This window comes from Cryptomeria japonica, chromosome 8, assembly GCF_030272615.1.
Source record: "Cryptomeria japonica chromosome 8, Sugi_1.0, whole genome shotgun sequence".
Taxonomy (NCBI): Eukaryota; Viridiplantae; Streptophyta; class Pinopsida; order Cupressales; family Cupressaceae; genus Cryptomeria; species Cryptomeria japonica.
In genome coordinates, this window is record NC_081412.1 from 198,723,514 (window position 1) to 198,795,602 (window position 72,089).

General features: G+C 37.0%; 1 protein-coding gene across 1 annotated transcript; it reads right to left on the reverse strand.

The window, feature by feature from the left end:
• Window positions 1-37,057: 37,057 nt before the first annotated feature.
• LOC131048342 (choline-phosphate cytidylyltransferase 2) lies at window positions 37,058-44,388 on the reverse strand. The gene is made up of 8 exons (XM_057982258.2): window positions 43,706-44,388; window positions 41,296-41,409; window positions 40,853-40,948; window positions 38,562-38,604; window positions 38,301-38,456; window positions 38,065-38,145; window positions 37,718-37,828; window positions 37,058-37,514 (listed from the first exon to the last, which is right to left on the reverse strand). Exons 1-8 carry the CDS (start codon window positions 44,089-44,091, stop codon window positions 37,422-37,424), a joined length of 1,080 nt encoding a protein of 359 aa, XP_057838241.2. The 5' UTR covers window positions 44,092-44,388; the 3' UTR covers window positions 37,058-37,421.
• Between the last annotated feature and the right edge of the window lie 27,701 nt (window positions 44,389-72,089).

Genomic DNA, 72,089 nt, shown 5'->3' on the forward strand with positions numbered 1-72,089 from the left:
TCACCATCTTCCTTCTTGGACTCATAATCAAAATCATACTTCTTCTTTTCTTCGTTCCAGTCCTTACAGATGTGTCTTGGTTTACCACAATTCCAGCAAATGGCTTTGGACTTTCCAGGAGATATTGATCTCCCTCTGGAATTGAATTTATTACGCTTCTCATTCTTCTTTCACTTTTCCTTAGGTCTTCCATTGACAGTTAGGGCTTCCTTAGAACTGATGGATACCTTCCTCCACATCTCTTCACCAAGAAAGGCACCCACCACATCTTCAAACTTCAAAATAATAGAAGTACTACCTATAGCCATAACAAGAGAATCTCATGAATCGGGAAAAGAACTAAGTAAGATCTGATATTTCTCCTTCTCATCCATCTTAACACCAACATATGACAATTGAGACACCAACATATCAAATTCTTCTAAGTGGCTTGTAACTCATCCACCCTCTTCCTTTCTCAAGGAATACAATTTCTTCCTCAAGAAACTCTTATTCAATAAGGATTTCGCTTGATACATTTCATCAAGCTTAGTCCATAGCTTATGTGCAGAGTTATCTTTGTGGACATTGATAAAACAGAATCTGCCAAGAACAATCTTATTAAACCCTTATCTTTTTTGTCCATAACATCATATTGAGCAGCCACAGTAGGATTCATAAGTCTTGAGACATTCACATCAACAACATGCCACAGATTTTGATCTATTAGCAGATCTTCCATCTTCAACTTCCACATCTCAAAATTGCTTGCATTAAATTTCTCCACCTCTATTCTCCCTAACAAATTTGTCATCTAAAAATTTCTGCAACAAGATCAAAAAGTATTTTTTGCACAAGCTCCCACTCAAATCTAGATTAGTTCAAAAAACCAAACAACCCACAACTGAAACCAAAGGTGATCAAGCTCTGATACAGCTTGTAAGGAAGTTAAGTACCAGAACAACTTATTACACCAACCTTGAGAGGAGGCTAATGCAAAAATTTTACAAATTGTTACAACAGTTACAAAAACTTAACAAAAATAAACATAATATCATGCATACCACAACACAACAACATAGTGATTTACGTGGGGAAAACCCTTTCGTGAGAAAAATCTCACACTCCAAAAGCATCTCAATATAGTATTCAGCAATCAATAACATATTACAATATACTTGTAGAGAAAGCTCTTCACATGAATACCACTAATCAAAGACTCAAAGATAACTCAATAGCCATAAGACTCTTACACACAAGCTCTATCTCATGCAACTCATATATAGGAGATACAATATAAAAAACCGTCAAACAATATTATAAAATCATGGGCTAAAACCACCCAATAAAATAGAGTCGACCTTATCTCCATTCTAGATGCCCAATGACCTGTCAAAACACACATCCACACGTGTTCCTCCCTTTTACAGTTCATTTATGTGTTTGATGCATTTTATATTTCCTATTTCAAGAGTCCAAACTTTCAGAGGCCATAACTTGTGAACTGAGTGTCTAATTGATGAACCGTTTGATGCGTCGTAAAGCTCGTGAAGTTCTCTATCACCATGTCACCTACTACGCTAGTTACGCCCACTTTTTAGGGTGTTTCAAAGGGTCTAAATTCCTCAAAATTAATTTCAAACCTTTCATTACACTTTCCAACAAACAGAAACTTTAATATCTTTGAAACTAGCTATGATCTTGCAACAAAAATTTACCAGCATGCTTATCTAGCCAATCTGAAGCTTTGGGGAGAATTTTGCACCATTTCATGCTCAAACAAATACTTACTATAAATAATAACCTCATGAAAATGCAAGGTTGATACATTTTTTTCCCAACATTTTTCATCATAGTGGTTCTCATTCTCTTGGAAAGTGTAAACGGTTTAAGGAATTTGTTCAAGAGCAATACGATCTTGCTCATATATGTCTTTCAATAGATCTTGCTCTTTTTCTAGGTGAAAAGGTAATTCCTTAGCACTCCTTTCACCCTCATGTTGCTCCTCACCCTATGACACAATTAGTTCACTTAAATGAGGGCTCTTTGTCATTAGAGGTGGTGTTTTTGCAATTTCAAACATCTTGGGGTAGCAACATGATTCTCTTTTACCTCTATCTTATCTCTTATATTTAAAGTTTCACCATTTCCTTCATGGATTGCATTCTTCATAACTTGATGTCCTTTCTTGCATAGAGTTATCTTCATGTGACTGCATGTGTGTTCCTTGGTTAGGACATATTATTTGTTTGAAATGACACGTCTATTATAGATAATCTCTCCTTAGGAAATGTGTGATCCTTTGTTCTCATTTATCCTTGTCCACTTTCTTGGGGGGCAAGGATAGAATTCTCTCTCTCTCTCTCTCTCTTTCTCTCTAAAGTATCACTATTCCCTTTAAGGGTTGCATTTTTCATGTGTTTATATCCTTTCTTGCATGGAACAGTATGTCTCTTATGACTAATCCCTCCTTAGGGGAATCTATGATCATTCATTCTTTCTCTCTCTCTCCATATGAAGATTACCACTTCTTTAGAGTTTCATTTTACATACACTAATGTCTTATCTTGCATTGGATATTTATTCATGTGAGTACATTGTGCATTTACTTATGTTTAATCTCTTCTCATTGTCCTTACACTTGGGGGGCAATTATTTATCTCTCTCTCTCTCTCTCTCTCTCTCTCTCTCTCTCTCTCTCTCTCTCTCTCTCTCTCTCTCATCTTTTCTAAGGATCCACTTTTCCTTTGTTGAGTGGTGCTTGTTTATGATTTGATGTCATTCCTTATGTGAAGTTGTTGTTTACTCAAGGATTCTCTCTTATGTAAGAGGTGTAAGTACTTGGCTAGAACCTCTTCTTCACTTGGAAATTCATATGTATTATAAACTTACCCCTTCACATTGGGACAAAAGTGTGTCATTCTTCATCAAGAATCCCTTTCACCTGGAAATAGGAGGAAGGTATGAATTCTTGTTCCCCTTCCTTTCTTTTGGTAGAAGATGTTATGTTTGTTCAAGAAACTCCTCTTGGAGGTAGATGTCTTTTGAGCAAAGATCTATTCTCCTCCAAGGATCTCCTTTAAACTTGTTGCAAGATATCTCTTTTTCAACTATCTTATCCTTGTTTAAAGAGTATTCCCTCTTTGGCTTGGATTTATGATATTATTGCCTAAAGGATATCCCCTTGGTGCTGCAGGTAGGTATCCTTGTTTCTAGCTACCTTAAGACATCAACATAGGACTATGTTGACATCTTGAGGGGGGTGCACCCATATTGCTCCCTTTGTACCATATCTTGGCATGTCTTAAACGGGGTGTTCATCCTTAGAAATAGAGTAAATAAACTCTTAGAGAAAGATGCTTCACACCTGAAACCAAATGCAACATTGATATATGTCTTAAGAAGAGTTATACATCACTGAAACCAGAGTAAAAAAACTCCTACCTGGGATGTCCTCGAAACCAGTCATGTATTGGTTTCAATTGGAGTTACACATTCTTGAAACCAGAGGAAACTTTTAGAGTGAGATATTCCCAAAGTCAGACATTCACCCCTTGGCATTTACACATAGTCGTCACTTGTAATTTGCATTTACATTACATGTCTTAAATAGGTTGATGCACACTCTTATATGAGGTGTTCTGTACTTGAAACTAAACATCACTTGCACACACGCACAAGGATGATTGGAACTAGCTAAAAACAACTAGACTATTCTTATTCTCCTCCCCAACATGGATCACCTAGATAAACACATCTAGGGGCAAGGTATCCATGTCCTTTCTCATCATTCTTCCCATGGATCATCTAGAAAAAACACATATAGCATGTAGTCATGCTCTCTCTTTTCTTCTTCTCATGAACTCATAGCTTTGTTATTGATAGTTCATGGATGATGCATGTTTTGTTCTTTTATGTGATCGCTTGTGTTCGTGAGATGACATTTTTCAAGAATGATATTAGTGGTTGAGACAATTTGATATTGAGCTCTCTTCAACTAGTTGACTTGAGGTCTTGTTTTTGGTTCTTAGCTTTTGTGTATTGTGTGTCTTTTGTGTTTTTGTCTTTGCTTGTCCTTTTCATCTTTGTTTGTCTTTTTCTTTTGTCTTGTTTTTTGTGTGTCATTGCATATGTTTGAGTGAGTTAAGATCCTAAGATTGGGGGCTAAGTTTCTTGAAATTAGTGATGTCTTATACTGCTTGTGGTTTTGCTCCTCATTCCTACTCTTCTTCATCTCTCTTTCGTCTACTTTACTGTGAGTATTTGTGTAGGCTCATATTCCCGCTAAAGTGGAGGCAAAATGTAGTGTCCTAAATTGTACTCTCTTACATTTTAGTCCATATTTTGGGCCCAAACCTTAGTTTTCATCTCCCAATGCTTAATTAAAACCTGATTATGCTTGCACCATGCAAAAATGGCCTTATTTTCACTTTATACATCACATGGCCCCTTAGTCTAGCCCTAAAATAGGGTGCGACCAGGGCATGGTGTTGTGGTCCTCACTAGGAATAGAGTGCCATGCTTTGGTCCTTATTTGGGCCCCATTTTTAACCCCTCTTGTATTTCCAAATTTGAGAGGGAAACCCCTCTCTGTGTAGGCCTATGTCAGAAAATTAACATGTTTTTCGACGGACAAGTATATAAGGAGGTTTTCCCCTCTCACTTCGGGATCGTGAGACAAAGATCATAAGAGAAGGGTGAAATTATAATCATCAAGCATTGAAGCATTCATCATCAAGCATCCAAAGGTCTTCAAGGTTGCATTCTTCATTCATCAATTGTGGAGCATCATTGCATCTTTCATATGCAAGCATGTGTGTATGATTAGGGTTTTGTCGTGTTCATGCCATTTCATGCAACATATGTTATTACATTCAAGAAGCAAAGCATCATGATCAGTCATTGCAGATTGGAGGTATATCTTTCAGTTAATTATTTCAATATTTGCAATATTTCAATCAAGATTAATTCCAAAACTGGGGTTTGACTTAGGCAAGCCCCTATTCCCAACCCATTTCCCTTTCTTTCTATGTGCAAAAAATAGGTATGGAGCTGCGATCTTCAAAGTTGACATTATTTGCAAAGATGAATCAACCCCTTTTGGTGTGCGAAAAGTTAGGAGGACCAAGGCGAATATTGCTCTGGCCCTGATATTTTTGGAGCTTTTGGGGGGATCAGGTCTGAATCTCTTATATTTCTCATATCTAGGTGTGTGCCTTAATCCAACAACTGTAACTCACAGTTTTTGCATTTTTACCTTCACTTTCAGCACTTTACCCTAATTTTAGAAATTCAACTCACAAAAGAGGGTAAACAAATTCACCTCTTTCATCCAATCAATGTCCAGTCCTTATCCTTGTTGGTTTTGAGACTGAAACTATTGGATCTCATCCCTCTTTTGAATGTAATAGGTCACTAAATAAAAATTAGCAATTTTTATCCTTCTTGTGGTGGAAACCCTAATTTTTCACCCATTACACATCTGAATCATTAATTTTAGGTTCTGACCAATCCGGAACCTAGATAGGTGTGTCCTTCAACTTTTCAAATCCTAGTTGTATCACATCCTAATCTTCCTTCAGCTGATCTAGCACTTGAATGATTTCACCAATTCTAATCATGTCAAGGGGCAATCTAGAAAATATTATTTTCCTAATCTCAAGATCATCCTTGGCATTTGCCCAAAAATACTCCAAGTGAAATTTATGCTTGAACTTTATTCTGGGGACCATCCTAGTTTTGTTATATGTACCAAAGTAGGATCTAATCATTTGGAATGTCAAGTGATAAAATGCCAATTCTTCCATAGACTTTTCAGTCGCTGCCAGTGACGGACACAATTCCACATAGTCGCCTATGACAATAGTTAATTCGATGGACAACTTTTTTTTCTTCTTTTTGAATCATGTCATAAGTTGTCAATTGCTTGGTTAGTTCCAGCAACACCATTTTATCTGAGGGATACCTTGGTAATTTGTGCGGCTAAAAGGAAAATCCTTGGACCTAGATATAAGTAAATTTCAGAAACTAAATGTACAAGGCTCCAAATTTATGTATCAGTATCTTGGCCTCGGGCGACACTCTCGTGTGAAGTTCACCCTACAATAGTCTGGTTAAATACATTGTGAATGTATCATTCACCAACTTGAAAGAACCAGTGCTATACATGTGCAACTGGGGATAGCATTCATGGACTTTCAACTGTCCTGGTTGTTGGCATTTTTGATGATTATGTTGTGATTGTCATTGATGGACACACACTTGCATTGAGATCACTTTTATATGTATGAGTTATGCTCAATCGGCAATTGTTCCCAACCGGTATGAAGTATTATAGTCCTTAGACTATTGGTGTTTTGCAGAAAGTGTTTACTGATCTGAAGTGCTATGTTGACCCCAAGCGGTTTGAGGATCTCAAGTGGTATGAAGCATCAAAGTAGTAGAACACATATTTCCCAGTCTTCATTTTTGTCAAACCGGCATCTGGTATTTTGTATGAACCGATAATACTCTGTGATGAGTTGCCAACCAGCATTTTGTGTTGATTTACCATCCACCGATTGTTTGACGGTGCCATCACTTTAACAGTGCTTTTTGTGTCATGTTACAGAATATGTCTAGATGCATTGAACCTAGGAAATTGTAATGTAATCCTATTGGACCAACATGAAATCAGATTCCTTTATAAGGACATCATGTCTAGGGTTTTTTGTTTTTGCTAGGGTTTAAGGTGGTTGATGAGTTAGAGAGAGTGTGAATGTGTAGAAGACTGAAGTAATGCTGGAATGCATTAGGAACAAGTTATCAAGGATCTAACCAAGCAATCTATGTTATTTGCTAGATCACTCACTTGTTGATTACTCACATCTTCGACAAGTCTAAAGCCCTTAACCGGGTAGGCCCAAAAGCCTTTTGTAAATCCTCTAACAAGGTGGTTCACATCTGTGGATCTAAAATCCTCTAGCAAGGTAGTCTTTAATCGAACTTATCTCCTAATAGAGATTGAGATTCCTAATAGGATCTGTTCTGGTAAAGAACATTGTATGACCTTAAGCAGTCTGACCTTAACCAATCTAGTTCCTATTCTGCAGATAGTTACTTGTGAGTTCCATCTCGCTGTGGTTTTTCCCATTTGGGTTTCCACGTCAAAATCTCTTGTGTTATGGTGTTTGTGCTTCTATGGGTGAATGCATTATTTACTAATTGGTTTGCATGTGTGCCAACTGGTTTGTCTGCTAAACTATTTTACCGATTTACTATTAGTCTAGCAAAGTGTATAAGTACGGTGATTTTTGGCATACTAATTCACCCACCCACCCCCTCTTAGTATTCATCAATTGGTATTAGAGACAACCTTTCTATAAGTTTAACCTCTTGGAAAGAGATATGGGGGAATACACATTGAGGGAACTTACTCATCAGCTCACTCAATCTGAGCAAGTCTATGATAATCTTATGGTCAAATATAAGGCCTCTTAGGCAAAAAGGAGAGAGCATGCTGAAAAGCTGATGGAGCTATCTGAAAACAGTTCTTCTGATGAAGCGGACATGGAAGCCCTGATTCAAGAAGTAGAAAAGATGAATGAATCCAATTCCAACCTGAGAAAAGAACTAGAAGGACTGACTATTCGAATGTGCCAAGAGCTTGAGAACCAGAGGAAAGCTGAAGATCTAGTCAAAGACAAAGATCATGAAAACTCCAAGCTAAAGCAAGAGATTAGTGCCCTAATTGCTCAACTCCATGCGAGCAAAGTGGAAAAGGAAGACATGCAAGGAGAACTGAACATTGCCATCTCTGAGAATGAAAACCTGATGGAAACAAATGCTGCTATTTCCAAAGAACTCTCTGAGTCAAAGGAAATACTTGCTAAGTTCAACAAGAGTATTGTCAAGCTAGAGCAAAAGCTTGAATCTGCCAAACTTGTCAAGAATACTGATGGACTTGGTTATTCTGGTCTTGAGGAAGGTGAGACCTCTGGTACAAATGCTGAAGCATCGAAGAAACAATAGCATCAAAGGATAAAAGTAAGCAAAAGTTTAAACCTATTTTCTTTAACTGTCTTAAAGAAGGACATATTGCTAATGTATGTAGGAGTAAGGCTTACAATAATTTTCTTTATTTTCTAAATGATAAGCCTAGATCCTATAGATTCAATGGTAACTGTTATGTATGCAACAAGTTTGGGCATGGAGCATCTGAATGCAGGTCTGTTATAAACAACACTAGAAGATATCCTCAGAGGACTCAAGGAGTTGGTCCGGAACCTTTTGTGAACTGGAATCACAACCGGTTTAATGCCTTCAATCATCAGTTAAGAAGCGGTGGCTATCAAGTGGCAACCGGATGAAGAGAAAACTATTTGATCTATCATGGTCATGGTCACATAGCTGCAACATACAGGAGGAAGAACGGTAACATGAATAATGGACCTTGGAGAGCACCTGGAATAGTCTACTATCATTGCAACAAACCGGGTCACATTGCCAGATTCTGCAGAACAAGAAAGAACATATTGGATGACATACCGATCACTTCGGAAGGAAATATTGACATTGAAACTATTCAAGCGGATATGAACAAAACCTGGAAAAAGAAACCAGGAGTGTTGCAAGAAGAACCGGTTTCTGCACCTAGTGTGGAAATTACGGAACTAGCAAACTAAGCATCAAAAAAGCTTAGGGGGAGAAAATGGTGAAACACTACGAACCCCCAATTTACACCGATAAAAGACCTTAATCGGTATGTGATACCTATCATTTGGCAGAAGATCGAAAACGGTAACAGGAAAATTAGGGTTTCGCCCTAATGGTGGAGCATTTATTATGGTAGGTGAGGAATATGTTTAAAAGAAATTTTCAAATCATTTTTCACTATCATTTTTCGAGCAAAGAATTTTTTCAAGTGCAGAGCGAAGAAAAAGTGATTTGTGTTGCGATTCAAAGAAATCTCGAAACCCTAAAGAAGATTTAGAAGCAAATATCAAACGGTCAAGAGAAGAACTCAAAGCGGTGATTCAACAACTGACGAAGTGGAAGGCGAAGTGGAATTTGTAAGCCCTGAATTCTCAATTTCCAAAAGGTATTTCTTGAGTTTTCTATTTTATCATGGCTTCTGCATCACATGATAGTTCTAGTGCAACTGTCGATTCTATGGATTTCATACAACGAAAGTCGAAATATAATGCCTTGTCTCAAGTGTTGGCTAGTGTTATAGTAGAAGAAGGGATTTTGGATTATATAGATTGTAAAATTGAAGACCTAGGGTCTCTCACAATCCATTCTCAGCTAGGTCTATTCTATGGGAAGGATAAAAATATCAAACCAGAGTATAGCATCCTGGAGAAGAAGAAGCTTCACAATGCGGTTTACTTCCTAGAGTATTTCACAAATGACCACATTCAAATCATTCTGAGCAGAGTTCATGGTGACAAGATGCATCTTGAGAGAACACATGATATCACACCACAAGCTATTCAGGCCATCACCGGTTTCTGCTATACAGGGGAAGTGCTAGCCCTAAGGAAAATCAGCAAGACTAAAATATCTAAGCTCACCAGTTCAGTGAGCGACTCACGTGGTATGACGGTCAACTCAATCAAGGATGATCTGGTCAAGTATGCCTACATGGTGATAGGCTACCGGACATTCTCTACCAATAGAATTAATTGTGTCTCTGCTGCAGCGGTAAATGCCGCTTACAGGATGATTAAGGAGGATGCATCGTTTGATCTGTGCACCTGTATGCAAAGACGACTTATGTTGAATCTTAAGTCAATCAAACAGGATAATGCACTAATATTCAAGTTTGGACAACTACTGGTAGGGTTATTCTTCTACTTCCAAGGTTATTTCCTAGGAGTTGGAGATATTCAATGGTCTGCTGACCAACTGGTTACCAAGCATATCAAAGAGAGTCTGCAAGCAGTTGGAACCGGTTACCTTGATGTTCTGAACAAGTACTTTGATGAGTTCAGAAGCAAGATGAGCCTAAGGATGAGGATATCCAGTGACATTGTCAAGAAATATGAAGAGGATATATGCTTTATCATCAAAGTGGATGAATGCATAATGGAGGTTGTTGAGCCCAGACAGGAAGAAGTAGAGCCTATGGGCTATGAGGTGATGTATGATATTCTGGACAGGTATGCTTCTACCCTAATCGCCTCACCCCTTGATCCTAAGGCAAATAGAACCGGCACCTATCTGGAAAGGGTTGCACCAATTGTAGAACCCCCTGAAAAGAAAGGAAAGGCAGTGCCTTCGACATCAGCACCGGTTACTGCAGCTAGTCCCAAAGTGACCAAGCGGTCACCTGCAAAGAAGAAACCAAAAGCGACACTTGCCAAAGTCTTTGAGAGGAAGAGGAAGACAAGGAATAACTCACCAGACTCAAAAGAAACTATTTCTGAAGAAAAACCCAAGAAGACAAGACAAACAAAGAAAAAGACAAAAAATGAACCGGCAACATCTGTACCGGTAAATATTGACATTTCTTCCTACAAACCTTTGACACATTGTCAAAGAACTATCAAAAATATTAGGAGAAAAGTGTTGAATGATTTGATTGATTGTTTTGATGATTTCAATGATGATGAAAAGCAAGCAGTTGAACAGGAAATCATTAAGTATTTATGTGTTAATGACCGGTCGCCTTCAGAAATTAGATCTGAGACACTGGATTCTTTGTACAATTCTTTAGACAATAAATGGTGCATTGCCATAAAAAAGCAATGGGAAATGAGAGAGAAAATATTTGCTCAACATTTTCCTGATGTATCCAATTCAGAACTTTTCGAAGTTATGAATGAATACAAAGGCCTCTTCTTCATGAGAAGAAGAAGGCTCCTGTTACTGGAAGGAAAGGGTCAAGAAGTGATCAAGAATACACATACTCTTGCTCAAGAAGCTCTTAAGATGCATCGAGTGGCTGAAGCCAACAAGAAGGTTGAGCAAGAACTGGCAATAACAAAATCGGATGAAGTGTTTGATAATAAAGGAAACCTGGTTACGGAACCTATAGACACCATTGATGTCAATGCTCTAGATGTAGAGGATGTTGCTCGAGATACACCATCAGAAGCAATAGAACAGAAGAAGCAGGCAGAACAGGTAGAAAAGAAAAAGGAAGCAAAGGACAAAAAGGAGGAAGCAAAGAAGCAAGCGAAGAAGAAGAAAGCAGAGGAGGATAAAGAAGAGGAGAAGAGAAAGGAAGCAAAGAAGAAGAAGAAGGATGAGGAGAAGAAGAAGAAGGATGAAGAGGAGAAGAATAAGGATGAAGAGGAGAAGAGAAAGAAGGAAGAGGAAAAGAAGAAGGATGAAAAGGAGAAGAGGAAGAAGGAAGAGGAGAAGAAGAAGAATGAAGAAGAAAAGAAGTAGAAAGATGAAGAAAAGAAAAAGGAAGAGGAGAAGAAGCAGCAAGAAGAGGAGTAGAAGAAAAAGGATGAAGAAGAAGAGAAGCAAAGGAAAGAAGAGAAAAGGAAAACAAAAGAAGAGGAAAAGAAAAAGACAGAAGAAGAAAAATTAGGAGCTACAGAGAAAGAAGAAGCGGCAAAAAGCACTCAGATGGAGACTCCAAAGGCAACCGGTAGTCAAGCCAAACCGGCTGACCTCACCAGTCCTATTGACCTCCAATCTACAAACAAAATGGAGCTGCTACAGAGCATTAAGGTTGCTCAAGAATGCCTTGAAGTGATAAGGAGAAAGAATGAGCAAGATGTGATCCAAGCTGCGGTGGACACTCTTACCGGTTTGTTACCTAGCACAAATCTCTCCAATACTGATTCATCATTGGCACAATTAAAGCTCCTATGCACCGTAGTGGATGATCAGGTGTAGAGCCTAGAAGAGGTAGCAAAGGCAAATGCCAAGAAAGAGCATCAAAAGGCTCTCAGTATTGCCCTAGTGAAGAAGCTAAATGAGCTCCGGTCCGATCTACAAAAAGCTCAAAAGGATATAAGGAATGTTCTGGATGAGGGGAATCTACTTCTGAGTAAGATTTGCCAACCCCATCTCTTCTGTGATGATGTGCTTGTACAAAAGCAAAAGCTACAAACTGACTTGCAGTTATACATGAGCACCTTCAAGCCACTATATGACTCTTTTACAGCTTATGGGCAAACCGTTCACCGGTTTCATATCCAGTCTACCAAAATAGAGTTGGAAATCAACAACTAGACTCGAGATTTGCAAGAACTACAACTGGTTCTACTCCCACGCCTGCAAATACTTCAAAAATGTTATCTCAATTTGGATGCCTTAAAGGTGACTCAAGAGATGAGCATAATTGATGCCATGGAAGAACAGGTCTCCCAGATGCAGACAGAGAAAGAAGTGGCTACCTGCCTACTTGAGTCTTGGTCCTTATCTATGAAACAATTTTTGCAAGACTTCAAATCAATTTTTGACAAGTTTTATTCTTTATTGTCATAAACTCTTATTCTTTTAATACTAATGAAACAGGGGTTGGTCTGTAATATTTGTTGTCATTGTTGGCAAAGGGGGAGAAGTACACAAATTTTGAATGTTTTGATGTATACCTTCATGTTATTTCTGTTAAGAAGTAGTATACATTGTATTTTTTGTGAAAGGGATAGTGTATATGCTAAGGGGGAGTAATTTTTATTATGGAATATTTTTGTTGTAAAACACTTAGATGTCAAAATTTCCTAAGTGATGCCATCAATGCCAAAGGGGGACATTGTTGGCATTTTTTATGATTATGTTGTGATTGTCATTGATGGACACACACTTGCATTGAGATCTCTTTTATATGTATGAGTTATGCTCAACCGGCAATTGTTCCCAATCGGTATGAAGCATTATAGTCCTTAGACGATTGGTGTTTTGCAGAAAGTGTTTACCGATCTGAAGTGGTATGTTGACCCCAAGCGGTTCAAGGATCTCAAGTGATACGAAGGATCAAAGCGGCAGTACACATATTTCCTAGTCTTCATTTTTCTCAAACCGGCAACCGATATTTTGTATGAACCAGTAATGCTCCATGATAAGTTACCAGCCAGCATTTTGTGTTGAGTTACCATCCACCGATTGTTTGACAGTGCTAACACTTTAACGGTGTTTTTTGTGTCATGTTACAGAATATGTCTAGATGCATTGAACCTAGGAAATTGTAATGTAATCCTATTGGACCAACATGAAATCAGATTCCTTTATAAGGACATCATGTCTAGGGTTTTTGTTGTTGTTAGGGTTTAAGGTGGTTGATGAGTTAGAGAGAGTGTGAATGTGTAGAAGAGTGAAGTAATGCTAGAATGCATTAGGAACGAGCTATGAAGGATCTAACCAAGCAATCTGTGCTATTTGCTAGATCACTCACTTGTTGATTACTCACATCTTTGACAAGTCTGAAGCCCTTAATAGAGTAGGCCCAAAAGCCTTTTGTAAATCCTCTAACAAGGTGGTTCACATCTATGGATCTAAAATCCTCTAGCAAGGTAGTCTTTAATCAGACTTATCTCCTAACAGAGATTGAGATTCCTAACAGGATTTGTTCTGGTAAAGAACATTGTATGACCTTAACCGGTCTGGTTCGTATTTTGCAGATAGTTACTTGTGAGTTCCATCTCACCGTGGTTTTTTCCATTTGGGTTTCCACATCAAAATCTCTTGTGTTATGGTGTTTGTGCTTCTGTGGGTGAATGCATTATTTGCTAATTGGTTTGCATGTGTGCCAACCAGTTTGTCTGCTAAACTGTTTTACCGGTTTACTGTTAGTCTAGCAAAGTGTATAAGTACAGTAATTTTTGGCATACTAATTCACCCCCCCCTCCTCTCAGTATTCATCACTAGCCAACATCCCATGGACCCTTTTCCTAGTAAGTCGTCGAAGCTACCTATCCTTGCCAAAGAATAAATCACATACAAGCTCATGTAAAAGGATTGGGTATGCTTCTCCTTTAGATTCTTCAATTGTTCATGCACATAATGGCTTATCAATCTCGCCTAATCCACTATCCCATTAGCATTCATAACTTCGCCAATAAAGAAGAATATCCATGTTTCAAAAGTGAAGGCATGCGGACATACCATTATCCTATTTAGCACCATTACAAGGTCCACATATTCTTGTTTGAAGTTGTTATCTTGTCATTCGTCCCTCATAACAAGAGTGAGTCGCCTTGCAAAAATTTTAGTTGAGTCCTTGTCTTGTTAAAAAATCGTTGGTTCAATCCCTAATCCACTTGTAAATCATTTCTAAATCCTTGGCATTACGTTTCAATGGTCTGTTTGAACCTCATGAACCCCTCAAACCATCTTGAATAGAGTTCATAGTGTTCATTTAAGTACCGCAGGTTCTAAGTTGTGTCTAAGACATTTTCAGGCTAATATTCATATCAAGTGTTTTGCAGCAGCTCTATTTCACGGTCGCGGATGATGTTTCATATACTCTGTGAACCATTTGAACCTAGTTCAAATAGTTCAGTGATGTTCAAATTGTTCGATGAAATTCAAGGTTCAAGCTCTGCAGGTCTGATTTTTTGACAGTCATATAGACCCGCACATAGTAGCACATATATTTTTATACAGGCATGATTTTTAAAATCGCTCCAGTCAGAATGGAGAAAACTTGGTTTCAACAAACATATCCAAAATTGAGAATGATCTAACGGTCAAAACAAAAGTTATGGGCCCCGTACCAAGACAAATTTTGACTGTCACAAATATTTTCAGTCCGCTCAACATAATGAATATTTTTATTTTGAGTTAAAATATTCAAGTGCCACCTGTCTAAATATTCTTATAAACTTTAGAGAATTATATTTCTTATGTTTATAAATATTTTATGCTATAAATAAGAGTAATGGGGAAAGTAAAAAGCATAAGTTAAAAGGTTTTTCAAAATTCAGTTATAAAACTAAATAAAGATCGCATGTAGCTATTTATTGTGAAAGGATTGAAGGAGGTAGGGTTCTTTTTCTTTTCTTTTTTTCCAACAGACTATGGGTGAGAGGGAGTAGATTTTTATTTGTAAGGGAGGAGTTGAAGCTTTTCTAAGCAATGTTGTGTATAGAAAATATATATCTTTGAGTTGATTTTCAGAGATGATATCTTCAATCTTTGTGTTGTTGATATTCTTCTCATGACTGTCGCTGGACTTTGAGCCTTTGCAGTTGTTTATTAATGTCTTTTCTGCTATAATCGATTGTGTATGTGGATTTATTACAAGACTGTGTGCTTGAAAGTAAGCCATATTGGAGCAACAATATTCTCTGTTAGTTTTTAGTCCAAATGTTATCCATAAGTGCAAACAATTAAACTTTGATTTAATGGTCTTCATTTATATCTATTTTGTAAATCTTTGGCATTCATTTTCATGGCTATGGATGAATGTTATTTTCCTTTATTGCTTTCTAGTTAAAAGCATATCAACAATTTAATTCCTTATAAATCTTCTAAGAGGGAGTTGTACCTCTCAATTCAGAGGAAGATTATCTCTTCAATGATAATCTATCCAACTGTTAGTTCTTTTTGTCCTTCATTCTGGGCATTTTGAGTTTATTTGTATAGTTATCTTCGAAGGACAAATCTATTCACTAACATATTTTTGGTGACTCTGCTGGGGATTCGGAATCAAAGACTAGTGCATTTTGTTTCCTCGGATTTTGAGATTTATCTCTGTGCAGGAGATTGGCGACTCTGTATATAAACATCATGCTCAAGGCAAGAGCAATGAGAAAAGGGAAAAGACCAGATCCTTCGATCTTGGGAATTGTTGCAATAGATGATAAAGTACTCCATGACTTCTTGGAGCATTACAAAGAAAATATTTCTCGTGTTGTTAGAAATAATATAAGTGTGGAAGATGATCATGCATCCACTCTTCTATGGAGAAGTCTTTGCATTAGATTTAACAAATTAAAAGAACTGAAAGAAAAGACAAGAGTTTTGCAAGTTTATACAAGGAAAATATTGCAATTGAAAGAAGAATTAAAATTTGATGATGATGAGGCTTCAGTCATATCAGTTTCATCTCACTCCTACACTTATCTTATCATGAATGAGCGAGAAGTTCAGCAAGAAATAGTTCAGTCTCATGAAATTCAAACAATGGTAAGTGTGAATAATCAAGACAACATTGGAGAACCAGTGGGATTGAATGAAATAGATTTTTTGAGGTCTTTCTCTTACCCGAAAATAGAAACTTTCAGTTTTGATAGTATGGAAAGTTATCTTGTTCCAAAAAGTATAAAGGATGAAAATTTTCAGATTTACATGCAAGTAGAGTATGAAGCTTTCAAACTTATACATGAAAATGATTCTTTATGTTTAAAAGCTTGTGATGAGTCCTTCGTAGAATCATTTCATTTTGATAGTAAAGCAATATTATGTCTTCCTAATGAATATTGTGTTAACAATAAGGTGGAATCATGTCTTGGTAAAGATGTTTTTCATTATGAAAATCTGATTGAAAAGAAAATTCAAAAGTGGAACAAAATAATGGTCAAACTCAGGAAGTGTTGCAGTCCCAAGAACTGTTGGCCAGTTTGGATAGTACTTTTTTTTGTGAAGAAGAGATCATAGAGCAGTTCTTGTCATCCATTGAAGAAGGGGATTTCATGGAGAAGGATTCGGGTATTAATTCATTTCATGCATTAAGTTTAGATAGGGAATTTGCAGATTTAATTTCAGTAAAAGATGTTGAAGTTGTTTCAACTAAGTTGGACCACATGCATGATGAAGTGTCTATTGGCATTTCAATAGAAAGAAAGATTGTTGATATTCATTAAGGATATTGAGAAGGTTGTTGAAGATTATTTGATATAACTGAAAAGGGATGATAACTATCTTTATAACATTATTTTGTCATTGATGTCAAGAAATTGATTTTCTGATTCAATATGATGTTGTCATATCTTAAGAAGTATGTTTTGATGAGTATTAAGTGGTCGGTAAGTGACACAGAAAGAATGTGATAAGAAAGGGAAGAAATAAGTTATTCAATGGGCAACTATTACTGAGTTAGACAATGATAAGATCATGATGTTTAGATTGTTTTGATATCCTACATATGTTGTTGATTGTAAGGTTAATACTATACCATGTCACCGAGAAAAAAACCTAGTTGGTAAACCCTAAAGTTATCGATATTAGTTAATGAAGGAGGAATGTCTACCGAGTGAAGTTTAGTATTTACCGAGTTGCAACCGAGTTATGATAGATCACATTGGATGGATAAAAGCATTATTTAATGAAGGACAATGATGAGTTGGAGTTGATTAAATGATTGGTATGTCATGCATGAAGTTTGTTAAGGATCTATGTCAATGGGAGATCGACAGAAAGATCTACAGCACAGATTGAACCGCAATAAACTTGTGCAAGTTCCAAGAAAGGAATGCAAGTCCCTAGGCAAGGTAAAATGTTTTCAAATCGAAGGATACATTGAACCTGGACAAGATTGAAGATCTGACGGCTAAGATTGATCATAGGAAATGTGATCAAGGAGATTCAGTGGTTAAAAAATTGTTTATAAATAAGAAATTGTTGATGAACAATGTATGCGGGCAAGTGTAAGCACAGGGATGCTACATAGTGATTACCGAGTACAGAAGCTTGAAGACCTATTTTGAATAATAGAGTAAGGAGCCTAGCAGAGGGACAAGATAAGTCCTATGACAAGATTGTTTTTAGAAAACAAGAATCTACTTTAGCATTTTAGATGTGAAGTTGCAGATATTTTTTACTGTTATTTTGTAAGTGACAGGAAATCTCTTAACCAAGTGGACTTAATAGTCTTATTTGTAAATCCTCTAGCAAGGTGACATTCTAGTTGAGTGTTTGAAATCCTTTAACAAGGTCACTTCTAACAAAGTGAAGATTCTAACAGATCTAAGGGAAATCCCTTAACTGGGTCACATCTAGCAATATGTTTGTAATCTTTAACAGAATTTGCTTTTAACCGAGTATACTCTAAAAGAGTATATTTCTTAGTGGGTCTAAAATCCCACAGTGGTTTTTTCCTATTTGGGTTTCCACGTTAAATCTGGTGTTATATGTGTTATGATGATTATGTGTTTATGATTTAGCATGTTTATGAGGTTGAATCTGTTGATTTTATGGAAGATTAAGTTTGTATGATTCACACCTGACCCCCCACCCCCTCTCATCTTGTTAGCTATTGGCATCAGAACTTTACAATTGGTATCAGAGCTTTGGACTCCGAAAGAAAAGTTTAGAGGTACTTGAGGCAAAGATCCAAAGATGTATAAAAGGGGTGCACCAAAGCTAAACAAGTCAAGTTTCTACACATGGCAGAAAAGGATGAAGCTGCATTTATCAAGAATTGGAGAATATGCAACATATTATTTGGAGAATGATTACATACCACCAAGCACCAACCCGATGACCTTGGAAGAGATAAAGGCGAAGCAATAACATATTCAAGCTATGATTGAAATAACATCAGCATTGACTGACTCAGAGTTTAATGATCTAGAAGGTTGCAATGATGCAAAAGCAATGTGGACTAAGCTCATATCTGTGTATGGTGGTGATGAACATGTTCAAAGAGAAAAAGTAGATAGTCTAAGAGGACAACTTGAATCCATGAGAATGAATGAAGGTGAGAACATAACCCAATACAATACAAGGTTAAAGGAGACTGTCAATCAAATTAAAGGAGTAGGAGGAACTATTGAAGAAAAGGATATAACAAGTAAGTTGTTGAGAACCCTTCTACCCACTTATGTCATTCGAGTCTCTGCAATCAATGAACTAAGGTCTGTACCTAACATGCTAGTTTCTTTGGATGCTACTATTGGTAAGCTACATGCATTTGAGTTAAGTAATTTTGATAACAGTGGGTCTTCGGTAAATAAAGTAGAATCTGCATTCAGTTCTTTTCATATTGGTGAATCTGATGATTATAGTGATAGAATGAGTAAGTACTCTGAAGGGAATCACAGTGGAGCAAGTGAAATATTTCGCAAGAACATGGAAGAAGTGCACAAACTGTATGAGGAAATCAAGAAGCAAGAAAAGTTTGAAGCAATACTAGCTAGAAGGTTACCGAGAGGAAAAGGTAAGTATAAAGGGAAGCTACCTTTAAAATGTTTCAATTGTGATAAAATAGGTCATATGGCTTCTAACTGTCCTGACAAAAAATCTAGTGAAAAGAGAGAATACCGAGATAACAGGCATAAAGACAACCAATATAGAGGACACCAAGACTTCAGAAGGAGAGATAGAAAGACATGCCTAATAGATGATGAGGAATCCAATGATGATAAATCTGATGAAATTGATACTGAGGAAGTTGTTTATGTGGCTATTAAAGATGGATCAGATGAAGAAAGGTATGAAGAAAAAGCCCTAATATCTCACATAAATAATAATGATTCTTGGATCATAGATAGTGGATGCTCACATCACATGACAGGTGATAAACACAAATTTGTTAAATTAGAAGACTATGATGGAGGCTATGTAAGATTTGGTAATGATGCACCATGTCCAGTGAAAGGTAAAGGATCCATAACACTTCTTGACAATGCTAAATGTGATGATGTATACTGGGTTGAAGGTTTGAAATACAATTTGTTGAATGTAGCACAGCTAAACAATACAGGATACCGAATAGAATTTTAGAAAGGAATTGTCAAAGTTCATGACAAGCATGGAAAGTTAGCTGCTACCGGGACACAAACAAGAGGTAATACATTTCATCTTGACTCAACTCGGAACAAGTGTATTTATGCTAAGATAGATGATACCTGGTTATGGCATAAAAGGTTTTGTCATGTAAATTTTGATAATCTGATCAAAATAAGTAAGAAGCGCCGAGTAAGAGGTCTACCGAGTTTGGAAAAACCTAAGAATGCTATGTGTTGAGGATGCTAGATGGGTAAGATGACAAGATCAAGCTTTACAAATAAGTCCTACACTTCTAAAGGAATTTTAGATCTAGTACACACTGATCTTTGTGGTCCCATGAAAGTTCAAAGTTATTATGGTGATAAGTATTTCATATTATTTGTGGATGATTACTCAAGGATGATGTCAGTTATGTTTTTAAAAGAAAAATCAGAAGCTTTTCAGATGTTTAAATGGTACAAGTCAAGAGTTGAAAATGAAACAGGAAGACAGCTGAAATGTCTTAGATCTGATAGAGGAGGAGAGTTCACTTCTGATGAATTTAACTTATTCTGCAATGATCATGGTATAAAAAGACAAGTATCTGCATCGAGAACACCTCAGCAAAATGGGATAGCCGAGAGAAGAAATAGATCAATTGTAGATTGTGCCAGAACCTTGATGATAGAAAAGAGGGTACCTCAAACATTTTGGAGAGAAGCAATCAGCACTGTAGTTTACACCCTGAACCGAGTTCAACTGAAGAAAGGAACTATGAAGACACCATATGAAATTTGGTATGACAAGAAACCTAATGTAAGTTATTTTAAAATCATTGGAAGTAGATGCTATGTTCACAAAGATGATAGAAATGGAAAGTTTGATCAAAAAAGTGAAGAAGGAACATTTCTTGGTTATTCTTCTAGAAGTAAAGCATTTAAATGTCTGATCAAATCATCTAACAAAATAGTGGAAAGTGCAAATGTGAAAATTGATGAATTTGCAAAAAGAAATGATGAAGGAAATTCCAATGAACCAGAAAATTATGAAGAATTCATTTATGTTCAACCGAGAAAGTTGCTGAAGAAAATGAAGATAATGTCCAATTACCGAGTGATGAAGAAGATCATACAAAACCTGTCGAGCCTATATTAGCCAAATATGTTAGAATACATCATGCATCAAGTCAGATTATAGGAGATAAGGATGATCAGATAATGACAAGGAACAAACTGAGACAGAACACATGTTTGATATCTGAATTTGAACTGAGAATAGTAAAAGAGGCATTTAACAGTGAAGATTGGGTAAATGCTATGACAAAAAAGATTGATCAAATCAAGAAGAATGACACATGGACACTGATCCCAAGACCGAAGGACAAAAATGTAATCGGTACAAAGTGGATTTTTAGAAACAAGCTAAATGAAAAAGGTGAGGTCATTCGGAACAAAGCAAGACTAGTTTGCAAAGGTTATGCTCAAGAAGAAAGAATAGATTATGGTGAGACTTTTGCACCTATGGCTAGACTTGAGGGAGTAAGAACATTGTTGGCATATGCTGCTTTCAAAAATTTCAAGGTATATCAAATGGATGTTAAATCTGCATTTTTGAATGGTATACTAGAAGAAGAAGTTTATATTGAACAGCCTAAAAGATTTGTTGAAGACAAGAGTAAAGATCAGGTATGTAAATTAAACAAAGCTTTATATGGTTTGAAACAAGCACCTAGAGCATGGTATGAAAGACTACAATTCTACTTAATCAAGATTGGTTTTATAAGGACAAGTGAAAACAACAACATGTACATGAAGAATGATGAGAATAATGGTATATTGCTTTCAGCCATATTTGTTGATGATATTATTTTTTGTGGTAATGACTCCTTATGCAAGAACTTTGGAAATGAAATGTGCAAAGAATTTGAGATGTCATTAATTGATGAGATAAAGTATTTTATAGGTTTACAGATACTGCAAATGAAAGATGAGATTTTCATTACTCACTCCAAGTACATAAAGGAAATCTTGAAGAAATTTGGAATGGAGGATTCTAAACTAGTAAGTACTCCTATGACTACTAATTGTAAACTATCAAAGAATGATGAATCTGTATCTATTGATGAGACACTTTACCAATCTATGATTGGGAAGTTGCAATATGTTGTGCATAGTAGACCGGATATAGCACATGCAGTAGGTATTGTTGCAAGATTCTCTGTAGATCCCAAAGAAACACATATGATAGCAATCAAGAGAATTTTCAGATACCTGAGAGGCACTGAAAATTATGGCTTAGTATATGAAAAGAGGAATGATTTTGATTTAAAAGTCTATACTGATGCTGATTGGGCAGGCAACATTGATGACAGAAAAAGCACAAGTGGTGGAGCTTTCTTTTTAGGAGAAAGACTAGTGAGTTGGCTTAGCAAGAAACAAGGATGTATTTCATAGTCAACAACAGAAGCTGAATATGTTGCAGTAGCATTGAATTGCACAAATATAGCATGGATCAAACAACTGTTGGAAGGTATAAATGAAAAGGTTACCGAGCCAGTAACTATATTCTGTGATAATACTAGTGCCATTAACATTTCAAAGAATCTGGTAATGCACTCTAAGACAAAGCATATATCTATAAAGCATCATTATCTCAGAGAAGAAGTTCAAGAAAAGAAAGTTGTGTTGGAATATATCAGTTCAAAGGAGCAATTAGCAGGCATCTTCACAAAGCCACTGCCAAGGGACACTTTTGAGTATCTCAGAAGCAAGTTAGGGGTCTTGCCCCTATCTTCTACTCACTGACAGAGTTCGGTGAAAGCATCAATTTGATGAATCTACAGAATAATATGTGTGGATTGATGTTGATTTACGCACTTTAGAAGGTTTTCTAAAGGTGTGCGGGAAATAGTGAATAGAGACAAGTTGCTCTGACTGAGACTGAGATGATACACAGCAAGGCAAATCACTTCACAGAGGAAGAGATCATGATTTAGTTCTTTTACTTTTTGGCATTGTTGTCAAAGGGGGAGAAGACTAAATGGTTGACTGAATGGTAAAGCCCTAAATGAAGAAGATAATAGAAGACTAATGACAGGGAGAGAAGATTACAAAAGGGAGAAGACTCCAGAATATTTTAACAGCTCAAGGATAACAAGAGAAGTCTAACAGCAATCTGAATCCGAATCAATTTGAATATTTTGTTGGTATTACCATTTAATTGTTGGTTTTGCCATCAATGTCAAAGGGGGAGATTGTTGGTATTTCAATAGAAAGAAAGAAAGATTGTTGATATTCATTAAGGATATTGAGAAGGTTGTTGAAGATTATTTGATATAACTGAAAAGGGATGATAACTATCTTTATAAAATTATTTTGTCATTGATGTCAAGAAATTGATTTTCTAATTCAGTATGATGTTGTCATATCTTAAGAAGTATGTTTTGATGAGTATTAAGTGGTCGGTAAGTGACACAGAAAGAATGTGATAAGAAAGGGGAGAAATAGGTTATTCAATGGGCAACTATTACCGAGTTAGACAATGATGAGATCATGATGTTTAGATTGTTTTGATATCAGACATATGTTGTTGATTGTAAGGTTAATACTATACTATGTCACCGAGCAAAGAACCTAGTCGGTAAACCCTAAGGTTATCGATATCGGTTAATGAAGGAGGAATGTCTACCGAGTAAAGTTTAGTATTTATCGAGTTGCAACCAAGTTATGACAGATTGCATTGGATGGATAAAAGCATTATTTAATGAAGGACAATGATGAGCTGGAGTTGATTAAAGTATTGGTATGTCGTGCATGAAGTTTGTTAAGGATCTATGACAATGGGAGATTGGCAGAAAGATCTATAGCGCAGATTGAACCGCAATAACCTTGTGCAAGTTCCAAGAAAGGAATGCAAGTCCCTAGGCAAGGTAAAACATTTTCAGATCAAAGGATACATTGAACCTGGTCAAGATTGAAGATCTGATGGCTAAGATTGATCATGAGAAATCTAATCAAGGAGATTCAACGGTTAGAAAATTGTTTATAAATAAGAAATTGTTGATGAATAATGTATGTGGGGAAGTGTAAGCACAGGGATGCTACATAGTGATTACCGAGCACAGAAGCTTGAAGACCTGTTTTGAATAACAAAGTAAGGAGCCTAGCAAAGGGACAAGATAAGTCCTATGACAAGATTGTTTTGAGCAAACAAGAATCTGCTTTAGCATTTTAGATGTGAAGTTGCAAATATTTTTTACTGTTATTTTGTAAGTGACAGGAAATCTCTTAACCGAGTAGACTTAACAGTCTTATTTGTAAATCCTCTAGCAAGGTGACATTCTAGTTGAGTGTTTGAAATCCTTTAACAAGGTCACTTCTAACAAAGTGAAGATTCTAACAGATCTGAGGGAAATCCCTTAACTGGATCACATCTAGCAATGTGTTTGTAATTTTTAACAGGATTTGCTTTTAACCAAGCATACTCTAGAAGAGTATATTTCTTAGTGGGTCCGAAATCTCACAATGGTTTTTCTCTATTTGGGTTTCCACGTTAAATCTGGTGTTATATGTGTTATGATGATTATGTGTTTATGAGTTAGCATGTTTAGCAGTTTTTGGTTATCTTGTTGAAGTTTAAGTTACCGAAGTTGAATTTGTTGATTTTATGGAAGATTAAGTTTGTATGATTCACCCCACCCCCCCCCCCCCCCCTCTCATCTTCTTAGCTATTGGCATCAAAACTTTACAGTGTCTCTCTATTCCGAGATTTGTTCAAATGCTGAAAAGTATTTTAAGAATGATGGTCTTAATAGTGGTGATTGTGAGAATGATGTAGCCTTTTCCCTAGGAATTTATGAGCATTACTTTTTTCAGCCAGAAATAGAACATTATTTGAGAAGTATTGTGTAGATATTTCCAGAAAATTCAGAAGTTCATGATGAAACATGGTTTTTTGGGCATGAATGTGTATTCACAAAGTTCCTGCATATTGCTAGTTTGGTGTTCAACATTGAAGAAGTTACCAGAAGAGCTATTTCTAAGGATAAGGCCCGTCATCTGAATGTTTTGGGTTGCTTCATTTGAACACAAGCCATTTTTCAGAAAAGGCTCCTTCTTCTCCCAACTGGTGGATGGTTTTATGTAAGAATTTCTTCACTCCAGTTCTCATGGTGGGATTTTCCTACCTGTATATTTTTGTAAATAATATTTTTGGTGTGATCTAGGTGTAGCTTGTCTTAATTTTCAGCCTTGGTTTAGTGTGGGTTTTGACTTGTTAGTTTTTCCTTGTTACCTCCGCCCTCTGCAAAAAGCTCCATGTGCTTTGTTTTTCTTGACTCTGTTGCCCAACGGCTAGGCATTGATCTTTTCCAAAGACATTATGGATTCTCCTAGTCCTATATAGTCCCGGTCCCCAGTCAGAGCCAATGTTATCTTGTCATTCGTCCCTCATAACAAGAGTGAGTCATCTTGCAAAATTTTTAGTTGAGTCCCTGTCTTGTTAAAAATTCGTTGGTTCAATCCCTAATCCGCTTGTAAATCATTTCTAAATCCTTGGCATTACGTTTCAATGGTCTGTTTGAACCCCATGAACCCCTCGAACCATCTTGAAAAGAGTTCATAGTGTTCATTTAGGTACCACAGGTTCTAAGTTGTGTCTAAGACATTTTCAGGCTAACATTCATATCAAGTGTTTTGCAGCAGCTCTATTTCACAGTCGTGGATGATGTTTCATATACTCTATGAACCGTTTGAACCTAGTTCAAATAGTTCAGTGATGTTCAAACTATTCGATGAAATTCAAGGTTCAAGCTCTGCAAGTCTGATTTTTTGACAGTCATATAGACCTTCACATAGTAGCACATATCTTTTTACTCGGGAATTATTTTTCAAATCGCTCTAGTCAGAATGGAGAAAACAAGGTTTCAACCAACATATCCAAAATTGAGAATGATCTAACGGTGCAAACAAACGTTATGAGCCCCGCACCGAGATGGATTTTGACTATCACAAATATTTTCAGTCCACCCAGTGTAATGAATATTTTTATTTTGAGTTAAAATATTCAAGTGCCACATGTCCAAATATTCTTATAAACTTTAGAGAATTATATTTAATGTTTATAAATATTTGATGCTATAAATAAGAGTAATGGGGAAATTAAAAAACATAAGTTAAAAGGTTTTTCAAGATTCAGTTATAAAACTGAATAAAGATCTCATGTAGCTATTTATTGTGAAAGGATTGAAGGAGACAGGGTTCTTCTTCTTCTCTTTTCTTCCAGCAGCCTATGGGTGGGAGGGAGTAGATTTTTATTTGTAAGGGAGGAGTTGAAGCTTTTCTAAGCAATGTTTTGTACATAAAATATCAATCTTTGAGTTGATTTTCAGACATGAATAGAATGCAGATGATATCTTCAATCTTTGTGTTGTTGATATTCTTCTCATGATTGTAGCTGGACTTTGAGCCTTTGCAGTTGTTTGTTAATGTCTTTTTTGCTATAATCGATTGTGTATGTGGATTTATTACAAGACTGTGTGCTTGAAAGTAAGCCATATTGGAGCAACAACATTCTCTGTTAGTTTTTAGTCCAAATGTTATCCATAAGTGCAGACAATTAAACTTTGATTTAATGGTCTTCATTTATATCTGTTTTATAAATCTTTGGCATTCATTTTTATGGCTATGGATGAATGTTATTTTCCTTTATTGATTTCTGGTTAAAAGCATATCAACAATTTAATTCCTTGTAAATCTTCTAAGAGGGAGTTGTACCTCTCAATTCAGAGGAAGATTATCACTTCGATGATAATCTATCCAACTGTTATTCTTTTTGTCCTTCATTCTGGGCATTTTGAGTTTATTTGTATAGTTATCTTCGAAGGACAAATTTGTTCACTAACAGAAGTCAAAACTAGCAATCTGTTTAGGCATCTTGGAAATATGTGGTCTTGACTTCTGCATCTAGGTTTTGTTGATCATCTCAGCACATCTTTCCACATCAGTCTCATACATTGTTGTTGCTCTTTCCTTAAGTCTATAAGTCATGGAATGATATGTCGGAATTCCAAAAGTTTCTCCAATAGCTATGGCAATTAGGTTAGCTAGAAGCTTCCCATCCAATATCAAAATCACTCCTTTCTTCATCATAGTGCTTTGCACATTCCAAAATCAATTATTGACATTAAAAGGCTAGAGGGAAGCCTGCCGCTGAAACAATTCCACTCTTGACAAATTTAATAGCAGGTAGGTGATGGATTGTGTCCAACTATTCCAAAAATCATGTGCCTAAAAGCTTGTAGCTGGAAAGTTCCCAGGTTGGTGTCGCCAATTTCCTTCCACTTGGAAATAATTTTGGACTCTAGAAAGAATCTTTTCATCTCTTTCTTGATTTGTGCTTGCCAAAAAGTAGCCACAACCTTGCTTAATTCTAACACTCCTCCACAATCAAGAACTTCTTGAAAAGAAATAAAATTCTTCATTTCTGAATCTTTGCCATTTCTCTCCAACTTCAACTTTCTCCAAAATCGCACATGAGAAATGAATTGAATCCTTTGTTTAAATAGAATTTCCTCACCAAGTTGCCAAGTTGGCGAGAGCTCAAACTTAGCAACTGTATTTAAAATGTGTCATACTTTCCTTAATAACTTGCCATGCAAATGGGTCCCACAGTTATCGTTGGGTTTTAAAATGGAAATTTCTATTATTTCTTAAATTATGCGTTATAAGCATGGAATATTCTTCTTTGCATGTTGCTAGCTCTCAAACCTTTCTATTTCGAATTTCAAAAAGATATTTTTGAAAGATTTTCCTTCCCTTAGAGAATTTTGTCAATTTATCTACTTGGAAAGAAATCATGTTCGTCCCGATATTATTTGGAGACAGAACATTCCTAGAGAAAAAAAAAAATTATCCAAGAAGAATTTTTTTGTGCCTTTTGAGTTCATTTTATTCCAAGAAAGTTTTTTCATCAATTTGTCACATTTCCTATTTTTAAGAGACTTCTCCATATTTGAGTTCCAACATTCAAGAGAGATAAAACTCTCTCCCTTGACCAATTTTGTCTTTGCTTTGAAATTTCTTCAACTTTTGGCGAATTTCCATGCCTGAAAGAGGAATTTTGATTTTCTTCCTTAGGGTATTTTCCTTTCCTCTCTATCCTTGACTTAATTCTCATCCCCCTCTTTTCAATTTCTCTCTTGGGTGTGTAATGCATGTCATAGAGTTATTCATGTCTAGAAGGAAAATTCCTTCATCTCCCCGATTTGGCGCTCTCCTTCTTACTTGGGCGTTAATTCACTGTCCTGGAGGAATTTTGTCTTTGGAAGGCAATTCCTTCCTTACACCATTTTGGCACCCCGATGCATGACTTGGGCAACATTTTGATGGCATGGAGGGACAAAAAATCCTTCCTTACTCATGTAGAGCTCTACAACTGAACTTGGGCGCTAGAAACACACTGAGGAGGATTTTTGAGTCTTTCATGTATTCCTCATGTGCCTAAGTTTGGCACTATCTATCCATCCTTGGGCGCTAAAATCACCCCATGCAATTCCTTACCTTGGAAATATTCCTTCACACCCCTCATCTAGCGCTTGTTAGCATATACACACTCCAATGAGACATTGTAGGTGATTGAAGGTTTTGTCATTCATAGCAACCTTACAATCCTATGTCACCGGCAAGGCAATTCGCCGGCACTAGCAAGATCAGACTCTACACCGGCACTCAGGTCACCGGCACTGGCAGTGAAAGGAAGCATACCGGCACAGAGGCCGACATGATTTTTGTTGTAATATATTTTGTTTATTATTTGTAAAATCATTGTAAGCTGACTTGGCAAGTTGTAAAATGACTCTTATATAAAAGAGATCATTGTAGAACATTTGTAAGTAAGGAAGACGAATGTAATTAGGCGAAATAAGGCAGACCTATTATGCGAAATATAGGTTAAGGGTTTCTGTAAGAAGCAGAGCAGAAACCGATACTGGATCTGGCATTATAGATGCTATTTTGAAGCAGTACAAGACATTGGATTTATATAATCCATTTTGTAAGTCAGTGAGACTTCCTATTTTGTATTTGAGCACTGAGCTCTACGAAATTGGCCTTCCTGCATGTGCAGGCCCCTCTTGTAGTAGTAATATTCTCTTATTGGCCAGTAAGTGAATATTGTGGGTCACAAATCCCATCGAAGTTTTTCCCACACCAAGTTTCCTCGTTAAATCCTTGTGTTATGATGTGTTTTTCATGTGGTTGTTTTTATCTATGTTTATTGCATTACTTTCTGCTTATCGCTACACAATATTAATATGTTCTGCATGTTTTAAGTTAAGAAATATAATATACCGGTTCGATACTAGATATTGATTAACCCGCCCCCCCCCCCCTCAGTATCTATGGGAATCCTAACAATTGGTATCAGAGCTTGGTCCTCTATTTTCAGAAGCCTAATAGCTTGAGGAAGATCTTGACACCGGTAGAGATGGAAAAATTGAAGGAGCTCTCTCAGACTATGATGCAGAAAAATTGAAAAATATCAAACTTGAAGATGATCTAAAGGCTGCTCAGGATATTATTGAAGCACTTCAAGAAAATCTTACTATTTCAAGAAACAAGAGAAGAGAACTTTGTGAAAAGATGCAAAATGAGAATGATGAAAAAGAAACTCTTAATGATATGATAAACAAGCTGAAACAAGAGAACATGACAACAAAGAATGAGATGCAGGATATGACATTGAGATTTTGTAAAGAAATTGAAGATAGAAAGAAGAATGAAGAAGATTTGACTAGAAGACTAAGTGATGTTGCAAATCAAAACACAAGACTCAACTATGAAAATGACTTGTTGAAGACAGATCCGATGCACACTCAGAATGACTCAAATGAACTGATGAGACAGAAAGTAGTCTTAGAAAGAGAACTAGATACTGCAAATCAACATAAAGAAAAATTCAAGAAAAGCTCAGAAGAACTTGGTAACTTGTTGAAGAATCAAAAGCCTAAAGGTGACACTTGTGGAATAGGCTTTGAAGTTGGTGAAAGCTCTGGTACTGCAAACACACAGGATTATAGCAAACCGGTAAGACAACCTACTGCTTATAAATTTAATGGAAAATGCTTTAACTGTAACAAGTATGGTCATAGAGAAAATCAATGTAGATCTAGAAATTATCAGAATATCAACACTCCCACCGATCAATGTTCAAAATACAACAAAGTTGGTCATAACTCTAAGAATTGCAGAATGAATGTGAGATGTTATGTTTGTGGAAGATTTGGACACCTATCTAATCAATGCAGAACACAAATCGGCATAGGTTATGGGAAAGCTATTCAGAAGAATAATGTGACTTGTTATGCTTGTAAAAACATTGGGCATATTGCTAAATTTTGTAGAAGTAAAGGATCACCGGCAAACAACAAGGGTCCTAGTTTGAAAGGAAAAGAAAAGGTTGAAGAAGTTAAGCAAGAATTTTCAAAACAATGGATCAGGAAATCAGAACTGAATGTGGATAGGAATACTACTCCACCGGTAGAACCAAGCAACACTCCATCAGCAGAACAAAGTAGCACTCCATCGGCAGGAGTCTCTTCATCAAATTGAAGAAATTTCCTTGAGGGTTTGGCAATCAATGAGACATATGCTATTATTCCCTCGGTTGATGGTAAGAAGTTGAATTTACTTCTATACCGGCAGATATGTTAAGTGATTACTTAACCGGCAAGCATTAAATGTGGTAGTTGGCAAATTGACATTATAAATTAATGTTTTTGGCTCCATTTCACTTCACCGAGCATTCAAACATTCGAAGAGCGCGAAATCTCCAGAGCTAAGGCATTTCGAGCAAAGAGGCAAAGCACTTCAGCAATCAATCCTTCCTAAGGCAGAAAAAGGTATTTATAATCATGGCATCCTCCTTTGCACCTGAATTCATAGCAAACCCTACTGTAGTCGAGGTAATCAAACGACCTAGGCCCGTATTTCAGCTAGTTCCCAAGATAGCCAAAAAGGATGACAATGTAGGTGTTTTTTCCCAAATTCCCAAAGGAGTTGTTTATGCAGAAGACCCTAGAATCTATATCCATTGCCATATAAAAGAATTGGGAGATGAAGAAATCAAAAACATGTACAAATCTGTTATCTGTGATGATTTCGGTAAAGTAAAACCTGAACACCAAATTATTGAAACCCTAGGATTCACATAAATTCTCAGCATTCCGGATTTCCCCAAGGAAGTTATTAGGATAGTGTTGAGCAAAGTACATGGTGCATTCTTTTGGTTAGATTCAATCCATAAAATTACCAAGGAAGCAGTGAAAGTTGTAACAGGGTTACCCTCCACTGGTAGCAGACCAGACAAAACAAAGGTGGTCTTAAATGACCTGGTAATGAACTTAACTGGTGCAACATCCGACAGAAGGTCTCTAAGGGTTAATGATGTGACTGATATAAATGTGAGATTTGTTAGCATGTTTTTAGGATACAAAGCAACACATGCAAACAGACTTAACTCAGTTTCCAGTTTATGCATAAAAAGTGAACATGATATGGTGAAAGAAAATGTGAAAATTGATGTATGTGAATGGCTAAAGGATGAATTAATTGACAATTTAGGGAAGATCAAGAAGGACAAGAAAGGAACTTTTAGATTTGGTAATTTACTTGTATGCTTAATGCTACATATAACCAAATAGGTGTCCGGTATAGGCAACAAGAATCTTGGATTTGACATACCGGTAGAAAAACATTAACAACATAGGTGAAAACAAGGAAAAGAATATCAGTGAGTTTTCAAGCACTAAAGGCCAGAATGAACAAAAGAATCAAACTATCACAGAAAATTGTTAACAAATACAAGGATGATATATGTTTTGTGATTAAAAAGGATGAGATCTGGATGGAAGCAGTTATCCCAAGAACAATTTGGGTTACTGAAATGGGCTATGAGACTGATGACCACATCATTGAAACATATGCAAAAGCTCTTCTGGAAGCACCAAATGAACCTAAGGAAGAAGTATTTGGTAGTGTTGAGACCATTGAAAGCCAAATTCAATCTAAGAAGAGAGTAAAGAAAGTAGAAGCAACTGTGAGAAGAGGTTCAAGGCAGGCTAAGGCTATAAAAGAAGATGTACTGAAACAAACCTGTATCACTGAAGATGAGTTACAGGAACAACAACCAGAAACTCACCTGTCATCAGTAGCAACTTCTTCAAAGAGTGACAAGCCAGTGGAATTTAAAAGAGTTGTAAGGAAAAGACAACCTTCATCGGTATCCACACCCTTGCCTAGAAGAACTAGACAAAAACAACAGGTAGTGAGGTCTCCGGTAAAGAAGACAACCACAAAGAAAAAGCTAACACCTAAGAAGAAAAGGACTCAACAAAATATTTCTCCAATTGACAAACTGTTGAATGAAATCACAGAAGAAGGAAATCTCAAGAACATAGAAAAATTATATGATACACTATCAACAGATGAGAAAGAGCAAGTTGAAAACAGTGTCATTTTACACCTGGATATCTATAAGAAGTTTTTAATGCGGGTTGTAGATGAACTACCAGATGAATTATTCAAGAGACTGGAAGCAAGAAGACAATCTGTTGTAGAACTTGACAAGAAAATCAAAATTGAAAAATTACTTGTTGTCTACCCAGTCAACTCTCCAAAAGAAATAGATAATCTGATTGCAAAGGCCAACCAGTCAGTATTCTCTACTGCACACCGACATATTGCACTAATGGCGGGAAGAGTAAATGAGGTAACAGAAGAAACAGAAAATGGATGGGATATATTCCTTGTGGAGAAGGAAAAGCAGGAAGAATGCAGGAACCCCAAGCCTATCAAAGTCTATCAGAAGGACAAAGATAAGGGTAAAGGAAAGGTTGGTGGACCTCCTAGTATCAAAATAAAAAGATAACTTATACCCACCGCCTCTGATTACTCCACCGGTAACAACAACAGAAGACCAACCGATAGATGAAAGTATGGATGTATCACAAGAGGATACTAATCATAATCCTGAGGTACTATACACAGTGAATGTTGATACTCAAAAGGTCAACATTGTGATAGACAAGGACACAACTGATAAAACTGACATGGCTAGTAAGCCACCGGTAGCTGACAACACTATTAACACTGAAGGTAAACCGGTAGATGGGAAAACAGAGACTGAAACAGATCAGCAGACAGAGAAACAAGCAGAGCAATAGGCTAGGGAACAGGAACAGGTTCATGTGGAAACAGTGCCACTGGCAACAAGAGAGAAACAAAAACCCTTGCTTAAGGAAATGGAAACACAGCTAGACCTACCAGAGGTCACTACAAGCATGGTTATTTCTTCCACTGGCGGAATTCAGAATGTTGGTTCCTTCTCAACAGGTTATAAATCAACCAATGTAACTGAAGTTCTTTTAGATTCTTTGAAGAAAATAACTAATTGTAGTTCACAAGCTTATAAAGTTATAGATGACACAATCCCAATTTTGAAGATGATAGCTCCAAAATGCAACATAGATAATAAGGATTCTTTGAGTCAACTTGACACTTTGTCGAAGTATATTACTGACAACACAGTAACAGTTGAACAAATAAAAGAACGAACATTCAAAGACAAGTTGGAAATTGAAAAACAAAAATTCTTTGAGAATCAAATAAAGAAGTGTACTAGGGAATTTGACACACTTCTACCGGAACTATGTAACATATTGCAGGAATTTAAAACTCTGTACAAAGATACTTGCAAGACAAACTTTTTAACAGTGGACATAGATAAGAAAATGAGCAAGATACAGGAAGAAATAAATAAACTTGCAGACAATTTTGTTAATTCACCTGATACATTATCAGTTTTTGAGCAAAAGATAACTAGTTTTGAGGTAGAATTACTAAAGCTAGAGAGAGAAAATGACAGAATAATAAACAAGACTTAAAATCTGAGACTAAGACTGAGTCCAAGACTGGACTATCTAGCATCCTTGAGAAAGGAAATATTTGAGGCATTAGTACAAGGACAGAAAACACCGGCAGAGCATATGCAGCACCTCACTGGTATAGTTCAAATAACACAGGCAGCAATAAAAGACAGTAAGAAGTTTATGGAAAGCATAAATTTGGTTTTGGCGGATCTTTTTCAAATTGTAACCACCCAGTTACAACGTTGAGATGGAAAAACTACAACTCTATTGACACCTTGACAACTTTTGTCATTGATGCCAAAGGGGGAGTAGTAGTATGAGAAAATAATCTGCAAAGACTTATCTGCTCAGGGGGAGCTCATATATTTTTGGTACACATTTTTGGATTACAAGTTTTGAATACACTTTTGAAATTTTCTCATGAGTGTTGCCATCAATGTCAAAGGGGGAGATTGTTGGCATATGCACACTCCAATGAGACATTGTAAGTGATTGAAGGTTTTGTAATTGATGGCAACCTTACAATCCTATGTCACCAGCAAGGCAGTACACCGGCACTAGCAAGATCAGACTCTACACCGGCACTCAGGTCACCGGCACCGGCAGTGAAAGGAAGCATACCGGCACAGAGACCGACAGGATTTTTGTTGTACTATATTTTGTTTATTAATTGTAAAATCATTGTAAGCCGACTTGGCAAGTTGTAAAATGACTCTTATATAAGAGAGATCATTGTAGAACATTTGTAAGTAAGGAAGAGGAATGTAATTAGGTGAAATAAGGCAGACCTATTATGCGAAATATAGGTTAAGGGTTTATGTAAGAAGCAAAGCAGAAACCGGTACTGGATCTGACATTATAGATGCTATTTTGAAGCAGTACAAGACATTGGATTTATATAATCCATTTTGTAAGTCAGTGAAACTTCCTATTTTGTATTTGAGCAGTGAGCTCTAGGCAGTTGGCCTTCTTGCATGTGCAGGCCCCTCTTGTAACAATAATATTCTCTTATTGGCCAGTAAGTGAATATTGTGGGTCACAAATCCCACCGAGGTTTTTCCCACATCGGGATTCCTCGTTAAATCCTTGTGTTATGGTGTGTTTTTCATGTGGTGGTTTTTATCTCTGTTTATTGCATTACTTTCTGCTTACAGGTACACAGTATTAATATGTTCTGCATATTTTAAGTTAAGAAATCTAATATACCGGTTAGATACTGATTCACCCCCCCCTCCCCCCCCGCCCTCTCTCAGTATCTGTGGGAATCCTAACAACGTTCTATCTTGAGTTTGGGCGTTGGAAGCACATGCAACGGGAATTTGGCCTGTGAAAGAAAATTCCTGCACAAAGCCATTTTGGTGCTCTCATACCTTTGCTTGGGCGCTATTTCATAGTGGTGCAGGGAAATGTGTTATGGAGGAAAATTCCTCCACAACCCCAATTTGGCACCCTATCTTATGCATGAGCGTCATTTAGACCATGTGAAGGATTTTGGTCTTGGAAGGAGAAATCCTCCAAGACCGCATTTTGGCACCCCCCTTGATTTGGAATATGTTCTTGCCAAGATAAAGGATTTTCTTGACTTCCTTCCCAGACTTGGCCATTTTCACATTTTCCAAATTGGGATGCCAATTTTGGATTGAAGTGATTTTTGTGCCTTGGGAGATTTTTTAATGCCTTTCCACTTCTGGAATGAATTCCACACTTAGCCATTCTTGATCAACTGTCTGCCTTTTCAAACTTTCTGAATTTAGACAATATTCAAGAATGCTAAGTCTTCAGTGTCGAGATCATTGCCTGTGTTGAGCCTGCTAAAAATAGTAAGTACTCCAAAACGTCAAAATTAGAGCAAATCGAGACATAATGACACTAAAAATAAAAATTGCTAAAATAGTAAGTTTGATTTTTTGGCAAAATAAAAACAATCCAGGAGGCAATGAAATCCCTAAAAAATAGGAACTTTCTAAAAATAAAAAATTGCTCAGAATTTGCTCAAATTTCACTGGTAGCTTCCTTAAAGGGTCCTAATTGCAATGCAATGTTCAATTTTTCCAAAACCCTAAGGAAAAAACCTCAAATCTAAGTCTTAAGGGTGAAACCCTAAAATTGACCAAACGAGTTACAGACTTGATCAAATTCACCTCAAAACTCTTGCAAACCGAGGAAATCGAAAAGACTGTTGCAACAAGACCCAAAAAAACCAAAACCAAAAGACCAAGAGGACCTAAAAAGTAAGGGGTTCCCATCTGGAATGAGGTGATGTGTGATTAAGTCACAACAAGGCCCAATGATCACTCTTGGTACTTTGTAAGAGATTTGTCTTGTTCATCATGTAACCTTTCTTGTATTTATTGTTCTGGTTGCTTTGGGAATGCAATGCTTTTTTTTAATTGTTCTCTTTGATCAAAAGCGGTATCTTGTATTTATCGTTCCTCAAGATCGACTTCTTCTATGTTTGATTTCATCCTCCTTATTTGTCCTATTGCTCTATTTCGACTGATTTAGAGTTGGCCTCTTGTAAGATCTCTTCCTAACTTCCTGCTCTTCTCTGCAATTGGCCCAAAAGTCCTCAATGCGAGGCTCATACTTTTTATCTTTGTTGATCCATTTCTCAAGCCTCCCAATTGGATCATACTTAGGTCTCACAAAATCAAATGGTTTCTGATTCAGTTGCTCCAATTCTGCTTTAGATGCCTTAACATTATTGAGACTGTGGCAAGCATACCGGCCTATATGTATAGGAACTGCATTCCTCCACCTCTTTGTTCGGCTTCAAAAGCCTCATGAGCCTCAATCATTTGTCTAGACTTCTGGCAAAACCACCTTATCTGTCGGGTACCTTTGACAATTTGTATACAATTCGTATCCACACTCACACCCTCACACCCCACCACTTGCTACCAGTGTAAAACTCCACCACTTCACATAATAATATGTGAGATGCAGACGAAAGTAATAACACCAGCAGGAAACAAAAATTCACTAGTGTTGATTGTGAGGAACTGTATCCCAGCTAATAAAAACAAATGTGTGAAGAAAAAGCATGAGTACAGAAATTACACTCTTACTACTTGGAAAATGCATATAAAATATATGGGAAATATAGAAAATTAAGTTTTTTCTACATAATGTTTGAAACAGTAGTATAATTGTTTGTCCCAGTAAATCAATATTTCACCTGGGCAAATTTATGTAAATTGTGTATTGCCATACAAGGCGCACATATTCATTTTATGAGCATAGCTTTGTATTCAAAATTACATCCCTTTCGGGTGGTCATAAAGTTTACCAATCAATCAAATTTGAATGAATGAAGGGACCCAAGAGCAGCACACAATCCTTCTAGAAACAGGGCACCAAGGCCTTATAAAACATTAAAAAAATGAAGTAAACAGAAAATAATAGATATTTATTTCACTGAATATTCGATATTTATTTCACGTTTATGAAAATCCTCTAGCTAGTCTTGCCAATGTATTCTCATCTCAAAGTGAAAAACAGAATTTTTGCATCAAGACTAACTGGGTACAGAATTCTGTACAATGTTTACTACATGTTCCGTGCAAGACGTTTAATAGCTCAATATTGTTGCATTCATAAAAACGGTTTAATAGCTCAAAACTGTTTACATTAATAAATACAGATTGTTGACCCCCATGACACTGATCAGCAAACATATTCAGACCCGAACCTGTCAATACATACATTTTGTCATTTCACCGCAAATTACATCTTAGACAGCCTGTCAAACTGTCCGGTCTCATATATGAAGCCAAACTCCATATTATGGATATCTATACAAAATCAGATTCCCAAGCATTACAAGAGAGCAAATGACTCTGCAACATCATTGATAAAAAGATTTTATGCTATTACAGTATAATCTTCTATCATTCTTGAAGGTGAAGGGCTCCACCGCTGAATGCTATTGCAGTTTATCTTCTATCATTTTTGGAGGAGAAGGGCTCCTTGACTGTCTCTTCAAGCCCTCCTGTATTTTGCCCTTGATTACCGTTTCCTAAAGTCAATTACCAGAAAAACAAATTTAGTTTCCATATACTATGGAAATGTGAACTTGAATATTCCTTACGTCATTTACATAAAAAATGCTATAAAAAACAAAAGTAACAGAATGAGGACTCTAAAGTCTGTTGGCATGTTTGTTACACTGAGGCAGTGAGGACAGCAATTGATAAGAAAAATATATAGGAGAATAATTACCATCATATGGCATCTCTCTTCAAAACCTTCCAGAAACCCAGCTACCCATCGATCAGCATTTTCAACCCACTCACTATGATGCGTCCCCGCTAACTTGGCAGCTGTATGTATCTGCAAAAACATATTGTGCTCATAAGAAAATCTATAAGAATTACTTCATAGATGTAGTCCAACCAATTTATCAATTTTAATCAAAACATGATTTGTAGCAATTATTTTCTCATGAAATATTACAAACTATTTGCCAAATAAAAATGCAAATTTTATGCATTTTGTGTCCATGTTGGCAAAAGAAAACAGATAAGTAGCATGCTACAAATAAAGCTAACTCATCATGGCGCAGTTACCTTTTCCCCCATTCGCTCTTGTTGTTCCTTGACTTTCTGTCGCAGTCTACTAATACCCATGTTGACTCTTAATTGTTTCTCCTGAAACCGATCGATGTATACCAACAATCATTTTATTTAACTTGTTAAATTTCTTGATTCAAAGATTTAAAAATTTTGCACAATGGAAGTGTCTCATCAAGAACTTCCATAACATGGTAAATTAGCTGAATAAAGATTCATTTTGCTTCCTCTACCTTGACATAGCTTACTCCAAGGTCCTTCCTTGAGTATCCACGAGCAAGATTACGCATAACATATTCATTGTAGTCTTTGAGTATTCGCATTATGACATCGGATGTAGAGACCCCATCAGTTCGTTTTGTTTCCTTAAATTTTCCTATTGCTTTGACCTGCATAAAATATTCTATTAGCCTTTTCACCACAATAACAAACAATCAAACTAAATTAGTAAAAGCTTTAATTTTCATGACTTCTTTACAATTGCCAACACTCACAAATTCATAAACATCCTTTCCAGCTCCAGAGGTATCAGCATACCTGTAAAAAAGAAAATAAAACAATCATGATATCGCCACATCACCAAACTTATAAAATAAATGGCAGGAGCATCTTGCCAGAGAAAAGCCACATTCAACATATCACTCTGCGCTGTAAACTACTCTATAATTCTGAAACCATCTCAACTATCCTCCAATTAAGCTGCTTAACAATACATAAATCAAAACACATTAACCCTACTGGTAAATGCATGAGTTAATTTGTACAATTTTAATTCAATTTATATTCCCTTTATGATTGTATAAATTACCAAACTTTCCTAAACAGAGAATTGTGAACATTTTTGGTGTTACAAGAACTGTTTATTAACGTATTTCAAGTTCAAGCTCCATACAAATTATTTGCTTTTCTACTCCCTTGGAAATACAGGCTGCACATTTACAAAATGCAGCTCCACTTACAAAGCTGTTAATTCCTCTCGTTTGCCTTTTCATTGTCCTTTGGTTTTGTAGAGATGGAGAAATCAGATGATATCTAGCAATAGTTTCACTTCCAATTTATCATATTCTCAAAGTTTCTATGGAAAAATTAGCTTACCTGTTTGAACCAACCAGATACATTTTAAAAAACTATGTTCATTTCTGCAATTGTATTTGTTAGTTTATATTTATTTGCTTCCTCTTCCGTATCATGTGATAACATGTCATATTGATGTATTCCCTTCTTTTAAAACCTATGTTCGACGAAGTTTCAGGGACGGGGACGGCAGGGTACACCGGGACATGTTTCCGGTACAGGGGTACTTCTGGGTCATTTTCGGGGGGACGGCTGTTAAAAAAATAGGGGGGTTTTTACAAATATAGAGAAATTTCAAATATGCATATCATAACAATGGTAAAGCATTCATCATATAGACATTAATACATTGCATTAGACTTGAATTAAGATTTCACAAGAGAATTGACAAACAGTTTACCAAAATTCAAATGCTTTTATCAATCATTGCCAACAAACATATGTCATAAACATCCATAACTATAAGATGACATAAACCGTAAACAGAAAAGTTAAAACATAGAAGTCCATAATCAACTGTCTATCATAATGTCAAGACTCAGGATAAACTAAAAAAATATATGGCTGTCCATAATCAGCACATGGTAGGTCTAAGACTAAGAGTCTAAATCAAGATCAGAGCGAGAGTCTCTATCTGAGTCACTATCAATATGAGGGGTTGCCTCCTCAATCAATGGAACCCCAAGCAATCCTGGAGGTGTCTCGTCCTCGTCAACTTGCATAGCATTTTCAGGATTGACATCCCAATGTAAGGCTGGAGTCTGACGATACTCAGGAGTTTGGCAATCTTGTAGCCGCAATGCACTATGAACAGCCACTAACTTCTTTGATCGTCTAGAGGTAAGGTGGTTCCTCTTGACTGATTGGATGAAGCTATATGTGGACCAATTCCTCTCTGCAACAGAGGCGGAACCAATTCCTCTTTCACCTGCTGTTCGCTCCTTAACCAGCTGCTTCTTCTCTTCTTGCTGCTCTTTTCCTATTTTGCAAATTTCAAAATGAATGTCTTTTTCTTCCTTTTGTTTGTTTTATGCATTAGATTAGGGTTTGTTATATTTTAATGTTTATTTGGGGTCTTGGTGGGGCCAGCTGAACCTCTATTGTAAATTAAAAATGTGTTTTTTAATTTATTTTGGACTTATAAAAATTTTGGGCCATAGGAGATGGCTAGCTGTCCCGGGGACAATCAGGGTACACCTAGGCGTCCCCGGGCTGTCTCGGGGACAGCTGGTCGTCCCCTGCCATCCCCTGCAGCCATCCCCAAAACGTCCCCCGTGTTTTTGCCAGAAAGGGGATGCTTAAGAAACGGCAAATTCCCATCCCCGTTTCGTCCCCGGTACGGATACGAGGGAAAAGGGCAGGGGACGCGTCCCCGTGGAACATAGTTTAAAACCTATTGTGCAGTGGAACAATTCCCAGAAACCATCTAATTTTCTGTAAGGAACATCAGAAGGATCATGGATCATGCTTAAAAAATTTAACAAATATAAAAAATTCACTAAAACCAGCCACTAAAATTTCCCTCAATTAAATTTTCTAGCTTATAAATCACAACTATGAGTAACAAATAATTTATACTTATTTGCAGAAGAAAAAACAAGAACTAGTTAACCTATGTAAACTGTATTACAACACTTTCTGTGTTATGGACATCCCTTCTTTAAATAACTAACAAATGTAAGCAATATTTCATAAGGAGTTAATAGCTTACGGAAGAGCATCATGTGCCACATAGTCAATCTGATGTTTGTCCACGAATTCTTGAGTAAGTACCCAGGGAGCATCCGGGATAACTTCATCAACCCATCTGCATTAAATACCAGACACAAATGTTAAGAAAGCTATGCCATTATTGAATGTTCTTTATCTAAGCTTGGTCTGCACCAAATCCAGGAAAAGAATCCCTAAGATCAATAATGATTTGCAAAAAATCATCTAGCTGAATTATGGATATAATTATTGCATGAAACCGTGTATTAAAAAATATTTTTATGTCAAATTTGTGTCATTAAACCAAACGAATGTGCAAGTCTTTAGAAAACTAATGAATCAACACGTAATTAACAATTTAAAAGATCATGCGGATTCCTTAAAAAGAACAATACAAATCAAAACAGCATTAACGAATGGAAGAAAGCCAAAACCATATCAGACCTGCAGTGGCGCAGAGACTCATAGCGTTCTGATTCAATCATAACTGTTTTTCCTTTGTACCTGTGAGTAACTTCATCATTGCAGCAACCCACAAGGAGGTGTGTATTGGGAAACCTGTTAGATGCAAGAACAACATCAATCATTAAGCATCAAAATGGCTCTATTCATTTATTGTGGCAACAAGAAGACCCCTTCAAACAAGCTTTAACTTGCAAACTCATAGATGAAAATCACAAATCCCTATTGAAATGATAAATCTGACCATTGCTACCTCCTAACCAGGTAAACTCTTCCTATAACAATGTCGATGACGCTTGCCAATGCACCTGAACTATATATACAAGTAAGACTTTCTGATAATGCATCTGAGTGAATCATGCGTAAGATGACACAACTACCTCAAGTCCTCAGAGTACTTCTTGGCATGTCAGATCTGACTTAGAGATGTATGCTTGATAATTCTATATGACGAAAGGAATAATTGATCTCCACATCGATATGTACCAGTCAATAATCCCACCAGATGGGTAGGGCAAAAAGACCAAGATAAATCAATAGCAATCTATAATGACATGTGACATCAATTATGATGAGGGATAAAATGGATATAGTTGTCAACAATCCCATATGATGGAAATGACAAAAGCGATCCCTAGATGGACATATAGTTATTAATAATCCCAAGGATAAAGAAAGGTAAAAGCCACCCATCACAAAAAACAAAGAGTGGTCCTATAACACCCTGCTTATAGCACTATTTGTGCAATGAGAAGATTGACTGCTGAAATTGTTTACAACTAAATTCCAATTGAGCAATCTAAAGGACCAAATCTGAGTCCAGAGATCCTAAAAGGTCCCAAAACTTATAATAGAAAATCACTATAAAAATGTTGCGTTCTCATCAATGGCCAATTATGAAGAAAGTGGTTATCATAAGTGGATCTAAAGAAATTATGTTGAAGGCCTTAATGACTTTACGCTGGCTTAAGATTAACTGGACCATATAATCCAGGAATAACTGGAGCTCTAGAGCCATACCTTACAATGGCTTAAAAGATGGAGAACCCACGTCACAATTTTGCAAACATGGGGTTACACCAAGTTGGTTTCGTCCACATAAAATCAGATTGTAGGATAAACTCATAAAATTTTAAATGGGCAATAATTCAGAATATTATACCGTAAACAACAAAAACAATAAAATCTAAATTAGTTTAATACATCGATAATATAATAGGGTGAATCAACAGTGGCTCAAATTAAAACAGAACAAGTAGAGCTCAAGAGCTTTGGATGGTCTTGTAAAATAGGCTATGATTTCAAAGATATAAAATGGTTTATCATGAACAACTAGATCAGGTACTCAGTTTAAGGTCTCGATGATCAAGAGAGCAGACCCTACATTGGCCAATATTAAAAAGAAGGTAAGTAGAGTTAGACAAAATAAGATCTATCAGACGTGCTTGAGATACTTTCCAAAAATGTGCCATAATTCTGAAAATATAATGATATGTCATAAACAGCACAAGCAGTAAAGCCTTCATTAAGTGCTCGAAGTTTAAGACCTTGATTGCATAGTGGGCGGGATCCAGAGTGAATCAAATTCCACAAATGCATCAAATTCTGAAAAATATAATTGCTCAGGTGCTCACGGTTGAAGACCTTGTTGATCTAGGTGCAGGCTCCAGAGTGAATCAAATTAAAATGGCAATGAGTGGGTTTTAATGAAATGGGCTCTATCCAGTCAAATTAAGATTCCAGTGCTAAAAGCACAACGGCTTTCAGAACCGTGATCCTTAAGAGACACGATGAAGTGCAGGATATATCCAAGTGTCTGAATTGGACAAAATCTATAGCAGGGATTCGGAGTGAGGCATTGTGATATTTAAGTTTCTGAATTGGGCAAAATCTATAGCAGGTACTCGGAGTGAGACCTTGTGATCTAGTAGCCACGCATCTCAAATAAAAAGGGAAGTACGGAAGGTTAAAAAAATATGAGCCCATCTAGCTTACCAGGATCAGCTCAAGTGGTATAACTATAAAAAAGCTCATGGCAGAAGCCCAGTTTCAAATCCCACATGAATTAATGAATTATTGGAAATTGGGTCAAATTCGGGCAACCACCCACCTGCTACCCCAGGCTAAATTTGATCCAAATCATGGCTACTAAACCAAGCTAAATCAATTTCAAGGAGGCCAAAAAACACCTGCGTGTTACAAACGACAATCGGCAACTAACCCAGATAAAAAAAACAAAAGGAATTTACCAAATCTTGAAAAACAACTGTATCCATTTATGCAGAAATTCCAGAGCAAAAGGACCCAACAACAAAGAGTAATGACCCCAATCTAACAGAAAATGGGTCCACATAAATGAACTCAAGCATTACAATCTAAACCAAATACTCACAGCTTCTTTGCCTGTTCCAGAGATCGCGCATGCCCAAAATGAAAGAGATCATAAATGCCATCGGCATAGACACGCACTGGCTTCTCAGTCCATTGGGTATTTTCAGGGTCAGGTGCAGGTTCATACCTCACTGGCACCTCTAAATTCACGTCACTCGATACCTCCTCTTCCTCAACTTCTTCATATTCCTCTTCCTCTTCCTCAAATTCTTCATACTCCTCTTCCTCAACTTCTTCATACTCCTCTTCTTCTTCCTCTTCCTCTACATAGGCCTCAGTGGATTGACTCTTGCGAGGCCTGTAAACCATGGGCATCTTATGCTCCAGCCCTATTACAGGGCTTCCGCTGCTTCTCAATACCGGCCTACTCAATCTCGCTACTTCCATTTTATCTAAAAGCAAACACTAATAAATGAACAGAAGCCTCCCAGCAGCTGCAATTGGCAAATTGGTGTGCCGTATATAAAGTGGGGCAAAAGCGTATCTAGTATCTGTAGTAGGAGCGGGTGGGCTTCCACATTGATATTTAATTGAGCCCACGCGCCTCCTTCCTCGGGATGGAGGACTTCTCTGCCAGTATACCCCGAGTTGTTAGCGCGTCATTTTGATTAGCTCTTCGTATGCTTACCTAAGCAAAATGGGATTTCTCTACGAGATTTCAAACGAGGTGTAGATATTTGCGTGTCGGCAAACTAAACAGTAATCCTCGCGATTTAGGTCACAGTTTTGTTGGTGGATGACCTTCCTTCTCTAACTGTAAGTTGTGCTTTTTTTCTATAAATATCTAGGTTAAATTATACTATAATTAGTATAGATATTTAAAATATAAAATCTTACTAATATGATTTTAAATTGTTTTATTTTTACTGATTATTTCATTTTATTTACATTGCATATTTAAAATATCATTTTATAGTTTTAGATTTTTTTATAATATATTTTCTTTGTGCTTTAGTTTTTATACATATAAAAGAAAGAGTATACAAGTATTGTTTATGAATTAATATTAAAAAATTTTAAAATAAGGTATTTAATTTTAAGATTTGAAGAAAAATGTATTTTGTTGCAAATGATGTCTTTTAGTTTGTCTTTTAATATTGTTTTATTGTATCTACATAGATATATTTGTCTCTCTTATCTAGACTTGGTGGTGCTTAGAGATACTATCACAGCTTCTTGTGGTATGTGTGGGAAGCAACTTGTTGCCATTTTTTTGTCTAGGCAAACCCTTAAATGGGATTTAAAGATTTTGTAGAAATTTGAATGCATGCAAGCATAATGCAAATGCTTGGTTTGTTTTTATCAATGTAGATGTTGATGCTTAAGTGTACTTTGTATCGCACATGTGATGATTGATCATGAGTCGTGAGTTTATTCCTATATCCTCAAAATGAATCAAGGTTGTCTCCCCTATACAAACACTAGTGTGCAAAATTAAATATTTCATGCTTAAGTCAACCATAACAACTTATGAGGATTGAGTTGCCTTGGGCCCATGTTTAAACATAAGTTTGAAATTTTGAAGGCCAGTATTATAACTATAGTTCTAACTAGGTTTTTTGTTGCACCTATGGGTTTGACCTAAGATAAGTAATTGAGAATTTAAAGATCTAACCTCTAGAACCTTAGAATGTGTGGAATTAGGTTAGTTAAGGCTTGAGGTAAATGTCAACTTTTGTATATTGAAAAATGCCATATATACATTACACCATTTCATTAGGGACAAATAATCAAATAGAGTTCAAAATAAATAGTGAAAAGCATTAGGGATGCAATTTTTGCCCACACAACTAGGAAAAGTCTAACCCTTTTTTAAAAAATTATTATGACCATAAGTGTGTTTATATAATGTAATGGTAAGTTGTTAAAGTTTGAAAATTTAAGATGCCTTTAATTTGGATAAAGATGAGTTCTCCTAGTTATGGCTTCCCCGATTTTCTTTGAAAAAGGTGGATAAGCACTTATAACATATCATTTATGTTTATTGTTAGTTTGGGTTGGAAAAGGAAACTAAAGCAACCATTCATTTTTAATTAATCAGTATTATGTGTCATCTAAATAATCAAAATCATTTATAATCATGCATTTTTTATTTGTAATTGTGGTGGTGAAAATTGTATGTGCATTCCCTGATCCTTCTTTTTGGGCATGTAATGAGCAAGCTCTCTTTTATTCATTGATAAATATCCTAGATGGTGTGTTGAAGTTGATAAATATATTTATCCTAGCATGTTCTTCTCATCATTCATTATCCAGATCCTAATCTAACATACAATTCTCATCATTCATTTCTTTGGTTCAAATCAATGAGAGTGAAATTGATATAAGTCAACACCGTGGTTGTGGATTTAAACCCCAAATCCTTAAATTTAATTTTTTTAATTTGAGTCCATGCTTCCCTCCCAAGTCAACTAAAGCACAACTTATTTCAATTTAACATGCTAAGGTGGTGTATTTAAAGACTAACCATAATTAAAAAGAATCATCTAGCACAACTAAGGGGCACATCTAGAATTCAATTACAAGTGGAACAAAAGAATTATTTTAATATTTCATCATCTAACTCAAAACATTTTACATGCTTGCTTCTTTTATCAACCTTGGTTCTGTTAGAGTAAAATGTGTTAGCTTACTTAATTAATTAAATCATATTGATTTAATAATTAAGTCGCTTTTCTCTATTTCACTTAAGCTAAATTTAGGAAGCTAAACTTAAGAATATTAATAATTAATTCATTATTAATTATTAATTGCTTTTAGGGTTTTTCCTTTTAGGTTTGATCTCCTTTTATAAGGGTTGATCCCTTTTGTAATTCATTATCTAATTATTATTATTGCATTCTTTTGCTCTAGGTTTTCAAAGCAATCTTTGTGTTTTGTGAATCTTCCATTGTTGTGACAGGTTATTTGCATGCAAGTGTTCACTAGGCTCTGTGAGGTTGTATTTCACAACTTTAACATGGTATCAGAGCTTCAGACCTTAGGCTTTCTTGTTCTTCAGATTGGGAGATTCTACCTATAGTTGGTCTTCTGTGCAATTTGGGTTGATTGGACCTTATCATTGAATCTGGCACATGTCAAATAGTCAAGATTGACCTTTTGTTTGTCAATTTTTGATTCATGGGACCAAATCTATGAGGGTTTGAGAAATCAGTTTTTTTGTGATCCAGGGGGCACCTATTTTTTGGAGCAATTTAGGCAAAGAGGGACATCACGATTGGCTTCCAGAGACTCATTCCACAAATTTTGATATATAATTTGATATATTTCGGCATCAAAGGCACGGGAGGCAAAAAAAAATTGTTTTCTGGGTCGTACACCCCTTTGTACGGACTTTAAAAAAAAATTGGCAACGATTACGAAACCACTAGTGGGCGACTCTTGAGAGTCGTTACAGCCCCACCGTGCAATGGTCACTATCGATGACTTACCACTAACCGACGGTAATTGGTAGCGGTTTGCAAAACTGCCACTCCACCGCCGGCAGTCAAGCCTTCTCACCATTGCTCCCGCTCTACCTAGGTGTCGCTCTCCTCTGCACTGCACCGCCTCCATCGACAGCTCCACCCAGAAGCCACCAAGGGTGGAATTTATTTACAAAGCTTTTTTTAAAAATAGGGGGTTGGTTTTTTTGCCATATCGGGAGCAAACGGAGGCATTTTTCAACAAACCATATATCATCAGAAAGCTCTATCCAAGACGAATCCATTTCTAAAGGTATTTTTTCTTGATTTTGTTGTCTTGCTACATTTATGGCTAGTCAAAGTTAGACCTTCCTTTTGGCGCTTTCAGGGGCATATCTTTTGCATACGGACTCTGTTTTTTGCAAACAAATATGTGTTGGAACGCTCTATCCTGATCTACACCTTATTTTATCAGAAAATTCATGAGGAATACATAAATTTGTCAGAAGTTATTTTTACTTTTTCAGCTTTCCAGCTTTCAAAATTGTACTGGGGTTTGGTTTTTGTGTTGTGGGGGGTGTATTTTTCTTGCTTTTTGTATTATAATATCAGAAATCAGAAACCTTTCTCTCTTTAAACACATTTTAAAACCATAAACATCATGGCATATACTTCTTTATGTGACTATCTTAAACCACACAATTATCATACCTAGAAAGCACATATGACTAGACTTCTCATGTCTAAGGGGTTATGGTCCTGTTGGATGAGGTTTAGCCTCTCTTGACAAGATGCTTTGAGGTTCTACAACATGGGAACAAAATGTATGAGGCCATGGGTTTGATATCCTTACATGTTACAGATAGTCTTATTTTTCACCTGGAGGGTTGCATAACTCCTCGAGCTATATGGACTAAGTTTCATGATCTTTTTCGCACCTTTAATCAGTTCAAGGCACTTCAGATTAACGCAGAATTGACCACCTTGTCACTTGATTCTTTTCCATCTATTGAGGATTTCTTGATGAAATTCAAATCACTGTGATCATTATTACAAGGTTGTGGTAAGACCAAGACAAACACCGAGTGTATATACTTGATTTTATCTAGGCTTTGAGGTTCCTTTCATATATTCACTTCTACCTTTTATTCCACCATGGATGCTTTGGGCACATGATTTGCCATGCCTTCATTTGAGGTATTATGTGATAGGTTGACATGAGAGCAGTCCCACCTCACACAGTTGGATACTCTCTTTGGTTCTAAGAACCAAGCATTGGTAGCTCAACCATCTAAGGGGAAGCAGAAGTAGAAATAGAAGTTGAAGATAGATTCAACAGGCAATGAGAGTTCCTTCAGGCCTCCATCAAAGTCTACTTCTAAACCACAATCCAACCCTAAGCAGGGTAATTCTTCTAAGTCCGGTGAATCTTCCTCTAAGACTAAGAAGAAATCAGGTGAACCTTGCAGTTTCTGTGGCAAGGAAGGACATCCAGTTTCCAGGTGTTGGAAATGATTAGAGGCTTTAGAGGAGGCTATGCAGCAGCATCACATCACCTCACCTCAGACACCTTCCCCACCCACAGGGAAAGGTCATGCTCTTTTTGCATGAGCATTGCCTTCAAGATCCACTTGGATCCTAGATTCTGGTGCTTCTCACCATATGACACACACTCAAGAGTTTGTCACCACACTTGCCCATTATGGCACTTCACATATTGCAGTTGGTGACTCTACACAACTCTCTGTTATGGGTTCAGGTCCTATTCCATTGGATGGTGGTTGTCTTCAGGAAGTCCTTGTTGTTCCTAATATTTCGACAAACCTCCTTTCCATCTATTAGATTTTCCACTCTGGCACTGGTAAGACAATTGAGTTCTCACCACATGATGTGGTTATTCGAGACCTTCATGATCTTGATTTGGTTGTGGCTACTCGGAGTGTTGATCCTACATCCCGCTTATACATTTTTATGGCATTTACACGATAGATGGTACAGGTTCATCTCTTATAGCACATGCAAACATGGTGAGTAAACTTTGGCATGAGCGTTTTGGCCATGTCAATTACAAATATCTACAGCAAATGAGTACACAGGCACTAGTGATTCGGCTCCCATAGATTTCCTGTATTGATGGTGTTTGTCGAGGATGTGTACTTGGCAAACATCACTGGGATTTTTTTCCTCTAAGTAGATCACCATGTACTATGGCACCCTTGGAGTTGGTACATAGTGACCTCATGTCATTTCTGACTCCTTTTTCAGGGGCTAGATATGTGTTCACATTTATTGATGACTTCTCCAGATGTACATGGGTGTACTTTCTTAAGTACAAGTCTGATGTCTTTTATTCATTTCTAATCTTTAAGACATTTGTGGAGAAGTAGTCTAGACTTTCTATCAGGCAGATACGCACAGATAACGGGGGGAGTATGTTAATCAGGCCTAGCAATTTTTGCATTGAGCATGGTTTGCAACATCAGTTTACAGTTCCCTATACCCCTTAGCAAAATGGTGTTGCTGAGAGAAAGAACATGACTTTACGGGAGATGGCCAATTGTATGATTCAGCCACAGTCTATGGATTCTTCCTTTTGGGCTAAGGTAGTCAATTGTGCCACTTATATTCATAATCGGATGCCTCATAAGGCATTATGACATATGACTCCTAAGGAGGCTTGAACCCATGTCAAGCCTGATGTACCTACATTTCGAGTTTTGGTTGTGGGGATTGGGAATTTATTCCTGATGCTCAGAGGAAATCCATGGAGAGAAAGAGTCAAAAACTCATTTTTGTTGGCTACTGTGAGGATGTGAAGGCATACATGTCGTTTGATCCTGATTCTAGAGAGGTCTTGTTTCGACGGGATGTCCAGTTTCATGAGCGCTTTACTTCACTAGATTCTTCTTCACCAGCTTCTCCCTCACTATCTACTCCTCCCTCTTCATCTCTTGAGGATTGTTTATCTCTTGAGGATGATGCAGATGTTGATCCACCACCCCCACCATCACCAGATCCACAACATTTGCCCAAGTGGGTCCACTTTACTGTAGAAGCAGCTGGATCTATGGTAGGTGACCCTTCAAATACTCGTTGTACATGATCACATACTTCAAGTGCTAGTCTCTTGAGTCATACCATTTCGGATGATCCTCGAAGGTTTTCAGAGGCAATAGGTCAACCTGAGTGGGATAAGCCTATGGATGAGGAGTATTCTTCTTTGATGAAGAATCATACTTGGGATCTTTGTTCTCTTCCTAAGGGAAGAAAGTTGGTTCAATGCAAGTGGGTGTACCATACCAAGTATGTTGTGGATGGTTCGATAGATAAGTACAAATCATGTCTTGTTGTGAAGGGGTTTTCTCAGGTTGAGGGCATTGATTACTCCAAGACCTTTGCTCCTGTTGCCAAGATGAATTCTATTTGCTTTGTACTATCACTTGCAGCTTCACAAGGATGGCCAGTTTTTCAGATGGATGTGAAGATTTCTTTCTTGCATGGAGACTTACAAGAGGAGATATATATGGAGCAGCCTTAGGGGTTTATGCAAGACACTTCTTTGGGTGGCGGACTTAGGCGTTTGTTATATGGTCTTAAACTATCCCCTTGAGCTTGGTATGAGAAAATAGACTCTTTTTTACTCTCCTTTCACTTCACTCGTCGTCATTCTAATCCCACAGTATACATTCAACATCTAGAGGGTGATCTTTTGATTCTTGTGCTATATGTTGATGATCTTATTATTACATGAAGCTCATCCTCTATGGTTCAAAGTGTTCAAAGAGCTTTGATGGAGTAGTTTGAGATGACAAATCTCAGTCTTCTGCACTATTTTCTTAGTCTACAGGTTGTTCAGTCTTCGGATGGGATTTCCATATATCAGCAGAAGTATGCTCTTGGCATGCTCCAAAGATTTCGCATGCCTGATTGCAAGTCTACCCCCACACCATTTCATTCAGGTGTTGTTGTATCCTCCACTTTCTCTACTACTTCAGTAGATTCTACATTATACAACTAGTTGGTTGGTAGTTTGTTGTACCTGACGCATTTGCGTCTTGATCTTTCCTTTGTAGTTGCCTTTGTCTCTAGGTTCTCACATGATCCACATGAGGGCCATTGGCAAGCTGTCAAACATATTTTGAGGTACATTCAGGGCACTTCACAGTATGGCATTCACTGCACATTAGGAGCTCCTCACATAGTTGGCTTCACTGACTCAAATTGAGTTGATGATGTCGATGGTCGAAAGTCTACTTCTGGCTTTGTTTTTTGTCTTGGTTCTGGTCCTATCACATGGTCTTGCAAGAAGCACTTTTCTATTGCATTATCATCTACAAAGGTTGAGTACTGAGCAGCGGTGTTAGCTAGCCAAGAGATTTTATGGCTTTGACAGTTGTTGACAGCGTTTGATTTTTCTCCTGATAGTCCCACACTTCTTTGGTGCAACAATCAGAGTGCTATACACATTTTCGGTAATCCAGTGGAGCATCAGCAGACGAGCACATTGAGATCCACATGCACTTCATCAGGAAGTTGATTCAGGATGGTTCACTCATCTTGGAGTACATTCCTACAGAGGAGCGGGTTGCTGACATCTTCATGAAACCTTTGGCATCGTCGTGCTACCTTCAGTTGTGCTCTATGCTCGGGGTGAAGGAAGTTGTCCTTGGGGGGTCTTTGTGAGGCCTTCCTTCCTTCATGCTTTTTTTAGCATGCTTTCATCTCTTTTGGGAGAGGAGTTTTTTCCCACTGGATTTTCTCCTTTTTCTCCATTTTATAAAGATTTCATTGTACTTGGGTACCTCATCAGGCCTTGTTGTTGGGACCCATTTTTGCTTTCTAGCATCTAGCCCTTAGTTTTTTTAGCTTCCCCCTAACTTCATCTTAAGGGGGGGTGTTAGAATAAAAGGTATTAGTTTACTTAATTATTTAAATCATATTGATTTAATAATTAAGTCACCTTTTCTCTATTTCACTTAAGCTAAATTTAAAAAGCCAAACTTAGGAATATTAATAATTAATTCATTATTAATTATTAATTGATTTTAGGGTTTTTGATCTCCTTTTATAAGGATTGATCCCTTTTGTAATTCATTATCTGATTATTATTATTGCATTCTTTTGCTCTAGGTTTTCAAAGCAATCTTTTTGTTTTGTGAATCTTCCATTGTTGTGACAGGTTAATTGCATATAGGTGTTCACTGGGTTTTGCGAGGTTGTATTTCACAACTTTAACAGGTTCATCACCATTAAACTAATTCATTTAAGGGTTTGACTAAGGAGAATTGAACCCTTATGATTCAATAGATCCATAAAGTTGATCATAAACACAACCTATCTTTACACAAATATAGACACCAAAGATTGAGGTGAACAAGTTTTATATTGTATATTTGTGCCAACTAAAATATGGAAGTTTTTGGTTCAAGTGTGTGCTCATGGGGATCAAGTTCACACTCATATAAATGAGTCAATAAAATATAGTCATATCCTTAGGTCAACAATAGATCAAAAAAATATGACAACATGGTGAATTAATTTTTGGTGTGTTTATTGTTGCAAATATGATGTTGATGATTATGATTGGTTGTCATTGATGCCAACATAATAGTTGCCATTGATGTCAGAACATGGTTTTGGTGTGGCAATTCGGTAGATGTGTACCCAAAATATTTGGTGCTCTGAAAAATGTGATATAGTTGATATTCAACATGGATTGATTGAGTTGATGGTGATCTAGATTTCTCTATTTATTGGATACGGTGTTGATCAAGTGTATTCATTTGTATCTTGGTTTCGTTCCTATTTTTGTTGTTTTGGGTAGTGCTATTTTGGGTCTAGATTAAGTCTAGAATTTGAGAATGAGTAGCAACATTGGTGCAGTGTGTGAGTTATGATTTGGGTCTGGAATTTGTGATGGATGTAATGTGTTGATCTTATCGATGATGTATGTTGTGGTGCAGTCCACTTCTCATTCCTTCCCACCACCGGAATGTTGAGTGTTAAGCTAGTTTAGATCTCTGTCTTGGCCAACTTAGAAGATTATGTTTCCCAGAAGACAGTATATATATGAGGATGATTTGATTGTGTTAGCATGGAAAAAGTGTGGCATTGTTATTGAAGATATGTGAGATTGCAAAGGAAGGATTTGATTATTGATGATGTGCGAAATGTGTTGGTGTTGAGACACCAGAAGCAGTTTCGGTTTTACAGTGTGTGTTACAGTGGTGGATTACCTTTCTTTCTTTATTTCTTTATTTCTTTCTTCGATAGTGAGTCTTTTTCTGGGCAGTGAGCCCTTCTGCAGTGACAAATCTAATAGTGAGCCACCCTTTGTAAAAATCACCTTAACCGGTGTCACCTTAACTAGTGTTTTATATTAAGAACTAACATTCTTCATGGTTTTTCCCTTCTTGGGTTTTCCATGTCATATCTGGTGTTCATTGTGTGATTTGTTGTATGTTTATGTTTTCATGCTAGATATGTTTTAATTAATTCTTATGGTTATTACGGATGTGTAAATGAATAGAAGAAATTGATTTGAGTTGTCAGCTAACTCACCCCCCCCTCTCAATTGCCCAGATATTCAATAATCGGTATCAAAGCTTTGGTTCCTTAGAGAAGAGCTTAACTACTTGAGGTGGATCTTGATCCGATGGCACATAAACTGACTATTCCTATCTTTGAAGGATCTGACTATAGTTTTTGGAAAGTGAAGATGAGAGATTACTTGATCTCCTTGGGCTATAACACTTGGAAAGTAATGGAAACTAAGTATATTCAACTGGAAAATAGTCTTACCACTTTGGATGAGATTCAAGCTTATGAAGAGAATGAAAAGGAAAGGCATGTTATTTTTAGTGCTTTATCAAAGACTGGATTGACAAAGGTTATTTAATTGAATACTACTTATGAAGTTTGGGAAAAGTTGAGAGATATCTATGAAAGAAATGATAGAGTAAAACTATCAAAGAAGCTAACAGCTAAGCGCAGATATGAGAACCCGAAAATGGAAGGAGAAGATATAACAAGCTATTTTTAGAAGGTTGATAGTGCAGTAAATGAAATTAGAGAACTTGGCAGCACCTTGACAAATGAAGATATAATTGAGAAGATTTTGATGTCCCTACCGAAAAGCTACAGTGACAAAATCTCTGCTATTGAAGAAACCTATGATCTGAAGAAGTTTACTAGAGAGAAGTTGTATGGCACATTATCTATATTTGAGATAAGGGAGTTTCGAAAAGACGAAGTTAAATCTAAGTCTTCCTTTAAAGCCTTTGAGGAAGATCCAAAAAATGAAAGTTCAGATGAGATGGAAACAAACATTGCAAGGAAGTTGAAGAAAGGCACCAGCAAATATAAAGGTATGTTACCTTTTAAATGCTTTAGATGTGGAAAGATTGGTCATATTGCTACTATATGTCCGGAAAAAGGATCAAGACAAAATTTTAGAGAAGGTAAAGGAAATTTTAATAAGATCTAGCCTATTATGTGAAAGATGATGTTGGTATTTTAGATGATGAATCAGATTACGAAGATGGTGATTGTTTGTTTTTGGTAGAAAGAGATGTACCTAAAATTGATAATCCTAAGACTATTGTTATTACTTTACATGTTAGAAAAGATACAAATGAATGGTTGATTGATAGTGGATGTTCAAATTATATCATTGGTGATAAAAGTAAACTTATAAAACTTGAAAAGTATGATGGAGGTTCCATTAGATTCAAAGATGATTAGACAACACAGATTGTGAGAATTGATAATGTTTACTATGTGAAGGGTTTGCATCATAATCTTTTGAGTGTTGGACAAATGTACGAAAATGGTTATAATATTGTTTTTTCAAGATGATGGTTGTGAGATCCAGAAGGGATCGAGAATTGTTATTGTAGTAGGGAAAAGGACTGGTGGAAACATGTATCTACTAGAAGGAGCTACAAAGCATTGTTTGTTATCTCATATCAATGATAGCTAACTTTGGCATCAGAGGATGTGTCATATTAACTTTGATAACTTGTTGAAGATTAGTGAAGAGGGGGAAATGAGCATCTTGCCTTCTCCTTTGGATTAGACCTTCCGTGAAGTGAAGAATGCACCCCTTCCTCACTTGATCGGATTGGTCCTTGATGACAATGTGGATTTCTCTCCTTTTCTCAACAAGAGGGATTGGATTTGATAGGATCTGGATCTGGATGGATTTGGATTGGAAGATTGAAGGATCATGAGAACATGATAAGGGTGTGATAGGAGGAAGAAGAGAAATGGGCAACATGATAACGCTTTGAGAAGTGGATCCTTTTGTGAGGAAATGATTCTCCCATTTATAGATTGGAAGAGGCCAATGAAGGGCCAAGATTGATTTGGTTATGGAGGGATGAGATTGATTTAAGATGGAAGGCATGGATCAAGGATGCCTTGGGAAAATAAATAGGAATATAAAATTTCTTGAGAAGAGGGGAGAGGAATTAAAAATTCCAAAATAAAGGATGCATGGAGGGATTCAAAGAAATTTGAATTTCTTTGAGAGGTTCAATGTTGATGTGACATGAGTGGGAATTTAAAATTGGAGAAATAATGATAAGCATGATTATGAGGGATTCTATAAGGATTAATTAGGTTGAGTGGGTTTAGAGGAAATAATTGTTGGAGGGAACTTTAGAAGAATAGGGGAATAATTAATTTATTTGATAAATTAATTATTGGACAATAGTGACAGGATTAATTAAATTAGATTTAATTAACACCAGGAGGAACAAGGATAACACAATTAAATCAATTAATTATGTTGACAAGCTTAATTAGGTGTCTACATTTTGCCCCTCTTTGATATAGCGTCATGAAATGATGTTATATCAAAGAAGAATAAAACATAGTGGATGAAAAGGATAAGAACTAGTAGCATGATGCCCCAGTCATGAGATGAGGAAGAATGATGAGGAGGAAGGATGATGAGGAAGTATTTGTATTCCCCCTCGAGAGGACATGCGATTTTGAGGAACACAGGTGTGGTCTCAAAATGGATTAGAAGACTAGTTTAAGAGAGGAGGAGGATAAAGACGAATGGATAAATTGGAGTCTCTGAATGTAATGAGATGGATGAATGGAATGAAATGAGTGGATAGGATTTCTTGTTGAGCAGATATGGAGAGAAAACCTAGATTTTATATTGCCATGGATAGTCTACACCACTGATTATAAGAACCATGATGATATGAAGATCCGAGGTGTGGACTGACGTCTAGTCAAATAGGAATGCCTTGCACACAATCATGCAAGTGTTGATAAACACTAATGCAGGGTTGCCAGTTCATACAAGGAAAACCTTTAAACACACTATTCCATGAAAACTATGCCCCATTATACACTAGCCAAGACATATGAAGATATAGGATGATCAAGGAAGTCCTGAAAAAGTATAGTCTTGGGACACAAGATGAAAATTAAAGCAAAAAGATCAAGCATGCAAACAAAATGCACATGACCAACTGACATCTCTTGCCAAGAGTAGGACCTGGATTTGGATAAACTACTGGACTAGGGAAGGATGCATCCCGATGGGCAGGGTGTGGACAGATTGATGGATGACCAAAGACAAGTTGGATGTGCAAGGTCTGCAGATGAGAGGATTGCCGCTTGGATTTTTTTAGCAAAGTATGGATGGGTGCTTGGATTAGGCACAAGTCAGTGTGAGCTCAGGTAGATGGGAAAAGCTCAGTTTGATGGATTGGATAGGATGGATGAAGGATAAATGAGTAGATAGGATGAAAAAAGGGGATGGATGATTGAGTAGGATTGGATTGGGGATGGGATTAATTATTGAATTGGAAGAGATGGATAATATGATTGGATGGGATAGGATTGGATTAGAAATTGGATAGGATGGGGTGGATTGGTGGATATGATTTTATTAAATGGAACCAATCACAAGGGAGAACCAAGGATTGGTAAGAGAATGGATGAATGGAAGGAGGGAGATATTGTTTGGATACAAGACAAATGGATTGAGTGGATGGATATGTATAGGATATGAAGGAATAGAGGGTAGGGTGATGGAGACCCAAGGACTATGCTACAAAGGAGTGTAATGCCCCACAATAGAGGTAGTGGAATGAAGGATGTAAGGATGGTGGATAAAGATGTATGAAATTGAAAGATAATGTGTAATGAATATGGATGGTAGAGTTATTAAGGCTTGTGTTTTCCAAAGCATGCATGCATATACATTATTTTGCCTCTATATGATCAAGACCAAAGATAAGAATGGAGGATTCATTTTGACAGGATGAGGGATATGAGATGGAGGATATGGATAGGATAGTCAAGATCAAAGATAAGAAAGGAGAATGGACTCAGATAGGATGCAGATGGATGGGCTGAGTGTATGGATGAAGCTTGCCCCCAAGGGTAGAGTGCAAGAGGATGAGGGGATTATACATGACACTTGTTTGCCAAGTTTTCATCATGGTATTGTTGGTATTATGGATGTGTTGTATTGGTTTTGTCATTGATGTCAACACTTGTCAACACTTATCAACACTGGAGATCTTTGGTTATGTTCACCGACATGTTCAGTGACTTATGCGCAGTCATCGGTATTTGGTTCACCGACACTAAGGATGATCTGTTATCATCTAGAGATTACTTGGTTATGTCTAAGACATGGTTTGGATACTTGTTTTGGTGATTTGGTTATTGGTCTAATCAAGTTTGCATATTTTTTGTTACCGACAAATTGGTTTAGGTTATGGACCGGCAAGCGTTATCTATTCCAGATCAACACGTCAAATTATGGAGATGATTTATTGATTGGTTATTATTGTAAATGCATTAAGTTGACATGATGCATCACATATTGATTCATTTGTAATCGATTTAATTGTAATATTCTTAGTAGGCCGACCTACACATTTGGTCTTAGGTTTTGGTATATATGTAAGATCTCATTTGTGAGAGTATGTAGTAGAAGTGGAAGAGGAAAGTAATAAGGTATATGTGAATATAAGAAGAGCTACTCACACATACATCATTTGAAGATTCAAGGAATGTTTGAAGAAGACAATCAGAGCTTAACCGGTACTTAATCTAGCATATGAAGATGCTATTTTGAGCAGTACATTATCATTGGATTTAACCATCCAATTGTAGTCAGTGTGACTCCCATCTTGTGATTGAGCAGTGAGCTCTAGGCAATTGGCCTTTCTACATGTACAAACCCCATTTGTACACACATACTATTTGTAGTAGTATCATCTGATTGTGGGTAAGGTTTCCCATCGTGGTTTTTCCCCTTATAGGGTTTCCACATACAAATATCTGTGTTATGTGTTGTGGATGTTATTTGTCTTTTTGTTTCATACATTAAACTTTACCGATACTATTATTAACTGTTAAACTATTAACCGACATTAAGTTTGGTTTATCGATAATATGCATCAAGTTTGATTAAGTTATAGTTGGGTTGAAATTAATAGACAATTGATTCAATCCCCCCCCCCTCTCAGTTGCCTTTGGGTTCTAACAATTGGTATCAAAGCTAAGTCATGTTTTTGCAAAATTCTAACAGCTTGAGAAGATTCTATGGCAACTAGCTATTTCAGGAAGGATAGTCTAAAACTTGATGGAACTAACTATGGTATATGGAAGATCAGAATGGAGACACATCTGAATTGCATTGGTAGAGACATATGGGATGTTACAAAGAATGGCTATGTTGGTCCTACACAGAGTCAACCTAATCCTCCTAACTTGGCTAAAGATCAGGAGAATGATTGCAAAGCAAGAGAAGCACTTTCGAGCGTATTATCAGATCAGCAAATCATGGGATTATCAAACCGATCTACTACTAAAGTATTTGGGATAAATTGGAGACATTGAATGAAGGTGATACTGTTAGGATTCCCACAGATACTGAGGGGGGGGGGTGAATCAGTATCTAACCAGTTATAATATTTTCTTGACTTAAAACATGTAAAGCATATTAATATTGTATACCGGTAAACAAGAAATAATGTAGTAAGCAAAGATAATAGTAACCACATGAGAAACACACCATAACACAATAGTTTAACGAGGAAACCTGGTGTGGGAAAAACCTCGGTGGGATTTGTGACCCACAATATTCACTTACTGGCCAATAAGAGAATATTCCTGCTACAAGAGGGGCCTGCACATGCAGGAAGGCCAAGTGCCTAGAGCTCACTGCTCAATTACAAAATGGGAAGTCTCACTAACTTACAAAATGGATTATATAAATCCAATGTCTTGTACTGCTTCAAAATAACATCTACCATGCCAGATCCAGTACCGGTTTATAGCTCTGCTTCATACATAAACCCTTAACCTATAATTCGCATAATAGGTATGCCTTATTTCGCCTAATTACATTCCTTCATACTTACATATTTGTTCTACAATGATCTCTTATATATATGAGTCATTTTACAATTTGCCAAGTCGGCTTACAATAATTTTACAATAATAAACAAAATAAATTACAAACAAAATTCATGTCGGCTTCTGTGCTGGTATGCTTCCTTTCACTGTCGGTGCTGGTGGTCTGTGTGTTGGTGTAGAATCTGACTTTGATGGTGCCAGTGGGTTGCCTTGCTGGTGTCATAGGATTGTAAGGTTGCCATCAATGACAAAACCTTCAATCACCTATAATATCTCATTGGAGTGTGCATTTGCCAACAATCTCCCCCTTTGGCATTGATGGCAACACTCATGAGAAAAATTCAGAAGTGTATCCAAAAATTGAAGTCCAAAAATTGTTACCAAAAATGTGTGCTCCCCCTGAGCAGATGATCCTTAAGTTATTTGATCTTTCTCATACCACTACTCCCCCTTTGGCATCAATGACAAAGGTTGTCAAAGTGTCAATTGAGTGTGGTTTCCAGCTTCATCCTTGTAACCGGTTGGTTACAATCTGAAAAAGAACTGCCAAAACCAGATTCAAGCTCTCAATGAACTTTTTGCTGTCTTTTATTGTGGCCTCTATCCTCTGAACTGTACCGGTGAGGTGTTGCATTTGCTCTGTCGGTGTTTTTTGTCCTTGAACTAGGGCATTAGATATTTCTTTCTGTAGCGTCCTAAAATTGCGACACTTGCAATTTCGACTGCATTTCGGTCTTCACGATGGCGACGCAACATGCAACCTGAATGGAGACCCCAAAACTCGCTCACGACACTGAAAACTGCATTTTTCAAGCACCCTGGCCTGAACCTCCTTGCACCCTGATGTCCCGGGAGGTGGGACCAGAGCGCCCAGCGCCCTGGTCCCTCAGGACCAGGGCGCCCAGCGCCTTGGTCCCTGGGTCCTATTTTGGGCCCGGTTTCCTAAGTGATATCGGGTCTTTTTTATTGCAATTTGGAAATATACTTCCCTGGTCGGCCTAAGGTCGGGAAAATCAGTCTATCAGCCCTAAATGACAAGTATATAAACTACATTTTCCTCTTTCATTCGATATGAGGGAAAAAGGTGTGGAAATTATATTCAAGCATTCAAGCATTCAAGCATTCAAGCATTCAAGCATTCCTTCTAAGTCTCCATTCAAGGCTAAGTGTTGCATTCAAGACAAGGATTCAACCATTGAAGAGGAGATCACATATTACATACTACTACAACATACAACATACAACATCTAAACCTTTGCACATAAGGATACAAACATCCTTAGAACAAGGTATTAGTACTTGTTTTACATTACAGTCATTTACATTTACAGCTCTTGCTCATTTCTTGGTTAATTCCAAAACCGGGGTTTGACCTAAAGGCAAACCCCCAATCCCTAACCCCCCAATTGTCTTCGCTTTTCTGTGTGTAGGTTGCAGGTACGCGGCTGAAATTGAAGATCTGGAATCCTTGTGCCGAGACGAACAGATCCCCCTTCGTTTCGCGGATTTTTCGGAGGACCGTGGCGCCGGGCGCCATCGTCCCGACAACTTTTTCTCAAATTTGCAGGACAGCGCCGTATCGACATTCTACTACTAATTCCAGGTCCGCAGCTTCATCCTATAACCTAAACTCAGTTTATAAGCGAATCTTTATGACTTTCTATGCATCCTTAGCTTAATTTCCTTAATCAACATTCTTTACAAAAGAGGGTAGCCTTGCTTTCCTAACCCTTGAAATTCATTTAGCATCCAACCTTGCATTACGTGGGATTGGATTTTATGAGTTTCAACCCCTCTTTTGAATGTAAAGTCTTCCCCCTAAGTGAAAACCCATCGAATCCTAGCGAACCTCCCTTCTCTCTCCTCGGAGTTAGAAGAGGGGAGACCAACTAGGGTTCGACCGCGATTTTCCACTTTACATTTTGGTGAACCCAACGTGAACATCCTTTCTGATTTTTCATGCTTAGATCTGAAAAAATTGATTACATTTCCATGTTTGATCTTTTGCAAAGTTTTAGAGGTGATTGCATTAAAACCCTAAAATTTCTTTTTAGTAATTAAACTTGCGAAATGTCTAAATGTTAATGCTTGTTTCAGATCTGTCCTTCTATTACAAATTATCAATTCATATTTGTGCTTTAATTCTGAAAATTAAGTGGTTAAAAGTCAAAACCCTAATTTTTGAAACCCTCTTGATTCAACCTTTGTCCGACAATTTGACCGATCAAAACATCTCCAAATCAGCTGTAACTTTGGATTCCGCAATAAAATCACAATATCTTTCATCCCTAAAAATTTGGAAAAAAGTTGCGAGGACCGTGTTGCACTCCGAGCGCCATCGTCCCCGACATTTTTTCCAAAATTTCGGGAGCGAGATCTTGCTGTATTTTCCTGCTAAAATCCAGAATTTTGGCTGATTTTGTCAATTATAACACTTTCAAAATTACAGTCAAAGTTGGTCTTGTGATTGCTTGGTCTAAGGCTCCTAATCATTCAAAAATTATCGAAACTGAAATTTTGTGTCAAAATTGTGTTCTTACTGTCTTAGATCTGAAAATTGTATTTGCATTCATTCAAAATTTCAGTGCTTTATTCAAATATTTGCATTTTGTGACTTTTGAAATTAAGTGCCTAATTACAACAACTTTGATTTCCGCTTTCAAAATTGAATTTTGCGTGAAATTGAATCAATTTTTAAATTTCAAAATTTGCATTGCTCTTGACATTCCCTCTAAAATCATAAAATTCAAAATTTCAGTCTCCCTCTCTTTTTTCAAAATTCAAATTTTGCATTTTTCGACAATCTTGATAGGGTTCAATTTTGAATTTGCAACTTTAATTTGGCCTATCTACAGATTGTAAAATCCCTCAATTTTTTCAGATTAGCTCTAAAATCATCATACCTTTCATCCCTGCAAATTTCGAAAAAAGTTGCAAGGACCGTGTTGCACTCCGAGCGCCACAGTCCCGAACATTTTTTCTGAAATTTCGGGAGACTGTTGTGATTGCATTTAACAGCTTAAATCTGGAAGATTGGCTGGTTTTACTGAAAATTGCTACCTCTAAAATCAAAATCTTCTCTCTCTCTCTAGTGCATGAGTTTTACAACAATAAGCCCTACTTACACTATTCCCGTTAGACGAAGCCGTAGAATTAAGTCTTTCCGAGGTTTAACTACTGAGGAGATGGAACCTAATTTGAGTAGTCTTTTTAACGAGGACATGGGTAATTCCTCTAATCCTCCTAATGATGAAGAAGCTCCCCATGAAGTTTCTGTTGAACAACTTTCCAAATTGGATAACCAATTTGACAATTTTCACCAATGGATGTCTCATGAGTATCCCGATAGTCAAGCTCTTCCTTTAATTGAGGGTCTAAAACGTATGCTTCAAAGTGATAAGAATGGAATTGATGTTTTACGTGGTATCGCACACATTGTGGATTCGAATGTGATGCCTATGAAGAGTTGTGCTGAATCTTTAGGTTATACACAACCTCCTACACAAGTCAATCATTCTATTCCTTTGACCACTTCTATTGCTAGTATACCTACCTTTACATCAAACATCATGGCTACCTCTATACAAGACATTCCTCCTGTGATTACCAGTCATGGGGGCAATCCTCCTTCTTCGATTAACCCTATTCCTTCATTTAATCTGATTTCTTCATTCATTCCTTCAATAAGTGTTCCTATTACATCTTCACAAATGAACATGATGCAAGGGGGCAATTCATTTAACCATTCCATTCCTCCTTGTAGTGTTCCTCCTATCCAATCATCCCCTATGGTTGACTATCATAGGGTCCCACCACCTTACTCTTTACCATCTTTCAATAACATCACACCTCCATCTCAATCTAACACACCTAATATGAACTCTTCGACTGAAGCTACCATTAATAATCTTGCACAAACTGTCTCTTCTTTACAGCAACAAATTGCCTCTATGAATCAATCTAAGTTTAGTGTGCCCACATTTGATGTTGCGAGCCCACTTTCTCTTGACATTGTTCGAGCTATTCCTCCTAAGCATGTTGAAATCCCGCATTTGGAACTTTATAATGGTAAAGGAGATCCTCTAACACATGTTAAGACTTTTCAAACAATATGTACTGATTTTGCTTATGACCAAAGGTTGCTTGCAAAACTATTCACCAGAACATTAAGAGACAAAGCCCTACAATGGTATTGCTCGTTGCCTTCTTATTCTATTACTTCTTTCGAACAACTTGAAAATTCTTTCATTCAACAATTTCAAAACAATATAAGTCCTAAAGTTACTTTGATTGATTTAATGCATTGTAAACAAGGTGTTAAAGAAAAAGTGACTGATTTCATTGGTAGATATAAGCATTTGTATGCTCAAATTTCTTTTCCAGTGCCTGATAATGATATTCAAAGAATCTTTATTTCTAATTTACAAAAAGATATTCGAGACAAACTCCTATTTTCTGAGTTTACTTCTTTCCAACAGTTGTGCGCCACTCTTCACAATTATCAACTGACTATGAGTCAAATGGAACAATCACATCCTATGGCTCCGAGTGATAAGGGTGATAGCAGTCAACAACCATTTGGGAAGTTTAAACCGAATAGAGATTCCATCAAATTCAATGAAAACATCATCAACAACAATGTGAATGCAGCATCAGGTGTGCCTCCTATTTCTAAATTTTTCAGGAAAGAAAGAAAGTATACTCCTTTGAATGAATCATTGCATGATATTATGAATAAGTTATTGGGACAAAATGTGCTTACCCTTCCTCCTATAAGACAAATTGATCCTGCAAAGATTACTTCACCTTATTTTGATCACAAAGCTTTTTGTCACTTTCATCGTCAGCCTGGGCATGATACTGAAAAATGTTTTTCTCTAAAGGGTAAAATTCAAGATTTGATTGATAATAATACTATTTCTGTTTCTGGAGTGAATGATAAAGGCAACACATCTGTAGCTCCTCCTAACCAAAATCTTCAGATTTTTACTGATCCATTACCTTCTCATACTTCTCATACTTCTAATGTGATTGAGGCTAATGATTCCTCTTTCTCATCTGATGGTCTTGTGTCTATGACTCCGAATGTGATTAACTTTGTAGAGCAGCAAGAAAACCCTAAAGAACCTTCCATCACATTTGATTCTAGCGAAACCATTAGGGCACCTGATGGTCCTTTATACATAGTTGCAAAAGTCAAGAATATGCCTTGCCGTGGAGTGCTTATTGATCCTTCGTGCATGGTTAATGTTATTACTGAAGAATTTCTTTTTACTTTGCAATTGAATCAAGTGATCTATGACAAAACAGATGTGATTGTGAAATTATTTGATGCATTTTCTTCTCCTGCAATTGGTTCTATTACATTGCCTATTGAGGTCCATAACAAATCTCTTGATGTGAACTTTGCTATTATTCCATCTTCCGAACAATTTCGTGTGAAGCTTGGCTATCCTTGGCTATCTTCCATGAAAGCTATTGCTTCTCCTATTCATAAGTGTTTGAAATTTCCCCATAATGGTGAAGTTGTTACTGTCAATCATAGTCTCTTTAAACCAGCTGAAAGAACCTCTAGTGTTCCTATTGATTACTTTTGGCCCAAACAATTCCAATCTCTTCCTCCGTGAAGTGATCATCTTTTCAAATCTTATCAAAAGTGGAAAACAGATATGATCCTATCTCTAAGTGAACCTAGAGCACCTAAACTTAACATTCCTATCATTCTTGAGAAGGAAATTCTTCCTTTGAAAGACAAAACTAATGTCTTTCCCCAAGAAGATTCCCAACCCGTCCCTATGGATGCGACTATGTCTATGCCTAATAAATCTTCTAAAAGTAGACCTATACCTCCTCGTCATGATGGACTTGGTCTTCTTCCTAAACCAAAAATTCTTCCTTTATATGGAGCAGTTCCTCCTCCTGCCTTCTATAGAGAGAAGAGACCTTCTTCTTCTCCTATTATCCAGCCTAAGAGACCACAACCTAAACACCCAAGTGATAGGGATGAGAACATTCCTCCTCCTCTATCTTCTGCACTTCCTACTAAGACTAGACGTAATCGTTCTGCACGGGAACGCCGATGAAAGCGTCGTCTTAGGGCTCAAGCAGCTGCTTCTCAAACTTTACAATCTCCACAAACACCTTCAACAAGCATTATTCCATTTTCTCCTTAGCCAGATATTGAGCCTAAATCTCCTAAACATAAGATGCATGATGGTCTTGATCCTGTGCGAGTTAAAGATCCTATTTTTATAAATCTTGATGATGATATAGATGAAAATATTACTCCTCTTGCTTCTGATAGTGAATATGAACTTGTTGATGTTGATAACCATTTATCTAATGAATTTTCTAAAGCACTTATCCTAGCTCCTAGACAAGAACAATGTGGCTTGGAACATGAACATAGCCCTTGTTTGGATCTTGTGATAGCTCCATCTGCTATGTTGGATGTTCCTCCTCTAGCGTGTTCCCTGCCTTCCCGAAACATTGATCAGCGAGATCGGGGGGTAGATGACATGCTAGACTAGTTACATTAGCATAGCAGACTCTCTCCCCCTCTCTTTTGTTACTTCTTCTATATGTTATTCTCATTCTTCTATTTGTCGTCCTTAGTGTTGTCTACTTGAGGACGATGCAAAGCATTGAGATCTCTCGATCTCTCTCATGTTGACTCAAAAGACACATGTGTTCCCTTCTTCTAGGTGACCTTCCTTGATTGGGGAATGAAGAACAATTATGCATACATACATATGATATATACATGACTTATCATACAGCATACTGACCCCAAGGAAAGCGAAGTCACCTCGTGCTTTGTGTTTTGTGTCTATTATCCTTGGGCTTATCTCACACTTGGGGGCTAAATCCTTGCGATAACGTGCTCCTTTTTCCTTTCTCATTTCTTATGTGTATCACTACGTTAAAACAATCACCCCCGTTGAGGCATGTGCGATCGCTTTAATGTAGGGGGGAATACACCCTGTCTATCCTTTCAAAGATACTTGAAAATTTCTTGGCAAACTTAGCTTTGTCTTGAAGATTTTTGGTATTTCTTTTGCATGACTCATAGCGAGGGAACCTTACTACTGACAGTCATGGTTCTTCCTCGTGATCTTCCCTTTTACTTTGTCAATCGAAGTTGTAAGATCCTTAGTCCACTGGGGGCTTGGTGTATCTTGCCTCCTTGACGTGGTGAAAGTCATTCAATGTTGTTTCCTTGTACTTTACCGGAAGTATGAGCATACGCCCATACTCCCGCTAAAGTGGGGGCTAAATGTAGCGTCCTAAAATTGTGACACTTGCAATTTCGACTGCATTTCGGTCTTCACGATGGCGATGCAACACGCAACCTGAATGGAGACCCCAAAACTCGCTCACGACACTGAAAACTGCATTTTTCAAGCACCCTGGCCTGAACCTCCTTGCACCCTGATGTCCCGGGAGGTGGGACCAGAGCGCCCAGCGCCCTGGTCCCTGGGTCCTATTTTGGGCCCGGTTTCCTAAGTGATATTGGGTCTTTTTGATTGCAATTTGGAAATATACTTCCCTGGTCGGCCTAAGGTCGGGAAAATCAGTCTATCAGCCCTAAATGACAAGTATATAAACTACATTTTCCTCTTTCATTCGATATGAGGGAAAAAGGCGTGGAAATTATATTGAAGCATTCAAGCATTCAAGCATTCAAGCATTCAAGCATTCCTTCTAAGTCTCCATTCAAGGCTAAGTGTTGCATTCAAGACAAGGATTCAACCATTGAAGAGGAGATCACATATTACATACTACTACAACATACAACATACAACATCTAAACCTTTGCACATAAGGATACAAACATCCTTAGAACAAGGTATTAGTACTTGTTTTACATTACAGTCATTTACATTTACAGCTCTTGCTCATTTCTTGGTTAATTCCAAAACCGGGGTTTGACCTAAAGGCAAACCCCCAATCCCTAACCCCCCAATTGTCTTCGCTTTTCTGTGTGTAGGTTGCAGGTACGCGGCTGAAATTGAAGATCTGGAATCCTTGTGCCGAGACGAATAGATCCCCCTTCGTTTCGCGGATTTTTCGGAGGACCGTGGCGCCGGGCGCCATCGTCCCGACAACTTTTTCTCAAATTTGCAGGACAGCGCTGTAACGACATTCTACTGCTAATTCCAGGTCCGCGGCTTCATCCTATAACCTAAACTCAGTTTATAAGCGAATCTTTATGACTTTCTATGCATCCTTAGCTTAATTTCCTTAATCAACATTCTTTACAAAAGAGGGTAGCCTTGCTTTCCTAACCCTTGAAATTCATTTAGCATCCAACCTTGCATTACGTGGGATTGGATCTTATGAGTTTCAACCCCTCTTTTGAATGTAAAGTCTTCCCCCTAAGTGAAAACCCATCGAATCCTAGCAAACCTCCCTTCTCTCTCCTCGGAGTTAGAAGAGGGGAGACCAACTAGGGTTCGACCGCGATTTTTCGCTTTACACTTTCCTTAAGGTGGTGAGGTAGTCCACTTGTGGACTTAGTCTCCATTTAAGATCCTTAGCCTTACCTTTTATTCTTTCCTTTTCTCTTTCCAGCTTAACTAGTTCTTCCTCAAAACCTGTTATCTTCTGCTCAAAAACTGATAATGAATTAGATGAGTTAATGAAATTGTCAGCTAGTTGATTTATTTCCTCCCATATCTTGCTTATCTTCTTGTCTATATGAACTGTCAAAAATTTAGTCTTACAAGCATCTTTGTACAAAGTTTTGAATTCCTTTAATGTGCTACATAATTCTGGTAGAAGTGTGTCAAACTACCTTGTACACTTCTTTATTTCTTCCTTAAGGAATTTGTGTTTTTCCTTCTCTAATCTCTCCTTGAATGCTTCCTCTTTTATTTGTTCAATTGTCACAGTGTTTTCAGTAATATACTTAGACAAAGTGTCAGGTTGACTCAAAGAATCTTTATTATCTACATTACATTTTGGAGCTATCATCTTCAGAATTGGAATTGTATCACCTATAGTATTGTATGCTTGTGAGCTACAATCTGTTATTTTCTTTAAGGAGTCCAAAAGAACTTTTGTTACATTAGTTGATTTGAATCCTGTAGTTGAAGTGCCAACACTCTGTATCCCGCTGGTGGGAGCAATATCCTTGCTTGTGATGACCTCTGGTAGGTCAATTTGTGTTTCCATTTCCTTAAGCAAAGGTTTGTCTTGCTCAATTGATGTCGGTGGTACTGACTCTGTGTGAACCTGTTGCTGTGATGGAGCCTGTTGCTCTGCTTGTTGTTCTATGTTACCATCTGTCGATTTACCTTCTGTGTTATCTGTTACCGGTGCCTCATTAGCCATATCTGTCTTTCCAGTTGTGTCCTTATCTACCACAATGTTAACTTTCTGAGTATCAATGTCAACTGTGTATAACACCTCAGAGTTTGGATTAGTGTCCTCTTGTGGTATCTCCCTACTCTCTTTAGCCAGTTGACTTTTAGTTGTAACTACCGGTGGAGTATTAAGAGGCAGTGGGGATAAGTTGTCTTTTATTTTTATGCTCAGAGGTCCATCAACCTTGCCTTTACCCTTATCCTTATCTTTCTGATATACTTTGATAGGTTTAGGATTTCTATACTCTTCCTGCTTTTCTTTCTCAACAAGGAATATGTCCCATTCATTAGCAGTTTCCTCTGCAACCTCATTTACTCTACCAACCATAAGTGATACATGTCGGTGTGCAGTTGAGAATACTGTTCGGTTAGCCTCTGAGATCATATCATCTATCTCCTTTGGCGTGTTAATAGGATAAAGAGCAAGTAGTTTCTCAATTTTTATTTTCTTGTCAAGCTCTACAATAGCTTGCCTTCTAGCTTCAACTCTCTTAAATAGTTCTATCGGTAATTCATCTACAACTTGCATCAAAAAATTCTTATATATCCAAGTGTACAATTACACTGTTTTCAACTTTCTCCTTGTCATCAACTAATAATGTATCATATAATTTGTTGATTTTTTTCAGTTGTCCATCCTCTGTTATTTCATCTAGTAGTTTTTCAATTGGAGCAATGTTTTGTTGAGCCTTTTTCTTTGGTGTTAACTTTTTCTTCTTTGGAGTTGTCTTCTCAGCTGGGGGCCTTACTGCCTGTTGTTTTTGTCTGGTTCTTCTAGGTGAAGGTGTGGATATCGGTGAAGGTTCTCTTTTCCTCACAACTCTTTTAAATGTAGCTGGCATGTCACTTTCTGAAGAAGTTGCTATCGGTGAAAGTTGAATTTCTGGCTGTTGTGCTTGTAACTCATCTTCAGTGATACCGGTTTGTTTAAGTACATCTTCTTTGATAGCCTTTGCTTGCCTAGATCCTCTTCTTACTGTTGCTTCTACCTTTTTTACTCTTTTCTTTGATTGAATTTGATTCTCAATAGTCTCAGCACTGCCAAATACCTCTTCTTTTGGTTCCTTAGGTGCTTCCAGAAGGGCTTTTGCATATGTTTCAATTATGTTGTCATCAGTCTCATAACCCATTTCAATAACCCAAATGGTTCTTGGGACAACTGCTTCCATCCAAATCTCATCCTTCTTAATAACAAAGCATATGTCATCCTTATACTTATCTACAATTGCTTGTGAAAGTACTCATTTATATTCTTTTCTCTATTTTCACCCATGTTGTGTAGTAAATCAGACAGTTGTTTGCCTACCGGTATGTCAAAACCTAGATTTTTGTTGCCAATACCGGTAACCTGTTTTGTTATGTGCAGCATTAAACAGACAAGTAGGTTACCAAATCTAAATGTCCCCTTTTTGTCTTTCTTGATTTTTCCAAGATTATCAATCAGTTCATCCTTCAACCATTCACACACATCTATTTTTGCATTATCCTTGATCATATCATGAGCACTCTTTATGCATAAACTAGAAACTAAGTTTAACTTGTTTGCATGTGTTGTTTTATTCCCTAAAATCATGCTAATGAATCTGACATTGATGTCGATTACATCATTCACTCTTAAAGATCTCTTGTTAGATGTTGCGCCTGTTAGGTTAGTCACTAGGTCATTTGAGACCTTCTTTGTTTTATCAGGGCTGTTACCGGTGGAGGGTAACCCTGTCACAACCTTTACTACCTCTTTAGTTATTTTGTGAACTGATTCTAACTAGAAAAATTCACCATGAACCCTGCTTAAAACTATCCTTATAACATCCTTAGGGAATTCTAGAATACTGAGGATTTCAGTGAATTCTAGGGTTTCAACTATTTTGTGTTCAGGTTTCACATTACCAAAATCATCACAAATTACAGTCTTATACATGTTCTTAATTTCCTCATCACCTAATTCTTCTATGTGACAATGAATGTACATTCTAGGGTCTTCTGCAAAAACTACTCCTTTGGGAATTTGAGAAAATACACCAACATTATCATCCTTCTTAGCTATTTCAGGAACTAACTGAAATATGGGCCTAGGGCATTTGATTACATCAACTACAGTAGGATTTGCTATGAATTCACGTACAGAAGAAGATGCCATGATTATAAATACCTTTATCTGCCTTAGGAATGATTGATTGTTGAATTGCTTTGCTACTTTGCTCGAATTTTTCGTGCTCTTCGAATGTTTGAATGCTTGGTGAAGTAGAATGGAGCCAAAACACTGATTTATAATGTTAATTTTGCCAACCACCACATTTAATGCTTGCTGGTTAAGTAACCAGTTAACTTATCTACCGATATAGAAGTAATTTCAACTTCTCACCTTCAACCGAGGGAATAATAGCATGTTTCACATTTGATTGCCAAACCCTCAAAGAAATTTTCTTCAGTTAGATGAAGACTCTCCTGCTGGTGGAGTGTTACTTTCTTCTGCCGGTGGAGTGTTACTCTATTCTGCTGGTGGAGGAGTATTCCTATCAACATTTAGTTCTGATTTCCTGATCCATTGTTTTGAGAATTCCTGCTTTACTTCTTCAACCTTTTCTTTACCTTTCAAACTAGCACCATTGTTGTTTACCGGTGAGGACTTGCTTCTACAAAATTTAGCAATATGTCCAATTTTGCTTCAAGCATAACAAGTCACATTATTTTTCTGAATAGCTTTCCCATAACCTATGTCGGTTTGTGTTCTGCATTGACTAGATAAGTGTCCAAATCTTCCACAAACATAACATCTCACATTCATTCTGCAATTTTCAAAATTATGACCAATTTTGTTGCATTTTGAACATTGACCGGTGGGTGTATTGGTATTTTGATAATTTCTAGATCTACATTGATTTTCTCTATGACCATACTTGTTATAGTTAACGCATTTGCCATTAAATTTATAAGCAGTAGGTTGTCTTACCGGTTTGCCATGATTCTGTGTGTTTGCAGTACCGAATCTTTCACTAGCTTCAAAGCCAAGACCATTAGTGTCACCATTAGGTTTCTGATTTTTCAACAAGTCACCAAGTTCTTTTGAGCTTTTCTTGAATTTTTCTTTATGTTGATTTGCAGCAGCTAGTTCTCCTTCCAAGATACCTTTTTGTCTCATGAGTTCATTTGAGTCATTATGTGCATGCATCAGATCTGTCTTCAACATATCATTTTCATAACTAAGTCTTGTGTT

Bases quoted from the DNA above. Each gene is read 5' to 3' on its own strand.
- LOC131048342 (XM_057982258.2), bottom strand. From the start codon at position 44,091: ATGGAAGTAGCGAGATTGAGTAGGCCGGTATTGAGAAGCAGCGGAAGC. The intron at 41,410-43,705 runs GTGAGTATTTGG...TGCATCTAACAG, and splicing joins CTGGAACAGGCAAAGAAGCT to GTTTCCCAATACACACCTCC. The intron at 37,829-38,064 runs GTAACTGCGCCA...ATGTTTTTGCAG, and splicing joins AAGAGCGAATGGGGGAAAAG to ATACATACAGCTGCCAAGTT.